Here is a 72,089-nt window from a genome sequence, read left to right as displayed (position 1 = left end):
ACCCCATATAGCACGTCCAAATGAAATTACGTTTCTACAAGGGAGACACATGAGCCACAATATATGTTAAAGTGAACCTAAGTGTTCATCTAGTTCTAACATATATACAGGGTGGTCCGAACTGTATTCCGGAAACTTCAGCAGCATATTCTGCAAATAAAAATAAGTAAAAAAGTTCGTATAAATGTATGTCCTAAGATGCTGAGTTTCGGAGATACAGGGTTTAGAAGTTTCATTTTTATTTCCATGTTTTATAAATAATTTAATTTAAATATATATTATATTTCAGAAATCTGCCTAAGGCTTAGCCCGATCCTGTCGTGTTAAGCCACATCCAAAATTCCAAACACACATGCTCTGATTAAGGCTTGATTAAGGTTTACAGAGCTTCAGCATTTGTCATAAAATAGCGAGTAATTTGTTACAAAACCATATAAATTATATATCACTGTAATCACAAAACTTCAAACTATTTCCGTATTGTAACAAAATTTTAAATTATTTCTTTTTGTAAATAAATTCAGTTTAGAAAATTCAGTCCAAACATAGCCAAAAGGAAAACCAAGGAATATTTTGTTGATGTTTGACCATCAAAATCTTAAAAATAAAGAAGTTGTCTAAAAATGTGCTACAATACGGATATAGTATAATCCTTTATCTTTAATTTCTTTCTTCATTTGTCATTGACTAGTGAAATGGACTCTTAAGTAAAATTGTTTTATGTTTTTATAATCTATCTGTACATGATCCACTTTTTCTTACAACATAACCAAATTCAGATTAACTAGAATATAAATGTAAACAACATATTATTATGTAGAATAGAAAACAAATTTCTTGCAGTAGAGGTATATAATAAAATTATATAAGGATTCTTGCCACTTAACTGCTAATATAGAAATTTAATTCTACGCTGTGTTTGTCATAATGCGGATCAACCTGCTCTCACTACCGGTTTCGGAGCCCTACTCCATCATCAGGTGAACTTGGGAGATCCACAAAATGACAACCACAGCGCAGAGATAGTTCCGACTTCGTCGGAGTCGGTTGTTGCCCGAACGGAGGTGTTTCGCGCACAATGGTAATACCGAGGCGTAACTATCGATAAGGATGGTAAAAGGCTTTTTTTCAAGCAAGCCAGTTCATGTGGACAGAAAATGTTTCTGCAGTAGAGGTATATAATGTAAATATTTCCTGTTACTTAACGTTAACAGGTAGTTCTACGCAGCGTGATACCTGCTTCACTGCTTGGAGCCTCCATCATCAGAGCTTGGGAGATCCACAAAATGACAACCACCAGCGCAGAGATAATTAATTCCGACTTGTCGGAAAGTATCGGTTAGATGTTAAGTCCCGAACGGGAGATAGCGGCCTGCGTACAATGGTAGTACTTTCGTACCACCGAGGCGCAACTATCGATAGTAAAAGGATGGTAAAAGGCGTACAAGTCGGAATTAACTATCTCTGCGCTGTGGTTGTCACTTTGTGGATCTCCCAAGTTCACCTGATGATAGAGTAGGGCTCCGAAACCGGTAGTGAGAGCAGGTTGATCCGCATTATGACAAACACAGCGTAGAATTAAATTTCTATATTAGCAGTTAAGTGGCAAGAATCCTTATATAATTTTATTATATACCTCTACTGCAAGAAATTTGTTTTCTATTTTATAATTTGGCTTGCCTGAAAAAAAGCCTTTTACCATCCTTTTACTATCGATAGTTCCGCCTCGGTGGTACGAAAGTATTACCATTGCACGCAGGCCGCTATCTCCCGTTCGGGATTTAATATCTAACCGATACTTTCCGACAAGTCGGAATTAACTATCTCTGCGCTGTGGTTGTCATTTTGTGGATCTCCCAAGCTCACCTGATGATGGAGTAGGGCTCCGAAACCAGTAGTGAGAGCAGGTTGATCCTCATTATGACAAACACAGCGTAGAATTAAATTTCTATATTAGCAGTTAAGTGGCAAGAATCCTTATATAATTTTATTATTATTATGTAGTCCCTATACTAACATACTACATAACTATTGTAAATATTACAGCAGTTGAACGGGTATACTAAAATATAAAAAATAAAGGCAATAAAAGTTCAAAGTCATTTTTTTTATTAGATTAATAATAAGTGAAAGAGATAAAATAATTGTTTGTGATCGTTTAGACAAATTTGTGCCACTGAGAAATTTGACTCCATAACTTCTAAAGACACTTATTTTTGACATAAAATATACATTTATAAATTTAACTATGTCAGTAATGATATGAGATGTAATTCTCAATTTCGCAATATCATGGATATGCTATAGAACTTAAAAAGAATATTTACTATACGAAAGTGTTATTTGTATTTTTATAGTACCTATCTATTTTAATGGTTCGGTATATGGTACAGGGTGTTAATGGATACTAAATATAATTTCAACATGCATTTGTTACAACATTTTTATAATCTATCTGTCTCTGATACACTTTTTTTCGACTACCATGTCCAAATTCAAAACTTCAATTACACAATTTTATGGACATACTTTTTCATAATCTATCTGAACCTCGTACGCTTTTTGGACTTATATTCGACCATATTCGTAACTTCAATTAAAGAATTTTATACACATATGCAACTAACTGAAAGTAAAAAAAATCTTATTGTATTATTTTACTTATCATTCCTTGATGAGTGATATATTCACCTGTCTATACTAATGACTATAATATGTAATGATATATACATCACATCGTAGAAGAATAAGGAAGTGTCAATTACAAAATGAGCAACAAAACGCAACAATTGATATTACAATGCAATTCCCTAAGAAGTCAAAATACTCATTTATATACTGTAATAATAGTTATAATTCATGGTACAAAGAATTCAAGGTATGATCGATAGCGGCTCCAATTTCGTTCATTTCGCGCATACCACCTGTGACGTCACTAGGAAAATGAGGAATAAATAAAAAATAAAGAAAGTTGACAGGAGATCTGCATTTTTTGGGGTTATGGTTAAGAACGTTAAGAATTGTTTATTTTTAAGACTTTTTAGTTCGTTTAATTTAATAATTACTAAAACCAGCAGTTCCAACAAAATATATTTAAAAATAATAATTATCTATTAACATGGATTTGGACTTTGGACCATAATAGGGTAAGAATACTAAATTTATTTCTATATTCGGTACCTATAAAATTGTTTATTAGGTTTTTAGTTTGCGATGTTTATGGTAAATAATTTTCATGTTCATTGCCTCTGATTTCACATGAGGACAGAGATGAGGATATATATCTGTACCCCAGGATAAAAGTGTACTAAGTCCAAATTATCGATTTTTGGGAAAAGCCAATTAAAGAGTTATTTTTGCAATTTTGTTATTTTTCCGATTTGTTTATTTTATTAGAGCATTCAAAATTTTTATAGGAGAAATATTACTTATTATTAATAGGTACCCAATACAGTTTTAAAGAAAGTGAGTTTTTACTTGGGTTTTTTGGAGTTAGATTTTTTTTTGGACTTAATATTATTTTGTTACAATGTTATGTGAAGTAATAGGACTTGATACTGACATTGTTTTAATACAAGCTAGAGAAACAATGTGTTAAGTAACAGTACTGCTTTAAAAAAATGTCATTTTTTGAAGTTCGGTGGTAGATTTCACCGATCAAAACTAAGCTTCTCTAATGGCCTAAATTTCCGATAGATTTTTGAAATTTATTAACACTAGGGATTTTTAATAATTAAAAAATTAAAGTCGAGTCATCCAATTTCGTTTAAATAAAAGTAATGTAACTCTTTTCAACAAGATTTTAATAGTAAATTTAAGGTTCAAACTAAAAACATAAAACGTATTTTTCTTTAAGTGTACCCACAGGTGCTCAACCATACTTCATTAATTCTCATCTTCGTGTTGACCATCTTCTACATTTGCGTGCTTTAAGTTTTGTAAAATTCGTGAAACTGTTTTGGTATCCACTTTAACAATGTTTGAAGATGGTTAAATTTTTTTGAAGATAAAGGATTAGCTTCAAATCTTAAATTTGGAACTTCTGCGGGGAATGTTGCTCTTCTTCCGGTCCGAATTAAATCGATCGATTGGAAATTCATAGCACCAAAGTTGGTTTTAAAGTACAAAATTCCATGGTCTTCTGCACGCACTTGTAAAACTACAACCTTTGATATAGCGAAGTCACTACCTGTGCTATCTTTTTTTCGGGATATAAATGGCGCCGTAGAACTGCAAAACAATTGCTTAAAATCTTTAAAATCCTCTATTTCCATGTTTATGATTTCAAAGGGATTATTTATGCTGCACACTCGTGCTATTTGCTGTCAATCCAATGGCGTCATTATTTGAAAACCAACAGTCTTTTTTTTCTCGCGCTCAATTAGGGAATGACATGCGTCTACCTCTAGATGAGTATGGCCTCTCAATAAGAATTTATGCTCAATCCTTTTCAAAGATGGAAATTTTTTGAGAAGATAAAATAAGCCATTACCATAATTAAATTTCTGGTTCTGGGATGGGCAGTTATCGGACCAGATAATTAGATTTTCGTGAGTTGGCTTTATATTTGACATTGCCCATTTTAACATTCCAGAAGCCATCTCATTAGCACCACGCCCAGATTTAGATTCGTCCCACATTACACATGTAGTGACTTTGTTGGTGACATTGTAGACGGTATAATTGTAGGTCCATAATTTCAAACTATAAAAGCTTTGAGAGTTTGTTAACACTGGTGTAGGAAGACACTTCTGCATATCAACACAAACCATTATGCTTTTTGAATTTATCTTCCAAATATTTTTGTTTATCTTCTTTCTTCAACTTATACCTCTTTGAAGCTTCTTCTAAATGTAAATCATATTCCTTCTGCAAAGTTTCCTTTTCTACTATACTAGGTTCCTCACGCAATTTTATTAAAAAATGATCACATTGATCGCAAGTGTCATTATCTGGGTATTTGAAGGAGAGGTTAAATTCCGTATTAAAAATTTCAGCATATAACCATTCTTTGGCGATATGAGGCTGCTCTACATTAATTTCCTCACACTCTGCTTGATACATTCTGTACATTTTTGCGATGCTTAAATGACTTCCCAAAAATTTTCTAGCAGATCTTTCTCGAGAATAGTGCGATTCCTCAACTGGAAACTTCTCTATGTGCTCACGAACATGTTGCTTAACGAATTCAGGCGTTTTGGCGTGTTGGTCATGTTTACCTCTCCCATCTGCAGCAATGATACCGCCGGGCTCTTTTTTGTTTAAAGCAGTGGTTATAAAAGTTTGAGAAATATTTAAAGTATTATGAAAAAACGTCCGGCATACACGAACGGTCAAATCATTCATTTCAAAATAATAATTTCTGGTATGACTTCTAGCATCATTTCTAGCTCCGGTCCTACGCCTCTTTCTTAATATTGGGACAACTTTTACATGGGATGCGACGAACTGTCTCTTTTGGTTTATGTCTTTAGTACCATCCCAAAACCTGGCATGAATGTTTAATCTCTCCTCGTGGCAAACTTTTTCACTGCATTTAAGGCGGCAAGAAATATTACAAGGCGGACCTATGGTTTTTTTAGAGATCACCTTCTTTTTTGATTTATGTTCTAAACCAGAAACTACTTTCATGTGTTGTTCATTGATTTTCCATTTTTTTTCTTGTCGTTTCCGCTTTCTACTCTTCTTATTATTATTTTCATTCCTTTGACTTGCAGTGCTGTCACTCGAGTGATGTGAAAAATCGTTGTCACTTTCATAATTTGGATCTAATAAACTATCATCATCTGACTCTTGCAATTCTGTTTCGTCTTCCATAATATTAGTAAGGCCTATCATTTGTTCCCTCTTATCGCTTGTATAAATAGTTAATTTAGACCTGCAGGATGGGCCATCTAAAAGTGCAAGAGTATTAGGCCGCATAAAACAACGCAACTAGAATACAATACCTTCGGCCTCACTGTGATATTTTTCATTTCCGTTACCACTGGGCAAGTTTTCATTTATACAGGATAGACCTTCTAAAAGTGTAAGAGTATTAGGCCGCATAAGGCGTCGCAATTAGAATACAATACCTTCAGCCTCACTGAGATATTTTTCATTTCCGTCACCACTGGGCAAGTTTTCATTTATACAGGATGGGCCTTCTAAAAGTGTAAACGTATTAGACCGCATAAAACGACGCAATTAGAATACTATACTTTCAGACTCACTATATTTTCCATTTCCTTCACCACTGGGCATATTTTCATTTATGTTGACTGTGTCAAGATACTCAAAATCGGCTACTGTATAACTAATTTCTTCTACCGGAATTTCGCTATTTCGGGTCTCTAAAAGTCAAGTTGGTGTTAAAAATAGTAAAATTAAAATGGCACTATACCTTTAATAATCCCATTTTCAGGTGCTACAAGCTATTTCTACTGCAATTATTATTTTTTGCTCAATTATTAATTTTATTTTGAGGTTAGGATAACTTACCATCAGAATTTTCAGGTAGTTTAATACTACTTCCTTCGTTTTTCAGCAGACCCAGAATCCTTTTGCTTCTTGAACTCATGCTTACAAGACACTCTTTCTATTAAAATCACTAAACAGGAATAAATTATTGTTTATGCTTATTAACCACTGATGCACTTCATGTCCAACAAATAACTGCCGATATTTGGACTTAATACTGTCTATGCCATCATAACATTAGACAAATATGGACTTAATATTATATTTTTTCACAGGTGCCGGTAAGAAAAGGGTTCTATTCAATTTAATATTGTTTTCTTCCGGGACATATTGTGACTTAATACGGTTATAAAAATGTTATTTTGTTTAATATTGTAGATAGAACTTGATACGGTTTTGCATATTAAAGTGAACTAAATATTTCACATAATGCAGCAAAAATCCTATTTTCGAGAAAAGTGGACTTAATACACTTTTATTCTGGGGTACAGATATGGAAAAGTAACCACAAGAGGAATTGTTACATCATTTAAAAAATGTTGGGAATTTTATTGTTTCCCATCGAAAAGTAGAAAATGCCAATGCAGATGAATGTATTGTAATTGTGATAGAAGTAATTCTAAGGATGAAGTTTATTGTAATTAGTGACCTGTGCTTCTTTTTATATGTAGATGTTTCAGGTTTTGAGAATAAATCGGTTGAACGAAACCCAAAATTTAGAGGAAGTATTTGCATACCCAGAATATGCCCATCAAGGATTATATAGCTCAAATTTCCTTTAATGGTAGGCAATTATTCAATGCAAATTAACTTTTAAGTGACTGAAATATTAAATAGTTTACAATATGGTATATCATTAAAAAATATATTACTTTTAGGTACAATTAGGGCCCGATATATTTCAAAAAGTAGAATATTATTTTATATTAAATGAGGTATTGTACCAACAATCAATTTATATTAATACCGGAGATTAAAAATAACAGAATAAATAGTTCTTTTTTTTATACTACAAAAAATAAACTAGAGAATACAACAGTATTTAAAAAATAAATAAAAAGTTATGTCCCGGCCGAGATTCGAACTCCGGTCTCTCGCTTCCTAGCCCGACTCCTTACGCACTGCTCCACAGTAACTTGCTTAGCGATAATTCAATGACGGTATATAAACAAAAAAACAGGTTTATAACAATATCTTGACGATTTGAACTGGCGCGCGGAGCGTGCTGACCAATAGCGCCTGTTATCACCTGTGACGTAGCGACCAACCTGCGCAATATCATACCTTGTATTCTTTGTACCATGGTTATAATTGGGGTAATAAACTGTTTTTTTGCGCAATGAAATTGTTTTTTGAACAATTTTATACACATATTGCATCTAATTGAAAGTAAAAAAATCTTATTATGTATATTATACTTATCAAACTCAAAAGGTACAAGGATATTATCCATGAAAACTTAAAGGGGATAGGTATGCAAAATAAATAGGAAGAAGCAGCGCACAATAGAACGCAATGAAGAATAATTGTAAACTCAGTTAACAACAACCAAAATGTAAAGAGGCAAAAAAGCAATGAGTTTGTTAAATGTCCGGAATAAGGAAGAGAAATAACATCAAGTATCGGGCTTTTGAGTCACAGAAAAACTCATGAAACGCTTTGCGTAACCATCTTCTGATGCGTGTCAAATACTCGTCATGGAGTAATGGCAGTAGTAGTAGTAGTAATGACTATAATAAATATGTAATGATACGTATATCACATCGTAGAAAAATAAAGAGACGTCAATAACAATTGAGCAACAAACAGAACAATTGTTATTAGAATTTAGAATGTCATTCCATTAGTAGTCAAAATACTCATTTATACGCTTTAATAAAAGTTAATTATTGAGTTAATAAATTGCCTTATATTTTATAATCACTCCTGAAACGTCCTCAAGTGTATTCTATTTCGCAAACTGAGGATTTCGGTGTCTGGAGGCATAAATTATTTTAAATAGAGAGGCCGGCGCCGGCGGCGGCATAGACAAATGCATCACTTAACATTCGTATGCGACGTGACTGCGGATGGAAGAGCGATGCTAACAGGGTGGTAACATTTTATAATTTTTTTTTCATAATAACTATGTTTTTATTATAGATATCTTTATGAAACTTGTCTCAGACACACGTCGTCAAAACTAATTTCAAAAAAATAAAGCGTATGATTTCACAAACAATATTTATTATACGTAAGTGTTATTTGAATTTTTATAGTACCTAGGTCCTTATTTTAATCTTGCAATATATGCGTATGGCGTTGATGGATACTAAACATAATTTCAACATACTGTGATATAAAATTTTCATAATATATTTGTATCTTGTACATTTTTTTCGACTACTTGTTCATATTCATAACTTAAATTATGGGTATTATGGGTACAGGGTGTTGATGGAAACTAGCATAATTTCAATACATTTTCATAATCTATCTGTCTTTGATACACTTTTTTCGACTACTTGTCTAGATTCAAAACTTCAATTACACAATTGTAAGACATATTTTTTCATAATCTATCTGAATCTCGTACACTTTTTTCGACTACTTGTCCACAATTCATAACTTCAATTAAACGATTTTATACACATATTGCAACTAACTGAAAGTAAAATAAAATCTTATATTATTTTACTTATCATTCCTTGATGAGTAATATATTGCCTGTCTATAGTAATGAATATAATATGTAATGATATATACATCACATCGTAGAAGAATAAAGAAATGTTAATAACAAAATGAGCAACAAACAGAACAATTGTTGTTCCAATACCATACCTTTAGTAATCAAAATCCTCATTTATACACTTCACAAATATATAATAACTACCCTGTACCAGCGACTTCGTTCGCGTCGAATTAATCATTTGTAATGGTGATGGTAAAGCAAAGCAAGAATTTCCATTAATAAGAAGAGAAAAAACAATATGGCGATATTATTATATAACTTGGTAATATTTGAGGGGTAATTTCATCTCGTTGGAATTTGACATTCGAAAAATCCGTTTGCCAAAAATGCCCCAACTTTTTGGAACACCCTGTATGAGTTTTTAAAAAATTTCAAAATATGTAAAAAAACCAAATAAATTATGCTTGTCCAAGCGTTTTCCCGAAAAACTAACCGTTTTTTAAATAACAAATATTGTAATATTTGAGGAGCGTTTTCACCCTCTTGGAATTTGAGATTCGAGAAACCCCCCCTTATGGCCTTAGACCACAGATGGTGCACTGGCTGTACACTAGAGTGGTGAGGCTTTCAGTAACATATGCATCCTTGGTATGGTGGCCTAAGGTAATGCAACAAACAACAATGCTCAGCCTCAGCAAGGTGCAAAGACTTGCTTGTCTGAGCATAACAGGGGCGATGAAATCAACGCCCACTGCATCAATGGAGGCGCTTCTGGACCTTCCGCCTCTTCACATAGTGATCCAGGCGGAGGCAAAATGGGACTCTATCGACAACAAAGTGTCTTGTCTCTGGGAAATAGGACAGAAACAGGACACTCAAAGATGGGAAATCCTATCGGAGGACCTCTACTCCAAATAAGATCGGACCAAATGACCCCTCTTTATCACTATCACAAACCATTCGAGGTGAACAAAATGGATCGAGGAATGTGGACAGATATAACATTCCTTCAGGATGGACTAACCTGGTATACAGACGGGTCAAAGACCGCTGAAGGAACAGGAGCTGGAGTATTTCGGGAAAGACCAAGGGTAAGTTTATCGTTTTCCTTGGGTAAAGACTCAACCGTATTCCAGACAGAAATCTTCGCCATTCTACGATGTGCGAAAGAAAACAATAGAAGAGCTTATTCAGATAAGCTCATCAATATATGCTCAAACAGACAGGCGGCACTTGGGGCGCTTATGAGCCCAAAGGTATCGTCGAGACTCGTCTGGGAATGCCTAGGTGAACTGGAAGCTATGGCTCGACGGAACAGAATTAAATTATTCTAGGTGCCGGGCCACAGCGGCATCCAAGGCAACGAAAAAGCCGATGAGCTAGCTAGGCAAGGATCATCGGCATCTTATCTTGGTCCAGAGCCAGTACTGGGAATACCCAAATGTATGGCCCGTAGTGCACTAAAACTCTGGATCAGGAAAAAGCAGAATGTCCACTGGAGAAACCGACACGGGCACAGGCACAGCAAGGCTTTTATCCAAGGACCTAGCTCCAAAACCGCAAAAGAACTGCTAATGCTTAGCAGGAATAAATTGCGGATTACAACAGTCCTCTTGACAGGACATATGGCTGTCAAGTGTTACCTGAACAAGCTCAATCTGTATCAAGGAAGTCTTTGCTGCAGACTTTGCGCTAAAGATCCTGAAACAGCGGAGCACATAATATGTCACTGCGAGGCTCTGGATCGCAAGCGACACTTTTTATTTGAGAAAGCTAGGCTAGAACCGGAGGAACTATCATATCAAGGACCTGCATAAGTTAGTGCAGGGCACAGGGATAGGAGAATGGGTGCAGATATAAAAAGGGGACAAATACAATAGGCCTCACAGGTCGCAGTGTTTCCGGCAGAGGACGGCCGTTATTGTGGAAAAAAGAAAAAAAACCTTATCGAACCTCTACACCCCACAGTCAATCCGTTTGCCAAAAATCAGCTTTAAACGTCAAGTAGCAGAATCGTGATTACTCAGTGGTCATATTTTATGAAACACCCTGTATAAATTTATAAAAAATCTTAAAATATGTAAAACAACAAAATAAAATATACGTGTTTAAGAGTTTTTTCGAAAAACTCACCGGTTTTTAAATAAAAAATATTCTAATATTTGAGGGGTGGTTTTGCCCCCTTCGAGAATTCGAGTTTCGAAAAATCCCTTCTTATCGAACCTCTACACCTTAAAGTCAATCCGTTTTCCAAAAATCAGCTTTTTACGTCAAGCGCTTTAAGCAGGATCGTGATTAATCAATGACCAGATTTTTCGAAACACCCTCTATACATTTTTTAAAAATATTAAAATATGTAAAAAAAACTAAATAAAATATACGTGTTTAAGCGTTTTTTCGGAAACTTGACCGTTTTTTAAATAAAAAATATTGTAATATTTGAGGGGTGGTTTCACCCTCTTGGAACTGGAATTTGGAAAAAGCCCTTCTTATCGAACCTCTACACCCTAGAATCAACCTGTATACCAAAATTGAGCTTCTTACGTTGAGTGGTTTGAGCAGGATCGTGATTAATCAGTATGTCAGTCACTTACGGATTTTATATATTAGTATAGATTGGGTTATAAAATTACTTTATATTTCATAATCACTCCTGAAATGTCCTCGAATGCATTCTATTTTGCAAACTGAGAATTTCGGTGTCTCGAGGCATAAATTATTTTAAATAGAGAGGCCGGCGGCGGCCTAGACAAATGCATCACTTAACATTCGTATGCGACGTGACTGCGGATGGAAAATCGATGCTGACAGCGTGCAATTTGTCGTGGAGGGCCTGCAGGTGCATTGCCTCCGTCGTTCCGGGACGTCGGGGACCACTTATGACACAGATTGGGTTTGCGACGACGGAGTAGCGCCAAACGACGGACCCTCGAAAATGCGATTTTGCTTACGTGATAAGAAGAAATATTTTCCGCCTGTGAGAACGGCAAATTGCTTCTCCAGGTCAATGAGGTTAGGCTCCTTTTTATTTTTAGCTTAAAAGGGTTTTCCGAAAGATTTAAGAAAAACGGTCTCCCGTAAAGCGGAAGATAAAGTTTCTCTGTTCCGCTAAGCGTTGCGCTCGAAAGGTTTTTTTTCGAGGATTGTGTTTCACTGTTTATCTTCTATTCAATCGAATCGTTTGTAATAATTTAGAAAGCTCGGTTTTGCGTGGGCATATTTTTCGAAAGCTTTTTCGCTTATAATAAAATTGGGGTTTTATTGCGATTTAGAATAATTGATAGAGTTCAAGTAAACAAATAAAGTTACTTAAATTTTATTTGTATGACTTTGTAATTTATATGGTAAGTAGCCAATTAGTGACCGATCGCCAATTATTGACCGATTTTGTCTTTATACTTCTTAAATAAGAATTTTAAAACATTTATAAACAATTCAACGCCTCCATTTCATTTAGACATATTTAAGGTTAATTTTTTTCACATAATTTTTATATTTACTTTTTTAAATCAGCCTCCAATTTATTTAAAGCGTAGGGGCGCGGGAGATCAGCCCGTTTAGCCGTTATTAGGTGTCGAAGGTTTTAACAGCGTGCTTTGTTAGTTCGAGGCGAATACAATTAAGGTAAGCATATTATATCTATATTTTAGTTTGTAGACATTAATAAGGGTATATTTTTGATAAATGCATACTTTAAATTAAATATTTTATAACATTTATGTAAAATAATTATTGGTCAATATTTGGGTGCGTTTAACCACAGAAAATCTAATTATTGATTATAATTCCTTTTATTTTATCTATTTTAATAGTGTTAGACATTTTTTTATTGAAAAATAAACTAATAATACACTACACTACACATAGGCCAAATAATGACCATGATAATATTTTGACTATAATTAGTATTTTTAAAATAAATATGCGGTCACTATTAGGGTTAAGCATCGGTCATTATTTAGCTTTCCTTTGGTCAGTAATTGGATCTATAGGATTTTACCTATTGACCAGTCGGTCAATATAATAGATTCACAAACACAACTGTACGGAAATTGTTATTTACAGTATTTTAATAGAAAATATTAACCAAAACATTTTACCAATTGCAAATTCGTCACCATCATAGAGCATATATAATATTATTACAAAAGTGCTGGAAGAGAATGCAGATATGTCTAATATCGATGGAATTATTTTAGACGGACACAGTTTGGTTATCCCATTTGATATAAATCAAGAATATGAAATTTTAGATACCTACTGACTCAATTAAAGAACCCGATCGTGTTGCTGTTCCACCAAAAGAAGAAAACAATATTGTTATAGAAATTCTAGAACCAAATAATCCTAAAAATATATCACAATTAGAGTCAACACCATTCCCAAATGTCCAAAAACAAAACAACGTATCAGATCATCAAAGATATGACGATAAAATCAACAATATATCTGCATTAAGTTCAATAGAAAATATCACAACTGGAGAGCAACCTAATAATATTTCTACGACTACTCCCGACTCTATTCCCATTCCTCTTAAAAGGGCACTTTTTGGCCTGATTCAGAAGAAAACATAGAAAATAAAAAAAAGAAAAAGTACCAGCAGTAGCCAGGGCCTATGTTACTATAAGGCCCATAAGGCCCGGGCCTTGGGCCCGGTGGTCTGGGGGCCCGTTAAAGGTTGTAAAATATTCATAATTTATTGAATTTTTGAATTTTATTGGAAAAGAGGGCCAGAATTTTTGCTTGGACCTGAGACCCCGACCAGATGAAAAATAGGCCCTGGCAGTAGCATCATCGGAAGAGTGGCAACAATATCATAAAAGAAAAGAAGAGATTAGGAGTAAACAAGTAGAAGAAAAAATATTCGAAAACAGGAACGTTTAAATAAAAAAGAGTGTAAAATGAATAAGAGATAAACCAAACTGAAACACACTTAAACAATAATTTGAGAAAAAAAATTGTCGGCAATTTCTGTAAAAATAAAGTTTTAATTAAACTTTTGTTGTTTTATATCCAAAAGTATAGCAATAAGTAAATATAATGCACATAATCAATTTAACTGTGGCCGGTCAATAATTGGGTATGCGTATGGTCACTAATTAGATATCTTCAACTTTACACTGGTCAATAATTGGTTAAACTTGCTTTTTTCAGAATATCTGTTAATATTTAAGTTATAATGCAAAATTATAACAAAATTGCATGTTTTTATGAAAGACAATACTTCAAAGTACCCTAAAGAAATATATGTTGAATTTTAACCAGCTCCAGAAAAAAACAGTACTGAAATAAAGTTTGAGTATCTGCTTAAGCGGACAGTAAATGGCTAGTTTACCTTATATGTAATTTTTAACTTGTAATTATGCATGTTGCTCGATTTGCAATTGTTTTGCATGTCCTACTGCCATAATTTATGTGATATGTAATATGAAAATTATTTTGTCGTTTTTTTATTAAAACAGACCTACGTAAAACGGGGTAACTTTGGTACGATTTTTAGCGTTTTTCGTTGATATAGTTCTTGTTATATGAAATATTTAAACCTAAGCAGTATCATTTAACCTCTTTATTATAACACAAAAATTAGCGAAAATATAAAATCAAATTTCTAAGCAGTAGTTTAGTTATTGCACTATAAAGTTATCCTAAATTAACCCAGTTAATATAGCTATATATAAACTAAGAAAGTTTCAGAAAATATATTTTCGTAATATTAGAGCGGTAGATGTATGTCTCTATTGAAAAACTGAATAAAAAGACAAGATTTTTTTTATTAAAGAATTAAAAAATACAAATAGCATATAAATTAGTTTTCACAGATTCTAATGATTACATATCCATCATAAAAATAAAATAATATTTTTCTTATTATAGGTACAACGAAAGTTTACGACTTATTGTCTAAAATATTGCAGCAAAAAAATTATTATTCTTTAATAAAAAGGCCAATGTATGTGCACCCTAATTTTGAGAATCCAATAACTCCTTGTATTCTTTTTTAATCTCTTATAATTCCGTGATCTGGGTAAACGCCGATATTTACGAGACTTGTTTTCTAAAAAACATCCTGTTGCTGACATTAAGTGTACTTTTGCTTAGCACTAGCTTTAATAATTAAAATTCACACATACAATAGACTAAAATAACTGCTTTAAAAAGAACACTTCAATTACCATGTCAAACTTTAGTACAAGATGATGTTCAGGTGGGATGCATACTAAACAATTCGTAGGGCAACTTTGAGACAGTACCAAAATTGGCTCGCAAAGATAAAATTTTGTCTAGAAGCAAAAATATTTTTCACCCAGTGTCGTTGAAAAAAAAAGTTTTTTTTATGGGTAAAATATAAGGGGAATAACAGTGTTTTAAAATATACTAACTAGTTTTTCATAGAACTTTACAGTTCTGTTTGATTTGGTTTGGTTGTAGAATTCGTAAAATACACCTACTTGCATTTGACTTTTTGAAATGTTAATAAACATGCAGGTGCCCAGTGGTGTAGAGGTACAGGCTTTCGTCTACCAATCTCAAGGTAGTGGGTTCGAATCCCACACCAGGCATTTCTTCAGCCGACTATTTTTATTAAAATAAAAATAGTTTGGGTACCTAGGTCGACTTAGCCTTAAATGAGTACTTGGGATTCACAATCCTGAGGTAATAATAGGCGGTTGAAGCGTAGTGCTAGCCACATTACCTTCCTTGTATACCGAACGGCTCTAGTATGGCAAGCTGTACCTTGCTACTCCCAAGGCGTTAAACGCTATATACGGGAGCTTTTATTATTATTATAATAAACATGCAGTGTTCAATGCAGAATGGCCAGATTGGGTTATTTAGTCGTATTTTAGTTACTCTTCAATAGCATGCAGTAGAGATAACTTTATTTTTGAAAATGTACGAACCATACCATAACACGATGTAAAAATATGAGGTATGTACTAAAGTTATGCTGCTCACAAAATTACCCCAATTTGCGGCATCCTATCATACAGGGTGTTCCTTAATGACATGCTTATATTTAAGGGGGTGATTCCTGGCCTATTCCAAGAGAAAAACTTCATATAAATGTATGTCCAAAACATCTTAATTTCTGAGCTACAGGGTGGTAAAATTTCCTAAAAATAGGTTTTTTTCTTAATAATTTTGATTTTATTATTGTAGATATCTTTATGAAACTTGATACACGTTTTCTATGTATCAAAATACCTTTTTTAATGTAGAAACAATTTCATTTATTTCAACCAGTGCCGTCCATACGGGTTTTACGTTGAATATTTTTGAAGAAAAAAATTGTACACCGCTGATCTCTTAAAATTAAATTATTTTCAAAATCTCCATTCATTTCAAAACAATTTTTATTCTAGTTTTCGTCCGACATATAGTTTTTGACTAAAAAAATTAAAGTCAGTTTATTTCAGGGTCAAATCGCTGAAAATCTGATGCAGTGACGGTTGTGTGGAAATCGTTTCTGCATCGGCTGGAATGAAATTAAGAAATAAAACATTTTTTTTTTGTATATCAAAATATGCATTTTGATGCATGGAAGACGTGTGTTATGAATATAATGGTGCGTTTAGACTTGAGCAGGCACGCACTGATCCTTCGCGAATGCTCCAGTGTAAACGGCTGTGCGCGTACGCTCATTCTGAATCTGTCTGTGCGCGAGCAGCCGCGAACGTGATCCGTCTGGTGTCGGTATTTGGTCCGTGCTCAAAGGGATTTTATGTGTGCGCGAACGCTCAGTTTGTACCGGCCATTTGTTTTGTCTGCACACGTGCGTGCGTCTGTGATTTTTTTCCGTTTTCTTTATTAAAATTATGGAGTGGACCAATGAATCTTCGTTATTATTAATTGAAGAATATAAAAAGTTGCCGATATTATAGGATGTTAAACATTCTTCGTATTATTCAAAATCCAAAAAAATTACGCATGGCAAGATCTTGTAAATAAAATTAATATAAAAATGTCATATTTTCTTGGGTTGAGGTTCGTTAATAAATAATAAATTTATTTTTTTTTAAACATCTTCTTGACGTTTCGCCCTTAATTTCGGGGCATCTTCAAAAGCTTTTATTATCTAAAAAAAAAAATTTTATTATATAAATTACAATAAAAACTTTTGAGGATGCCCCGAAATTAAGGGCGAAACGTCAAGATGTTTAAAAAAACTAAATTTATTATTTATTAACGAACCTCAACCCAAGAAAATATGACATTTTTGTAGTTAAGAAATGGTTCAAGAAAACTTACGCAAATATAAAATTAATATTGAACATAGTCCTCCTCAGACACTAAGTTGTTTAATAAATTATATCGACTTCTAAAAATGTGGGTTTGCCACCAGCGATGATGTTTTCGATTTTTCTTCTTTTTAATAATTAAGCGGTGCATAACAATGAATGCATTCGCGACTATTTCTTGGTCGTCCATTATTATCACCAACACAATTCTGCTGTGCGCGCACAAATGGATCACTTTATTCGTCGAAAAATAAGTTTTTAATTTAAACGGAGCCGAGAGCGCGAACGAATGCCGTTCGCGCACACTCAGCTCGTGCGTACTCAAGTCTAAAGGCACCATAACATCAGAGATATTTTGAAAAAAATACTAGAAAACTTTACCACCCTGTATCTGAAAAGTTAAGATGTTTAGGACATGCAATCATATGAAGTGTTTTTCTTAGAATAGGTCCAAGAATCGACCCTTTAAATATGCCCAGTGAGCTTTTTATTCCTTTAAGCAAAATGTCTCCTAGGTGACGTCGTTGTTACGTTACCAGGCCCTTCTTTTGTCTGATAAAAATGTATAAAACGCAGATACGTAACTGTTCCCTAAAGGTGACAAAACTTTGCTCACTGTTAGCTTGTCATTAAAAAACACCTTGTATATTATATATAATAATAATAATAATAATAAATTGCCTTTATTTTACAGAAAAAAAAAATACATAAGACGGTAACGAAATTGCAAGTCTGGCGTAGTCTAGCTGCAATAGCTACTCAACTTAACCAGAACATGCAAACTCAATAATTAAATATAATGTTTTACAAATTGCCTTAAAAAAAAGTTTCAAATGTAAAATGCAAGTAAAGTATAAAAAAAAGAAAAATATGAAAAATTACGAATGCATTAAAAGATACTCTCTGTATTTATGCTTAAACGCATTCTCACCCAAATTCAACAATTCTGTTGGTAACGAGTTATACCCCTTAACGGCATTATATGAAAACCCGCGCCGAAAAATGGCTGTCCGATGATGAGGCATCGTCAACTCACCTCCATTCCTAATATTAACTTCGTGTATGTCACGTCTGAAAATTAAACGCTCTTTAATAGATAGGGGAGCAGCGGGGTTGTTAATTATTTTCACAACAAATGTACACAAGTGTAAAGTTCTACGCGAGTCCATTTTTAGCCAATTAAGTTCTTTAAAAAAGGGGGCCACATGATCAAACTTTCTTATATTAAAAATAAAACGAACACATCATTTTGCACCTTTTGAATGCGCAACCTACTCTCTAGATCCAGACAAAAACCAGAAATAAAATCGCCATAGTTAAAGTGAGATATTACAAGCGATTCGCAAAGATTTTTCTTTAGGTATACATTTAGAATATGTTTGTTGTTGTATAACAGCTTTAAAGCAAGGTATGCTCGTTGTAATAGTTTTTTCAAATGCTCCTTAAATCTAAGTTCCACATCCAAAAGTAATCGTAAATTTTTTGAACTGTTAACAAAAGTTAGCTTTCCATTGTCTATTGTTATATTAAGATTGTTTTCCAAGAAATTAATTTTGTTGCTGCTTCCAAAGAGTAAAATGTAACATTTAGAACTATTCAGTACCAAATTGTGACCTTTTGCAAGTTGGCTTAAGATCTCTAAATCTTTATTTATATTTACTTCAGTTTCCAGATAGTCATCCATCTCAAAGCAACTATACAGTTGAGTGTCATCCGCAAATGCTTGTACCTTACAATGCAGTAAAGACTTTAATATGTCAGATGTATAAACAAGGAACAGCAACGGACCCAAGACAGAGTTCTGTGGTACACCAGAGTGCAGCCTAATTTTGTTGGAATATTTATTATTTAAAAAAAACAGTCAAAAATCTGTTGGATAAATAAGACTCAATTAAGAAATGCGATTCAGTACAAAAGCCATAGAAATGTAATTTAGATAAGAGAAGTGCATCGTTTATTGTATCAAAAGCCTTTGAAAAATCTAACAGTATCAATATGCTAGCAAGACTTTTGTCTCAAGCTCTGATGATATCATCAACAACATTCGCTAAAGCCATTGTTGTTCCAAAATGTTTTCGAAAACCACACTGACTATGAGGAATAATTTCATTAGTAAAAAAATAATCATACATTTGACTGTATAAAATTTTCTCATATATTTTTGACAGTGCCGGTAGAATACTTATTATCCGTAGATCGTTGTATGTCGTCGGACTAGTAACTTTAGAAAGGGGTATTCCTATAGATATCTTCCATTTATCCGGAAAGTAATTGCGTTCCAAACAACAATTAATTATGTGCGTAATATACTTGTCTATATATGGACTGCAATATTTTAACATCAGCGGCGTAATCTTGTCTTCACCAGTTGCGTTAGTTTTTATGCTATTCAAAATTTCATTTATTTCAGATACCTTAGCAAGTCTAAACGAAAATTGTAAATTACCATTGAAAATATTTTTTCTGTAATACTCAGTTTTTGTATCACAATTTGACATATTTTGGAGATACGAAGAAAAGAAATTACACAATTCATTAGGGTCAGACAAGGACGGAGGAATATTGTTTTTATGTTTTTCCGAGCATATATTGAAATTTCTCATTCCAGACCATAGTCGCCTTGTATTTTTCTCTTTATATAAAGAGTCCAAATATTTTTTCTTCTCTCGTCTGATGGCAGAGAGAGTAAAATTTGGATTTCTTATATTTTTGCAAGGCAGTGTCTCGTTGTTTCATAAATATTTTTATATCAGAAGTTAACCAGGGCGCTCTGGGTTTTGTTATTCTAGATTCTTTTATCGGGGCATGTATATCGAAGAGACTTATTATAAGTTCATTAAAAACTTCAATTTTAAACTTATAGTATATCGGGTGCGTCTCAAAAATGGCTTGCTCCTATAACTTTTTTTACTTTTTCTGATACAAAACGAGATTTGGTATGGTTTGGTTTGATGACTACAACTTTAAATTTGAAATGGCACCCTCCGTTTTTTCTTTTAGTTTATTCGATAGAAAATGACACTATGAATAGAATGTCATATCATATGTCAACTTTTGACATTCTCGCTTAAAAAATCGTATTTTAAATTTCAATCTAGAGTGCCATGGCTGTGTTAAAAACACCAATTTTTAATCAAGCTTTAGAAAAATAGATTTGATCGACTTATGTTTTTCGTGTCTTGTCCTGGCCAGTTAAAAGACGCCCAATCGTATTTTTAATTATATCTCAATTTTTTCAAATAGAACGAGGGTGGCTCGTTAGAATATTTGGAAAAAGATTTTTTTTATGAATAATTTGGTACCACACTAGGTATTTCAAGTCAAATTGTCGTTACATTTACCACCATGGCATTCTAAACTAAAATTTTAATGTTATTTTTTTTATTTTTTTATTCTATTCTGAATGTTATTTTCTATCGAATAAAGTAAAAAATACCAAGGGTGTCATTTAAAAATCAAAAGATATAATTTACGGTGAAACAGGAAGTGACCGAAAATAATTGAATACGTCAATCAATCCTAATTTATGTCATATACTAACATACCAAATCTCGAAAAATAGACCATGAGAGGACGCCATCAGTCGTCTATCCGATGGTGCATAAATGGTTGTAATAAAAAAAAATGAAAAAAGCAAAATTTTCGAAATAAAATCCGGCCAAAATTGAGCCGGAAAAAAGAAAAAACATCGGAGAAAACTAACTACTTCACTGAATTCTGTGATAAAAAGTTAATATCCGGTTTTTATCTTTAGCTTTTATCTTTTTGACATGTCGTCAGACAACTGAGATTATGTTGATTATGACGTTTCAAACACATCCTATATCATAGAAACTAAGAAAACCATGTTAATTTTGTTTGTAGTATCTTTGGTTTCGTAAACAGTAGTGGTTTGCGCAGCGTTCTATCTTTACTAAGAAACGAGATACGAGATAACCCTCATTTGCAAACAAGTTGCAACAAAGACACCTTAGACAACTCTTAAGAGTCCGGTGGTTCCATCATGTCTCAAACGTATCGGTCCTTGAAAAAGCTAACTGCGAGAGTATGGAAGTCATGGTCACAAAATCCCGCTTAAGATGGGCTGGTCACGTATGCAGAATGCAAGAAAACCGCATGCCAAAATCTCTGCTTTACGGTGAGCTTGTAGACGGTAAGAGGAGGCCGGGTGGACAACTGAAAAGGTACAAGGACATTTTCGACGAAAATTTAGGGAATTAACATGCAGTTTGAGTGGGAAAAAGCAGCTCACAATAGAACTCAATGGAGAAGGGTGGTAAACTCAGTTAACAGCGGCAACCAAAAAGTAAAGAGGCAACAAAGCAATGAGATTTTTGAATGTCCGGAGTGCGGTAGGCAGATAACATCACGTATCGGGCTTTTCAGTCACAGAAAAGCTCATGAAAGAAAACGGCTTGCGTGACCATCTTCTTCTTTATGTGTGTCGAATACTCGTCAGCGAGTAACGGCTATATGTATGTATATGTATGTATTTGCAACCAAAATAAGACACTCCATACAGCGACGCAATCTATGCAGTAAGTATTAATTATTATATAAATGCTTAAGGCAAAAGTCCTTGGAAATGCTTCAATGTAGAGTAATTCGTTAAAGTAAAAAGTAATTGTGTAAAATTAAAATTATCATAAATAAAATATCTAATTTTTTACAGACAAAAGAAAAATGTCTAGCACAGAAGCGTCGTTCTTGAAACTACACTTAAAATACTATCCCTAAAACAAAAAGGTTTCCAAAAATCGACCTACGTAAAAGAAGGCACAGTTCTAAAAGTTTTATTTTATCCGCTTAAAGCTATTCTTTAAATTTTTAGACAGGATGAGGGCAGGAAAGACAAAAGGCCAAAACGAAACAAAAAATTCGCCATTCTCCAAGACTTTATGATGAAGTGGCAAATTCTGTTTTTATTTTAATTCATCCTTGCACTTGTAAAGGAATATAAATCTAAAGAATTTCTCTCCCCGTCTCTCTTTCTCCTAAACGGTGTAATTTAAATTCTGTTTTAAAGCAGATTTTTAATTTTATCAAATGGCGGTGTTTTTCAGACGAGATAAAGGGCCCGTTTTTTAAATAGAATTTCATTGACGCACAAGATAAATTGTTTTCTTTTTTCCCTTTTGAGTTGGGCCTTAAACATTCCTTTGATCCCATCTCTTTTAATAAGTTTCCGACATAAAAACCCTACATAAAGGATAAAAATATATCTTAATTAAGTCGAGAAGATCCTATTAAGAAATTGAATATTAAATACTCTTAATGGGCCATTTATATTTCATCATTAAAAACAATGGAATAAAATAAAAAATGATAAAATATTTTATTTCTTGTTTGATCTTGTAATTTAAACCGATTATACGCAATATGCTGTTTTAAAATACAATACTTTATTCAATATTTTTTTATTTCTTAAATGAACTACATACTGAATTACCTTATTTCAGTTAATACATAGTGCATAATATACCGGGTGCGTCTCAAAAGTGGCTCACCCCTATAACTTTTTTATTTTTTCAGATAAAAAAACTAAATTTGGTATGTTAGTATATGACATAAATTAGGATTGATTGACGTATTCAATTGTTTTTGGTCACTTCCTGTTTCACCGGAAATGACTACAACTTTTGATTTTTAACTGGCACCCTCGGTATTTTTTATTTTATTCGATAGAAAATGGCATTCTGAATAGAATAACATATCATATGTCAACTTTTGACATTCTCGCTTAAGAACAAATCGTATTTTAAAATTCAATCTAGAGTGCCATGGTTATGTTAAAAATACTAATACTTAATCAAGGAGCCTTGGAAAAATAGATTAGATCGTCTAATGTTTTCAGTGTCTTGTCCTGGCCAGTTAGAAAATGCTTAAATCGTATTTTTAATCATATCTCAATTTTTTTAAATGGAACGGGGGTGGCTCATTAGCATATTTGGAAAAAGCATTTTTTTATGAATAATTTGATACCACACACTTCGTATTTCGAGTCAAATTTTCGTTACGAACCGAAAGTTATAATTTCAAATAAACCATATGCGAAAATGTAAAAAGTTGATATATGACATGTCATTTTATTCAGCGTGTCATTTTCTATCGAATAATGTAAAAGTATACCGGGAGTGTCATTTAAAAATCAAAAGTTGTAGTCATTTCCGGTGAAACAGGAAGTGACCGAAAACAGTTGAATACGTCAATCAATCCTAATTTATGTCATATACGTTTTGTTAAACTGAAAAACTAAAAAAGTTATAGGGGTGAGCCACTATTGAGAGGCACCCGGTATAATATTATTTAATTAGAGAGTGGGCCTTAACACTTCAAAAGTAGGAGCTCCAATCAATCGGCGAAGTTAAGCAATGTTAGAATATACAGGGTCGCTGATATGCATGAAAACGGTCGATTATTGGGCAAAGTATACGTGGTCCCACAAAAAGTTAAATACAAAAGGTATAGGATTTTAAATGCATAACATCTTGTTGTAATACATTTAAGTATACAGTAAGGAGAGCCAAAAAAACTAACCTATAATATATATGGGTTAAAATGAACCAAATAACCCAGAAAAAAATATTCCCAGAAGGCAGGATTTTTGACTCAATTTTAAAAGGTGTCGGTAAACATTCAAAGTTTTCCATTTAAATAACACGTAAAAAAATATTTTTCTATTAAAAGTACCATAACTTTGAAACGGTTTACGATAAAAAAAAATTACGTCGCGGATTCTTGTAAAGCATAAAATTTCCAAAAAAATCTATCTGAGAGTAATCTAATTTTTTTTTGCTAAATGTGAAAATCTTTAATCAATAAACACTAAAACTGCATATTTTGATTTTTTCACTTTTCAAAGCTTTCAGTTTTCAAATCACTTTTCAAAGCTTTCTGATAGATTTTTTTCGAATTTTTATGCTCCACAAGAATCCGCGATTTAAATTTTTTTATCTTAAACTGTTTCCAAGTTATGATACTTTTAATGAAAAAAGATGTTTTTACGTGTTATTTAAATGAAAAAATTTGATTGTTCACCGACACCTTTTAAAATTGAGCTAAAAATCCTGCCTTCCGGGGATATTTTTGGTTATTAGGTTCATTTTAACTCATAAATTCCATAGGTTATTTTTTTGGCTCACCCTAGTATAGATTTGTAAAAGAGATTTTATGGGATCAGAAAGATAGTAATCACCATAACCGGTACATTTTAGATAAGTTATGAGATGAACTGACAACAAATTTCCGTCAAGGTTATAAAACTTGCCACGCTCTCCGGGTTTTGAAAATTTCATGTACAGTACACCTTCTGGTTTGTTGGTTTCGAATCAACCAAATGTTTGCGACATTCCTGCCCAGAATGTTAGCCACTATTAACATTTTAAATTGTCAATAAGCAAATGAAATAATAAATTTGCACAAGTACCTCGCTATTCCTCTATGTTCTAGGCTAACTAGAATAGCGGCGAGCAAGCAGCGCGATATCGCGAAGGTCATGCCTCGAGGTGCTAAAACATAGTAGAGCGACGAGGAATAGCGAGGTACTTGCAGATTTGTCATTTTCATTTGCTTATTGATTATTTAAAATTTTAACAGTGGTTAAAATTCTGGACAGTAGTGTCGCATACATTTGTTTATCACAAGTTTATTCGAAGCCAACAAACCAAAAGGTGTAGAGTACATGAAATTTAAACATTACAACATGAAATTTTCAAAACCCGGAGAGAGTGTGGCAAGTTTCATAACCTCTACGAAAATTTGTTGCCACTTCTGTTGCCATCTCATAACTTATCTAAAATGTACCGGTTATGGTAATTACTATCTTTTTGGTCCCATAAAGTCTCTCTTACAAACACTAAATCTATTAATTTTTTGGGAATCCATCGTTTTCTACAGCGCGACAGAGCGACGAAAACAAAATTATTTGAATCGATCTCGCCGCTCGATCTAACCGCTCGAGCAGATCGCTTTACTATGTTCACACGTACTTGACTTCGCAGGTTTGTTTTGGACGCAATGTCGCGCTGCTGGCTCGCCGCTAGCCTCGTTGCTCCACTATATTCTTAGCCTTAGCCTAAGAACATAGTGGAGTGACGAGGATAGCGGCGATCAACCAGCGCGATACCGCGTCGAGCAAGCCTCGAGGTGCTGAAACATAGTAGAGCAGCGAGGAATAGCGAGGTACTTGCAAATTTACATGCAAATTTATTATTTTCATTTGCTTATTGATAATTTAAAATGTTAACAGTGGCTAAAATTCTGGGCAGTAGTATCGCAAACATTTGGTTGATTCGAAACCAACAAACCAAAAGGTGTAGTGTACATGAAATTTGTACACTAACATGAAATTTTCAAAACCCTAAGAGAGTCTGGCAAGTTCCATAACCTTTACGAAAATTTGTTGCCACTTCATCTCATAACTTATCTAAAATGTACCGGTTATGGTGATGACAACTTCATTTGACAGTTATCTTTTACCTTGACTGGTGCTCATAAGTAAATACAGGGCCATAAGAAAGTAGAAATATTTAAAAAGAAATCAGCGATAACTCGTAAACGGGCTAATCAAAAATATCTAAAGTTATTCTTTTGAATGTGGGTTTTAGTGCTCTTCAATAAACCTAAATAGAATTATTCTCTAAAATAATTAGGGAAGCCAATAATTGACCCCATTAAAATTTACATGGGATTTCCTATGTCCCGTCCGACGATGCAACACCCGGTATATGCCTCTTAACATGAAAAGAATTTTGAAAAGAGAATCATTTTATGCAGTTAACAGGAAAGGAAGTATTTTGAGCATTTGATTTCATCTAGCTAATTTCCGTCACATAATTATACGTTTACATATAGTTTTAATTCTGTAATAATTAAAATATGTTTTGAATGTGTTTCTTTTTCATACCGTTGAATATTGTACTCTACATACTTTAGTGTTAATTAGTAATTTCGTTAATAAGTTAAATTAACGAAAGGTATATCACAGCCATTTAGATTTCATTAAAAAACAAAAATCTACTGACGCAAAAAGATCTGCTGAGACAAAATCATAATTATAAAACTTTCTAAGAAAATATTTACCTAAGGGGTAGGCAACTTTGGAAATATTTTGACGATATATGAATTCTCCATTGAATGTCGGAATAATATAGTGGGTGTTCCATTCAAAATAAAAGAGTAACTTGCTTTTAAATGTGACTCATATGATAAATGTTCAATATTATTTTGGTCTTACCCTCTGTAACTGGATAAAATTTGGATCAAATTTCAATTTGTTTTAATAACATGCAATGGTTATTTTAACTAAATATCAGGCTATACAGGGTAAATTACAGTTTAGGTCTCTGTTATTGAAATATAAAGTTTATTGTTCATTTTCACAAAATGTAAAATATTTTTACTTTAATGAAACTTTATTTTTTACCTGGAATCCGAAAATCGATTAAATAATATATAGTGTGTTCTATTACAAAAAACCAACTTTGATACATAACTTTTTTGGGGACAACCCTATAAAACTGTATATATTCTTATAAAATGCTTTCAATTAACCTATATATCCTCCCAAAATTTCATTTCGATATAAAATGTTCTTCTTGATATATAATACAGCGCAACCCTGTGTGTATTTCTGTAAATCTTACTTGCATTTTGTTTTGAAATTTATAAAAAATATTTGAAAACGGTGTGAGAATTTCAGCAAATGTTATTCAAATTTTTACCCCCAATTTTATCCCTTTAGGAGAATTTCTAAAAATCGCGTCTTAGTACTCACTTATGTCACTTAAGGGACCTTTGTGGAAAATTGCATACTCCTAAAACAATTTAAAAAAAATGAATTTTTGCCCCTTGAAGGGATGAGTTTCCAAAAATTGTTTCTTGGTGCTGAATTGGGTTACCCAAGGAGGAAGCTCTATTCAAAATTTTATACTTAGAATAGAATAGCATTCAAAAATATGTACACAAACTTTAACCCTTAATTGCGCACCAAAAACTCTCTTTAAACATAATCCTATAACATAATACTTTAAGGATAAAAATTATTTGGATCAAGAAAAAATAAATAAATTATTAAAATCAATTATAATATAAAAAGTAATATAATACCTAAGGACAATATGTTTTTCTTACAAAATATGGCCACAGTAAAAACTATTCTTCACATTCTTTTTAACTTATATACAATAATCAAAACTTCAAACTATTGAGTAGTAAGTATGCATGAGCTATAAATCCACTTACACATACATGGGTAACAAATTAGCCTTATGAAACATATCCTTGTCACTGCTCATTTTCCTTGTAAAACTGCATTTATTTTAATGCCGCAGTTCCCTATTTGGCTGAATTGATCCTAATTTAATATACCTAGCAGTTTGTGCTGCTTGAGAACTGCGAGCAGCCTCAGCAGCGGTGGGTACGTGCGTGCCATCACCTTTGAGGGCCGCTACTGGTTTCCATAAATTAATACCATGCACTAGGACAAAAATAAATTGAATTCCTGCTGATCGTACTATAGAGTTTACTCACTTTTAAACATTCGAACACAACCATCATCCCCGGTAGACGTTAAAAGTGTGCCAGTTACATTCCAACAAACTCGCCAAACAGTACCTCCGTGATCGTCGAACTGGCCAACTGTTTGAATGTCTAACTTTGTTAATCCACTCTGTGCTACCTGATCATCCCTAAAATTGAGAATAATCTCAACTTGGATTCATAAAATGACAACAAAATTAATCACTCTTTGCATCATCGAAGTATTTTTGTCATCATTGAAGTAAAATGTAGCACATGCATAAATTAGCAGTTGTCAAATTTCATGTAAAGCATTAATAAAAATAATCATACTGTACAGATTTAATGTTACAGTAGGCGTCAAGTTGACTTGGAAATGATCAGTGACGTTCATAATATAATTTTGCATATAGCACCACAGGCAAACTTCATTTCCAAAACCCTTTTTTTCGATCATATGATATGTACAGGATCCGGCAAGAGTGCGTCTGGCATCTGTAGCTTCTAGAATAAAAAACTTGGGAATTTTATTCAGTGCAAACCTAAACTATATTCTAGGATATATTTCAGGACAAATATTTTAAGTTCTACAGAGTGGCTCAAAAAAGTGTGGGTGGGATTGCATTGGGATGATTTTTTTTTAAATAGAACAAACACCCTGCATATTATTTCACTTTTGGCTTCCTTTCAGGCCACTGTACATAATCCTAAGATATGAGTAAATATATTTCGATAGTTTCAGAGATATAAATAAATAAATAAAAAATATAAGTTTTTCAACCTTTGTTAAAAAAAATATTAAAAATACTAGAACTATCTTGAAATCAAAACTATATTAGGTATTTAGTTTAGATGGTCTGTACTTACTTTGCTATAAATATGGTAATCGTAAATCATACATAATGTACAAAATTATACGCCAAACTTTCTAAAATATAAAATAATTTTTCTTCGTTTTTTTAAATGGAATTGTATGTACATATGTAATTTTTTCGATAGATGTAGAATTAGGAAATGAACATTTTTTGTATTTAGAGTATATCAAAAATTTTAATGGTTACGCAGATATTTGCGGTTTTATATTTCATATGGCGTTTTCCACAGTAAATTTTTATCAAAGCCACCCAATAACTTTTCTCTCGTATTTTACTGTTGAGAGAGCCATACGAAATAATACTGCTTGTATCTGTGAAACCATTAAGAATTTTGAAATACTTTAAATACAAAAAATGTTCATTTTTTAATTCTAATTCATCTAATAAAAAATAATATACAAGGCGTTCCTTTAAAAAAAAAAAAAAATTATTTTATATTTTAGAAAGTTTGGTGTAGAATTTTGAACATCCTATATGATTTAACATTGCAACATTTATAGCAAAGTAAGTTTAGACCATCTAAAGTAAATACCTAATGTAGTTTTGATTTCAGGACAGTTCTTGTATTTATAATATTATTTTTTAAGAAAGGCTGAAAATATATATTTTTTATTTCTGTATTAACATCTCTGAAACTATCGAAAACTATTTACTCATATCTTAGGATTATGTAAAGTGATCTGAAAAGAACCTAAAAATGCAATAATATACAGGGTGTTCCATTTAAAAAATCATACTGATCTACTCACACTTTTTTGAGCTACCCTATAGAAGTTAAAATAATTTTCTGAAATACATACTAGTACATACTTTAGGTTTGTATTGTATTGTATTGTATTGACTAAGAGTGGGTCCCATGGGGGGGGACCCTCCACTGAGGCCACGAGGGCCTATTGTGGCTCAGTTTCTACACGCTCTAATTTACAAGAGCGTCAAAGTTCACCCTCATGACCCAGCCTCCTAATATAGGCCGTTATGTCTGAGGGCGATATGTCTCCTAGGTCTGATAGGTCTAGCATGAGTTTGCCAAACATCTCAAACCTGGTCCTGCTCCCAGCGAGGCAGGTACACATAACGTGCTTCATTGTTTCGTCATCTTCCATACAGAGTCGGCATTCGGCGTCTTCCACCAGTCCCGTCCTCTGTAGGTGAGATCTCAGCCGGCAGTGGCCCGTGTACACTGCAGTGAGCACACGCGTTCCATTCCTACCGGCCTTTAGGAGTTCTCCTGTTCTATGTTTGGATGGCCCTGCTAGGATTTTCTTGGCATGTTCCATTCCGGGACTGTCATTCCAGTCCCGAAACGTCGCACTCCTAACCCATTCACAGAGCCTGTCTCTTGCGAGATTTTTAGGAACGCTAAGTGTCGGTTCTAGACCCACGAATGGCGAGCCTGCACCAATTTTGGCGAGGGAATCAGCACGTTCATTTCCCTCTAGGCCGACATGTCCCGGTATCCATATTAGCGACACTTTGTTCCTATCTCCCAGTATATTGAGTAGTTTCTTACATTGAAGAATCGTCATAGACGTGCTTTTCGTTGCCTCAAGTGCTTTCAGCGCGGCTTGACTATCCGAAAATATGCATATTGTTTTCCCGGTGTATTGCTGTTCTACCAGCAGTTGCACACAGGTTTCAATAGCATATAGCTCAGCTTGGAAGATCGTGTTGTGTTTTCCAAGACTGTAGTAGATCTCAGTCTTTGGACTGCTGTAGTAAATTCCTTAAAATACTTTAGGTTTACACTTAAACAACATTTCCAAGCTTTTTATTATAAGAGCTACAGATGCCCGACGTACTACTGCCGGGCCGTGAGTAAATAACTAGAAAGAAGTAACAGACAACTAAAATAAGTCAAAAAGACTCACTCTACTGGCGACAATGTAAGTATCTTGACATCCTTGTTCGATGCTACAGCCAAAATGTGTAAACTTCTACCCAGATTTGGTGCAAACTCTATGTCATGGACTGGTTCTGTTATGTTGCTGATAGTTTCCAACTTAATCCACTTTCTACTATTTTCACTGTATTCATAAACAAAGACTTTTCCCCCAATATTCATATTTGTGTCATCGCTTCCTACTGCTATCATTGCTGGATGTAATCTAGTAAAAAACAATATCAGTAAGAACAAAAAAGTCAACAAAGAAAAATCAATTAAATACAAATATTATAGTTATATAATTAATATGTATTCAACGCATTGGATAAAGAATAAAAAGGAAGAAGTCCTTCTATATTTCACCTAGCAGAAGAAACGGGGACGGAAGTCGCCATATTAGAAAACCTCTGATGACAGTCGTCGGTTCATTTTATTGGTAATTTCACGATCGGACTTTGGCAATTTGATTTGTTTCGCTTTGACGCCTGGTGTTTTGATTTGTGTTTTATTCAATCAAACAGTCAAAATTAGGGAAAATGGTTAGTTGTTTGGCCCGTGGCATCTCAAAAATTATGACAAATACCAAAGATGTTATTACGTTTCATCAGTAAGTACAAAATCTGAAAAAAATCGGCATCCGGAAACGCTTCGGCGCCATATGCAACAACCAGTAGGTCTCCTGTCAATGAGCGAAACGCTCCTTCCTTTTTATTCTTTATTCATTGATTCATCCAATGTACAAGTTTGCTATCAAAAGGCATTTCTTTATTTTGTCAAAAATTATTTTTTCAAATGGATATTTACATTAATATGTAGTATTTGATATACCCTACTGACAAGCGAAACCTTGGGTCGGCGTTTACATATATAGGAGTGAATCGCTACGGCAATCTAGTATGTTGGAGAGAGCAAAAATACGAAGTATTTATTACATAATCACTTAATTTGACGCCAGATTCCATGCGCTTGGAAAAATACTTGCCTTCTGTCTTTATTCAGTACATCTTATTTTACAAAGCGTGTTGACCGTACTCTTCGTGCACATGAAAATCGGCACCCAAGACCAGAAATACCGACCCTTAGTATAGTTGAATATTATGTAGTATAATAGTTTAATGATACCAGTGGTAGGTTATACGGTATGATCGAAAAAAAACGGCGTCCAGTTGGCTGGGAATTGACGATCGATGACATTATATATTCTGGAGTTCTTTCAAAAGCTGAAATAAAAAATGCAGGTCCGTATTTAAAAAAATTAAGTTGACCTCTGTATCTCACAAATTATGAGCTAAGTTGAAAATCTAAAACTACCACCAGATATCCCTAATAAAGTGGCTATGAGAATGTGTATTTAATGTGTAATTTTTTTTGATTTTCAAAAAAGTAACGACAAAAAAAATTAAATTGGGTTTCAAAAAATCCGTTTTTTTCCAAAAAAAACTCAGCAATCTTTGAAATTTTGAAAACTTTTTTGATCGCATCTTGGTGAACATTTCAAAGCGCAACTTTGCCCCAATTTAACCATGTTCGTATCTATTACGGTTACCGAGATACCAATGCTCGTACCTCCAATTTGTAGCACTCTGTATATATTATATATTACCGTATTTATATGAGATATAAATTTACACATAAAATTACAGCAATCTTCAGTTCATAGTTCATAGCCATCGCTGATGCCTTTTTTTTCGATCATACGGTATTTTACACCTTGTCATCTCTTTTATTTAAAAAATTATCAAGAAACTTTAAATACCTTTGTAGGTATCTTGATCACATTAGAATAAAAAATGAGGATCCCAAAACTATTAAAAAAATACAAATTGTCTTTTTTTAATGAAATGCCCTCTATATTATGTGTGTAGGATTTCTTTTTTCTGCCTTGAAATAGATATATTTATATGATCTATTTTAAACCCTTCGATATAGATAATAGATATAGAGTGTCTTTTGTTTGCGGACGATTTCAAGATTTACAAAAGTGTTGCCTCCGAGAGTGACTGTATTGATCTTCAGAGTGATTTGACAAATGTTATGACTTGGTTTACAAACAATAAAATGTTTCTTAACATCGAAAAATGTTCATTTGTGAGCTTTACACGTAAATCAACCAGGATAAATTTTGAATATCGTATACATAGTGAAACTCTGACTTAAAGTAGGGCTATCAAAGATCTGGGTATAACGTTTGAATCTAACTTAAGGTTTAATCTACACTATCGAAACATTGTCAATAAAGCATATCAAAGGTTATGTATCATGAGGTTTTCTCATTAGAAACTCTAAGCATTTCAAACAAATTAGTACTTTGTCCAAACTGTACAATTGCTAAGTTAGGCCTCACTTAGAGTATGCATCAATTATATGGACTCCTACAGCAGAATGCAATTGCGATCTGATTGAGAAAATCCAAAAAAAAATTTCTAAGATATCTATATTTTAAACAAAATGGTGTTTATCCAGTTTTCCCTCTGTTGGTATCATATAAAAACATGTTAAGCTCGTTCAACTTCCAGGATCTACACGCCCGAAGAATCGTACAATGTTTAATAATATTATATAATATATTAAATAATTATAAACTCAATAATTCAGATCTAATAAATAATATCAAATTTCATGTCCCAAAAATCAGCCTACGTCGCACAACAAATTCAAATAAAACATTTAATATATATACGGTCAGTTCTTATATGTGCCACATCCTGGACGAATGTAATGCAGTGTTAAGTCAGTTTAATATAGATATTTTCCATACAAATGTAAAAGAAATAAATAAGATCGTAAATCATACCTCCTTCACCACAGTGTGATATACCTGCACATTTTTGTTTTTTTTTACTTTGTATATTTTAGTTTCAATTCAACCAATTTTTTTTTTCTTATTGCTTTCATTGTATGTACAGTAGTTTTAGTTTTGTTAAGTTAATTTATTTAGATTTAAGTCCCTTACCTGTAACAACTATTCTTTTGGTGTTTGTAAGGAGTAGTTTAAAATAAAATAAATAAAATTCAATAATAGATAATAGATATAGATAAATAAATATATCTATTTCTAAACCCTTCGATATCACCAACAAATAACTATGGGTGTCTCATGCAAGATTTTTCCCCCTCACAAAAAAAAACCTTCGATATACATTTTTAATTAGAAAAAAATAACGTAAGCTGAGTGCATATAATAGGCACACAGATGGTCAGAAGGTATCTATTATAGTTTTAGAACATAATGTAAAAACCTTGATGTACTAAAACTATAATTTTTATTAACCAAACAATTCAAAATAGCGCATATAAAGTATATATGTTACTGTAAATGTCCGAAATGCGGTAAAACCCAGGATTTACCAAAAGCAAGTGGTAGTAAAAACCAACCAACCCCATTAAATAACCACCTAACCAATGCATTAACACCCCCCAAATAACCAGGCTAACCAATGCATTAACACCCTACAAATAACCAGGCTAACCAATGCATTAACACCCTCCAAATAACCAGGCTAACTTAATTAGTTAATGTTCTTGGTAAATCCTAGGTTTAGCGCGCTTATCCTAGGTTTTACCGCATTTCGGACATTTACAGTAACATATATATTTGAAATAAGAAGAAATACTACAATTAGCGGTGGACTCCGACAACCCGTGTACTTGGCAAACATTTTTTATTGGCATACAGGGTCCGCCGATAGTGCTTCTTAGCTCCTATAATAAATGACTTAGAAATTTTGTACAGATACCCGACGCACTATTGCCGAACCCTGTATCCCAATAACAAATGTTTGTCAAGTACACGAGTCCTCAGAGTCCACCTTAATATAATACAAAAACACTTTACACATGATATAAAAGGCGTTTCATTTAAAAATGCATTTGCGTTGACCAGTTTAAAGTTTTTTAATACTTTTCAAATTAATAAGTTAGGATACAATTATTATAATACTCCTGTTCTTTTAAAATTACAATCTTAATATTACCTTGACAAACTGGGATTCCATGTCAAACAACTTAAAGGCAATTTACACTGAACTTCATGTTGCAATGTCCACTGACTTAAATTCATTACATCAGGTGCTTCATAGATCCTTATAATTCCTAAAATTAAATGATAGACTTTGAGAATTTTTTTAAGATTTCCAGTGCAAATTTAGATTTTTCATAACTTTTATACCCGGTACGTCTCAAAAGTGGCTCACCCTTATAACCTTTTTATTTTTTCAGACAAAAAAACGAGATTAGGTATGTTAGTACCCAGGCTGAGCGTGCATTAGAAGTTTCTATAGGACTACAACATCTAGCTCGGAGATTTTTTGCACATCATAGTTTCACAACGAGAACTATCGATTAAAAATATTTTCAATATGGCGGCACTTCCGGAAATACCGGAAGTTGACAGCAACTTTCTTAGTTTAAATGGATGCCTCCATTTTTTATTATGTATTTAAGTTCTCTGTAAAATTTTATGAATTTTGATATTAAACACTCTATATCTAACATTAACCGTTTTTGAGGAAAAAATTATTTAAAATTTTTGAACAAAAAAATCTGCCTGTCAAAAATATGTGTCTAGCCTAAACGTCAAGTTTAGTCATTACCACAGCCACTGTGCCATAAAGAGGAAACATGGGGCTATATTTTTCAAATATTAAATTGTTCGAATGTCATATAATAATGGCCGCAGCTGTCATAGAATTGAGCGATTAAAAAATTATCATAAATCATTTTTTTCAAATAGAAACCCATTTTTTTATTTCACTAGTGAAAAGGCTTTACAATTCATTACTAACTATATATGTTCCTATACCTAAAATAAATCGTTTTTGAGTTATTTAAGATTTAGTTTTAAAGTGTATATTTTTCTTGATTTTAACCAGTAGCCTACGACTTTAAACGTCAGGTGATGTAAAACACTAGATCTAGCCATGTCATATTTTGACGCTTTGTTCAAAAAGCAGCATCATTTTCGAGCCAACTTTGCGCTGTTTTTTTTTTCGGTCATACGGAATATTAATATAATATCAGCTATTAAATATCACTAAAGAGCGAAAATACGAGATATATTTTTATAAATACACTTTTTAAACTCTTAGTAGGCAGTATTTGTACTATAGGAAATTCAAATAATTCGTTTTCTGACAGATGGAAATAAATTGTCTGACCATTTGATACTTAATGTCAAAGGAAGCTAGATAAAATCAAGAAAAATATACGTTTTCTAACTCAATCTTAAATAACTTAAAAACGATTTATTTTAGGTATAGGAATATGTATAGTTAAAAAGTAACAAATTGAAAAACCGTTTCATTAGTGGAATAAAAAAACTGGGTTTCCATTTGAAAAAAATGATTTATGATAATTTTTTAATCACTCAATTCCATGACAGCTACCGCCATTATTATATGACATTTGAACAAGTTAATTTTTGAAATATATAGCCACATGTCTTCTCTTTACGTCACAGTGGCTGTGGTAATCACTAAATTTGACTTTTAGGCTATACAAATTTTCTTGACAGGTAGTTTTTTTCGTCCAAAAATTTTAAATATTTTTTTTTCTCAGAAACGGTTAATGTTAGATATAGAGTGTTTAACATCAATATTCATAGAATTTTACAGAGAATTTAAGTACATAATAGGGGGCACCCATTTAAAATAAGAAAGTAGCTGTCAACTTCTGGTATTTCCGGAAGTGCCGCCATATTGAAAATATTTTTAATCGATAGATCTCGTTGTAAAACAATGATGTGCAAAAAATCTCCGATCTAGATATTGTGGTTCTCTAGAAACTTCTAAGGCACGCTCAGCCTGGGACACCCTGCATGACATAAATTCTAAAAAATCTGAAAAATTAAAAAAGTTACGCAACCAGTATAGTAATACAAATTATCTAGTTTTCAATTTAATAACAAGCAATTTGAAAACAAAATATATCTTTATTGCCTTTGAAAAGTTATTGATAAAAATATTACCTTCTGCTGAACATGTTGCAAGAAGTAGTCCTTGTGCTTTAGGTCCAAACTTCACATCAGTAACTGACGTCCTTGAATCGACTAGATGTGTCCTTCCAACCCAGTGTCTTGTACCTCTTTGACGAGGTCCTGGCATATCACCAACTAAAAAGGTATTTATAAAACAAAAATTTTAAATAGCAAAGTTAGTTCAGTTTTACCAATTTCCTCCCATACAGCTGCAGTACGATCAAATGAACAAGTTGCCAATACATGACCAAACTCTGGATGTGCCCACGTAACTTTCCAGACTGAAGCTGAGTGTGCCTTCCAGCTAGATGTTAGTGTCCAATCACCATCGCTGTTTTTATCCCAAACCTTAAATGGATTTATACCACATAAGTGCTAATAAATACAATTCTTTATTTTTATTTACACCAATCTTTCACAAAATTATTCTTAGCCATAGTTCCTCGATATACATATAATTACTTACAAGGTATTACTTTTAAATATTTTATATTATTTGGAACGTTCGAAATTGTTTAAAAAATTATTTGTGGAGTTTGAAAAAAATAGCATGTTCTATTCGGAGTAAAAATTATTATATAATTATAATATATAATAAAAAAAATATAACATAAAAAAATTAGTTTTAAATGTAAATAGTATCAAATTATTTAGTAATCAGTCATGAGAAAACTAACATGAACACAAACAAATAGCATTTTTTATTCAGAGTAAAAATTATTATATAATTATAATATATAATAAAAAAAATATAACATAAAAAAAATAGTTTTAAATGAAAATAGTATCAAATTATTTAGTAATCAGTCATGAGAAAACTAACATGAACACAAACATGAATATAAATGACCACAAGCAAAGAAAAAAAGGAAAAACATAGTGTATAATATTGTATATACATACACAAGTGGGTTAAATCATAACTTAATTATCTGAATATGAAGTACTAATATGTGTGAATGAATTATCTAGTGCTAATGGAAAAAAAAGGTTTTATATAACCATATTATAGTATTCTAAACCAGTTAACCCTGTTACTTTGTCAAAGATTAGGAACTTTTGACCTCGTATCACTTGAATATGATAATAAATAATGATTAAAACTATAGGCATTTCCCTTATTAATTAATCATTCCATAACTAAGTCAATATTCTATATGTTCCCAAAAATTGTTACACTGAGGTGAAAAAAAAAAACAAAATGATAAATATAATAGCTCATATATATCAGGTATGAAACAATTATTCCTCATTACACATTAATATGGAAAAAAAAAATCTTGATAGAAATTAATGGAATTCTGAAATGTACATACCTAATATAAAATTTAGAAAAAGTTCTAACATTTTTTTAAATTAAGTTTATTTAATTAGATACCTTCACAAAGCGATCATTGGAACATGTTGCCATTCGAGAACCACACTGATCAAAGGCTACTTTTTGAATTAGATTTCTATGATTAACTTCAATTTCTTGAATTTCAAATTCAGACATTGTAATAAATGTAAATACTTGCTTCAATACCTAATAAGTTTTAGGCGACTGTTTTTTTATAGCACCACTTTTTTAGTAGATTTAACAATAAACATGGTGGACATTTTTTATTTACATACAGGGTCCGGCGATAGTGCGTCGTAGCTCCTATAATAAAAAACTTTTGTATAGATGGTAAAAAAAATATATACAGAAATTTTGTATAGATGCCCAATGCACTATTGCCGGACCCCATATACCAATAAAAAATGTTTACCAAGTACACGAGTACATTCTCGATCACAAACCGGAGGTAAATCACATTTGGATATAAAATAGAAGGAATTAAAATAGTTAAAAAAATGTGTACCCATTTTTTATAACTGATAATGCTGCTTCAATAAAAAAAGCGGTATACCAAAAAAGCTACGGAAAAAAAGGGTTCAACTGCGAGTTTCTCATACATGGAGGATTTTTTAATAAATAATTGCAATTTAAATGGTAGTTATGCACTTTTAGAACATACAAACATTGCTTAAACATTACTAACCTTTACATATTGATCACTAGAGCATGTTGCCATTCGATCACCATAAAAATCAAATGCTACATCGTGAATTAGATCCTTATGCTCCGCTTTTATTTCCTGAGCTTCAAACATTTTTAGAAAAAAAAACTTAAAATAATAATTTCAAACAATTTTTTTCTAACTTTGGCTTCTTAAGGGAACATAACCATACTTTCCTCTGTCATTTATCCACAGAAGCACTCATACTCATATAACCATAGCTAAAGGATTAAATTATACATAAACTTTGGCACGACATGCCAACCCTGGTATACTTATTTTAAACTACAAGTAAACTACGTATTTTACAATGACTAATAATAAAGAATACTTTAGTCATTGGTATTTTACATATTTGAAAATTAACATTTTTCTATACATCCTTGATCTTTTAGATTCCAAATTTTTGTTCTATGGTAAATAAAAAACAAAATTGCTTGAAAATTGTGAAAACCTAACCTGTAATTTATTTGATTTAATTATTAATCACAATTAATCATTTGTTGTCTATGTTTATATTCACTAATCATTACGAGTCCGTGTTACGAGTTTAATATTAAATTTACTCTACTAGTGTACTTGGTAAAACTTTATAAACGAAGTAAGTCTTACAGAATAACATTCTAAATTAATTTTGTCAATGATTAATCTACCTAATTTTGCATATGCAGTTTTTATGATGTCATTTATTTTGTTTGTTGCAGATTTATTTATCATTGAATTTTTGTTAGTATAATCTGATTAAAATAATCTTATCTATTATCATTTCTATACTTGAGTTATGTTTTATACCTACTTAGACATTAGTTAAACCCTTGTTTATATATTGTTAAACACAATTATAGGTGATCCTAGCTTTTTCTCTATACATAACAATGGCTGCAGCAAGGCTGAGTCCTTTAGACCCAAGTTCATTTTCTCGACCAGGTGTGTGAAATAGAACTCTAATGTGTGATTTTTTTAATACCTTTTAATTAAAAAACTATTGGTATAACACTACTTATATCCTTTTTAGAGTATGTAAAAGTGGTCAACATATCTCTGAATTTAAATGTAAACTTTGATAAAAAGATATTATCTGGTACCACTGAACTTACTGTTGAAAAAATTGATAAAACAGTTAATGAAGTTGTAAGTAAATTAACTTCTATTTGTAATAAAATTTGCTGTAAATACTGTGATTTTTTTTCTAGATTCTTGATACAATGAAATTAAATATCTGTAGAATTTATGATGCTGAAAGTAAAGAAAATGTTGAATTTAGCTTAGGTGATCATGTACCTGATTATGGTACAAAGTTGACAATTAAACTTCCAAATGACGAAAAACTAAGGTATATTAAATAAAGTGACCATCTTGATATATATAATATGATAAGATTTAAGACCAATTACTATTATTAATGTACCGCTAGTCGAAATTGATCTGTTTTAACAGAGAAAACCTATTTCCCGACAAGATAGAGAACCGATATAGATATCGGCTTGATTTCTGAGACACGTTTTATGGCATAAACATAGGGTTTCCATAAAGACTTTTGGAAATTCCGGACAAGTTACCTCAGAAATCTGGACAAATGAACTCTGATATCTGGACAAAATCCGGGCGTCGCAAAAAAGAAACTATAAACTTATTTATGGACTTTTATAGGACGCAAATAATAGCCCGGAAATCAACAAAATATAAACCAAAGTATAGAAAAGGTTACTCTCGAACATGCGCTGATTAAATAGAGCTGTAGTTTCGTAGGGACTAAAATATTCAACAAAGTAACTGAGACATTAATTCAACTGTAACTGTAAAATATTTTACTAAGTTAAATTGTTTTTGCTGTCAGGTTTCCCAGACGCTTTTCCAAATACGGGCCGGACCGTCCCTTACACTAAAACTCCAGACATGTCCAGGTAAATCCAGACGTATGGAAACTCTATATAAACAGGCATAAACCACCTGTTGATATCCTCACTGTCAACTGAGATACCGGGTATTTTTGAATTTTTTTACCATTTTCAAAACTGCCCATAACTTGTTTATTTCGCGGAATATTTAAATTTTGTGAAAACGTTCTTAAGGCACTTTTTCTTAAAGCACAATCCAGCGGTGTAATGAGTTTTTTTTTCTTTTTTTTTATATACTTGGCCTTTTTGTCAGAAATAATAAAAAATATAATTTCATAATGGAAATCATATTTGGTTATGAATTTAAAAAAAATGCTGGTTTTTAACCCTTTCCAAAGATATAAAGTCGGAGTAAGTAAACTGACGAGTAGCGACAGTCCGGTTTTCAATTTTCTTTGCGGCTGCGCGAAATAAGTAGTCTATCTCACAGGTCTATCTGTCATATGAAGAAGCGAAGTTGCCACTGTTGCCATTTATCAAATATCACTATATACTCTATTTCAAGTATGCCTCAGGCAACGAATCATTGTTTTAATTATTTATTAGCTGTAAGATATTTTATACATTCAAATTTAGAAATATGGATTAAACAAAAAAATATGTATAAAACTTTATAATTAATTTCACTTCAATTATGAGCAGCGTATACCATGTTTATAGGACCACTTTATAAGTTGAACAGCTACATAGGTAGTCTATCTGTTAAACACGTCAAATTGTGTATTTTTTTCCGGTGTTCAATGGGGAATTTATATATCTTCAAAATATTATTAAGGTTGCCTACCCCTCAGACAAAGGTTTTCCCAGATATTTTAATTTTTATGATTTTGCGTCAGTAAATCTTATTTGAAAAAATCTAGGTGGCTGCGTGATGTACCTTTTGTTAATTTACCAAAAATTAAAGACGTTGAGTAAAATACTCATGGGTAATTAAAAGATACACGTTTAAAACATATTTTAATTATTACAGAATTAAAACTAGATATAAACCTATAATTATGCGACAAAAATTAGCTAGATGAAATCAAATGCTCAAAATGCTTTCTTTCCTGTTAACTTCATAAAATGATTGTCTTTTCAAAAGGATCTTTTCATTTTAAAAGGCATATGTGGAGTTCTACCTCGAAAAGTAGCTACAATAATATATCTCATGTTGTCGACACTAGATGGTGGAGTTTTGTAAACAATGTCTTTAGCATATCCCCATAAAAAAACCTAAAAGCCTAACCTAACCAGACTAGATAGAATCAGGAGCATTTAAGCACAGAATATCTAGCTACGCTAGCTTGCGTAGCTAGATATTCTGTGATTTAAGTATTTTATTAATTGGCGAATGCACACTGCATTCACCAACTAATATAATCATATCAGTTCTCTCTGATGTAGGATAATGTTTGCATTTTCGGCAAATTTCTGAGAACTTTTTTTGTTTTAACTGACACAAAATGAGAACTAGTTGTTAAAGTTGGACTAATTAGACAGCTATGTTGAAGTAACGTCAGACATATCACCAGCCACCTAGATTTTATCAAATAATAAAGATTTACTCAGATCAAATCATGTAAATGAAAATATCTAGGAAAATCTTAGTTTGAGGGGTAGGCAACCTTAATAGTATTTTGAAGAGACATGCATTCTCCATTATATTTTTTCATAATTTCTGACAAATAGAGCAAGTATAGAAATAAAACTAACTACGCCACTGGATTGTGCTTAAAAAAGTGCCTAAGGAGATTTGTACAGAATTTTATTATTCCACGAAATAAGAAAGTTCCTATGGACAGTTTTGAAAATATTCAAAAATTCAAAAAGACCCCATATCTCAGTTGGCAGTGAAAATCACCAAAGCGCAGGCGGTTTGTGCCATTAAACGTGTCTCAGAAATCGAGCCCATGACATATTTATATCGGCTTTGATCTATCTAGTCAGGAAATAGGTTTTCGCTGTTAAAACGTACCAATTTCGACCACAATGCAATGTACTCTTTTTACTTATTAGTTAGAATTTTGAAATACAGGGTCCGGCATTAGTGCGTCGGGCATCTGTAGCTCCTAGAATAAAAACTTGGGAATTTTGTTTAAGTGCAAACCTAAAGTATGTACTAGGATGTATTTCAGGAAAATATTTTAACTTCTATAAGGTGGCTCAAAAAAGTGTGAGTGGATCGGGATTACACCCTGTATATTATTGCATTTTTGGCTTCCTTTCAGGTCACTTTACGTAATTCTAAAGACAAGAGTAAATATGTTTCGATAATTTCAGAGATATTAATAAATAAATAAAATTTATATATTTTTCAGACTTTCTTAAAAAATTATTAATAATACAAGAACTGTCCTGAAATCAAAACTATATTAGATATTTACTTTAGATGGTCTGTACTTACTTTCCTATAAATATGGAAATCGTATATCATACAGGATGTTCAAAATTCTACACCAAACATTGTAAAATAGAATAATTTTTCTTCGTTTTTTTTTTAAATGGAACACCCTGTATATTATTTCTTCAATAGATGGATAACTAAAAAATGAACATTTTTTGTATTTAGAGTATTTCAAAATTTTTAACGGTTTCGCAGATATTCCCGGTTTTGTATTTCATATGGCATTTTCCATAGTAAATTTCTATCAAAGCCACCCAATGATTTTTCTCTCGTATTTTACCATTGAAAGCGCCATATCAAATAATACTGCGTGTATCCGGAAAACTATTAAAATTTTTGATATACTTTAAATACAAAAAATGTTCATTTTTTTAATTCTCCATCTAATAACAAAATAATATACAGGGTGTTCCATTTAAAGAAACGAAGAAAAATTATTTTATATTTTTGAAAGTTTGGTGTAGAATATTGAACATCCTGTATGATTTACGATTACATAACATATTTATAGCAAAGTAAGAACAAACCATCTAAAGTAAATACCTAATATGGTTTTCATATCAGGACCGTTCTTGTATTTTTATTATTTTTTAAGAAGGTTTGAAAAATATATATTTTTGATTAATTTTTAAATATCTCTGAAACTATCGAAATAAACTTACTCATATCTTAGTAAAGATATGTAAAGGAAGTCAAAAATGCAATAATATACAGGGTGTTCCATTTGAAAAAAATCATCCAGATCCACTCACACTTTTTGAGCCACCCTATAGAAGTTAAAATATTTTACGGAAATACATCCTGGTACATACTTTAGGTTTGCACTTAAACAAAATTCTCAAGTTTTCTATTCTAGGAGCTACAGATGCCCGACGCACTATTGCCGGACTGAGAATTATTGTTCTTATTTTTGTGTTACAGCATTAATTTTAATCAAATACTGGTAAAAATAATCTTTTTTCTATTAATTAATGACATACAGTATAATCCGCATAAAATGTACTCGAGGGCACCAAGAAATATGGTATTAGATTAGATACTTTGAAGTGGCTATCGGCCTGATCCACTGTGGCCTTTTAACGATGGCTTGATTCATCAATCCCATTAGCTTTAGATGCCTATTCAGATTACAGTGCCCTGTTAGTAGACCCACTACAGCGTGGACTGCCTTTGCTTATCAGATCTGCCGAGAATTTTGGCGCTATTATGTTCTACTATGACTTTTTTCGCCTGTCTCTATGTGCCGCCCAAGCACATCATTCAGTTCATGTTCAGTTTTCGCACCATTGGCAATGAACTAGTGCAGTTTTTTTCTTGTATTGACTAAGAGTGGGTCCCAGGTGGGGCCCTCCACTGCGGCCGCGAGGGCCTATTGTGGCTCAGTTTCTACAAGCTCTTTAATAGAAAAAGAGTATTAAAGTTCACCCTCAAGACCCACCCTTTTAACATAGGCTGTTATGTCCGAGGGTGATATGTCTCCTAGGTCTGCTAGCTTTAGAATGGGTTTGCCAAACATCTCAAGCCTGGTCCTGCCCAGGGTTGGAATGATTTAAATCAAATGATTTAAATCAAGTGATTTTTTTAATTTTAATCATGTGGTTTAAATCAAAAATTAATTTTATTGAAACTTTATAATAAATCAAAAAATAACTGTAAAAGTTATCAATTGAACCGATTTTTGAAATAATTTCGTGTGAATCCATAAGACCGCTAAAGGCAGGGATTTATTTTAAAATTTATGTACCTACTATACAAATACATATCATTCGCAGACTGATGCAGAACTAGGTTCTTCTGATATAGAGACTATATCTTCATTCCCGAAAATCTATAATCGTATGTTTTTTTGAAACGTTGGTATGTTTCCAAATTCTTACCGACATTTTGATTTGCAGTAAGTACCTACTTTACACTTTGACATTAGATAATACTAATTTCATTCGCGACTTAAGACTATTTCCGAACAATATAGCCGGAGGGTTGGCGACATATTTAGAGAACATATTTTAGGCAAGTTAGAATAACAAAAAAAAATAAAGTTTAATAACTTGTGAACCCAGAATCCTAAGTCTGGCTAGGGGGTTGGGGGTATTTCGCTACTGCGCAACCCATAACATTTGCAAAAAAATAAATCCAAAAAACATTCTTTAGGCAACTTGAAATTTGTTTATTCTTAAATTTTAGCATCTATTTAACCTAGAAATAAGTGTGCCAGACTTTTTTCGGGTTTAAAGTGTAACCAGACCATTCCAAATATGTTTAATTATATTATACCTGGAAAACATACTTTAGGCATTCTAAAATGTTTACAGCGTGTGTATTAGATGATATTAAAAAATATGTGTTAATAGCCAGACGAATTCAATGGGATTTAATACTTGCCAGACGCGAATAAAGATTTTAAATGAGCGCGACAAAAAAGTCTTATGAGTATCTATAAGCGCGAGAAAGATAGTTTATTGAGACCCGTCGGCAGCCGATGCGGCTGTCGTAACAGAATTTTGGAGTACTTCAAATTTTCATAAAAACAATTTTTTTTCGGTTTCATTTCAATTATTTGCAGGCTTTTAATTCAGAGATTATTTTGTGGGAATTAAGTTACCATGTACAAATATGTATTTATAAATTAAATATTGACGTGCATAGTGTAAATAGTTTAGAATAATTACTGCAAATAAATATTTTAGTAACTACTAATTTCGCTACTAACTACTAAATCACAATGGATAAAAAACATTTAAGTTGTGTAGTTTGTAAAAAAGTTACTAGTGACAAAGTTATTGTTTTTGATGAAGGCAGACTACAAAAATGCAAAGAATTTTTAAAAGTGCGCCAACAACATGGTTTAAAATTTAAAGAAGTGGTTTTACCAGAAAACGTAGTCCCGACAAAAGGGTACCATGTACAGTGCTAAAAAAATAAATATTCTGGAATTTTAGTACCATTGTTAATCTTTCTAAATAGATTCAAAAGTAAGTAAAAGTGCTTTACTTTTATGCTTAGGCGTTAAAATGACTTTTTTATATTGTCAATCAGGTCGCAAAAATTAATAATAATATAATATGTCACAAAAGTATAATAATAATTATACTTTTGTTGCGTTTGAAAAAAATATATTTTATATTATGCTAATTTTTAAATAATTATTCGTCTTTTTATTCTTTCAGATATATAGACAAAATACTTAAATTAAAAAGTCTTCTTATTGAAAGGAAAATTTTAGAATGCCTAAAGTATGTTTTCCAGGTATAATAATTAAACATATTTGGAATGGTCTGGTTACGCTTTAAACCCGAAAAAAAAGTCTGGCACGCTTATTTCTAGGTTAAATAGATGCTAAAATTTAAGAATAAACAAATTTCAAGTTGCCTAAAGAATGTTTTTTGCATTTATTTTTTTGCAAATGTTATGGGTTGCGCAGTAGCGAAATACCCCCAGCCAGACTTAGGATTCTGGGTTCACCAGTTAATAAACTATACATTTTTAGTTATTCTAGCTTGCCTAAAATAGGTTCTCTAAATATGTCGTCAGCTCTTAGGCTAATAGTTTATTGTTTTATTAAGAGTAGAAATTATACTTTTTTGACGATGCTGTACGTTTTGAGGACCATCGTAAAGCTATTCCTACGTTACAAGGAGGCACAAAAAGTACATTTTTACTTCGAATAAAACACCATTTTTTTAAAACATTACAAATAATTTTTTAATCAATTTCAAACATTGCAACTAATACAAACAGTAATCGAGAAACGATTTCTACACTCGTTGAATTTGACACCTAATATTAGTTTAATAATATATTTTTGCACTTTTGTGCTTAGGCGTAACAGTGCTTTACTTTTATGCCTAGCCGTTAAAATGACAAAAATTAATACTTTTGAGACGTTTGAAAAAATATCCTTTTGATCTGAAGGGAGCGACTTTTTTTGCGGAATATATTGGTGACCGATGTGGAGAAATGACACGCGCCGTAGTATTGTTAATGTTATCGGTATCGCTCAGAGTTATAAAGATTTAGCCATTTAGGATAGGCCTTTAAATGGAAATAAGTCCTAGTCATTTGGAAATCCGATTTTAATATTGTTTTGAATTAAAATCAAAAAAATCTGATTTAAATAAAAAAAAATCTGATTTTTTTGATTTTTAAAAAAAAATCATGATTTTTTCCAACACTGGTCCTGCCCCCAGCGGAGCAGGTACACATAACGTGCTTCATTGTTTCGTCATCTTCAATACCAGAGTCGGCATTCGGCGTCTTCCACAAGTCCCATCTTCTGTAGGTGTGATCTCAGCCGGCAGTGACGCGTGTATACTGCATTGAGCGTACACGCTTCATTCTTACCAGCCTTTAGGAGTTCTCATTTCTACGTTTGGATGGCCCTGCTAGTATTTTCTTGGCATGTTTTTCCTTATATGCACTTCTATTATAAGCAAGTGCGTTATAGTTGTGGATTTATACTGTATTGTAGTTTTTCGCCTAATGATGAACGACAGTAAACTTAAGACAGTAATTTTAAAATTAATTATCTTATTGTAAACTCCACTCTTATAAAGTTAACTTATTCTTGCAGATATAAAATTGCTATTGATTATCAAACCAGCCCTGATGCGACAGGATTGCAATGGTTGTCTCCTAAGGCAACTGCAGGCCAAAAATATCCATATTTGTTCAGTCAATTTCAGGTAACGTCTGCTTCAGTAAAACGTAATTTTTTACTATTTAAAGAGTTATTAGTGAATATGATAATTTACTTTTATTTTATTTGTTTTTAAAAGAGATAGATAAATTTATAAACATTATACTAATGTATTCCGGGTGCGGTGCGTCTCAAAAGTAGCTCACCCCTATAACTTTTTTATATTTTCATATTAAAAAACGAGATTTCGTATGTTAGTATAAAGACATAAATTAGGATTAATTAACGGATTCAATTATTTTCGGCCACTTCTTGTTTCACCGGAAATTACTAAGACTTTTGATTTTTAAATGGCACCCTCTCTATTTTTTTATTTTATTCGATAGAAAATGACACTCTGAATAGAATGACATATCATACGCGAACTTTTGACACTTAAAACAAAATTGTGTTTTAAATTTCAATCTAGAATGCCGTGGCTGTGTTAAAAACACTAATTTAAATCAATTTTTGATCAAGGAACCTTGGAAAAATAGATTTGATCGTCTAATATTTTTAGTGTCTTGTTCTGACCGATTAAAAGATGCCCAAATCGTAGTTTTAATCATATCTCAATTTTTTCAAATGGAACAAGGGTGACTCATTAGCATATTTTTTGGAAAAGGCATTTTTTACGAATAATTTGGTGCCACACACTTGATATTTCGAGTGAAATTGTCGTTATGAATCGCATGTTCACCATATTCGAAAATGTCAAAAGTTGACATCTGATACGTTATTTTATTCAGAGTGTAATTTTCTATGGAATAAAGTAACAAAATACCGAGTGTTCCATTTAAAAAGTTGTAGTCATTTCCGGTGAAACAGGAAGTGACCGAAAACAATTGAATACGTCAATCAATATAACAAATAACATAACAAATCGTCAGTGAAACGTGATAACCTGCTAACTCCATTTTTTATGTGAATAAGTTTTTTTTACACCATTAGAAAGAGAAAAAAATACTCTATAAGTAGGGAAAGCAAATACATTTTTTAACATTAAAGGAAATTTGCTATTTTAACTCAAGAATATCTGCTAACTCCCAGTGATCTGAAATAGCCACCGAAATGCTGCTATCTCCGTAATTTCCTTTATCACGCTAGATCACGCTAAAGCAAACACACGGATTCTTACTCTTATGTTTCTTTAGTACAGTACGTCGATCCAGGGTCGCACTGGGCTAAAGGGGCCCGGGTGGCAATGGAAGGAGGGGCCCGTGTGGATTTTTTTGCGTATTTTTTCGCCTTACGTTTTGGCCAATTTTTCCCTATTATATACAAGGTAAGTCTTAAATAATTGCAAATATTTTTAGGGGTAATATATTTCGACCCAAGAAACACGATTATAAGTTTTTTTTGCGCGAAATTGTTTTTTCAAAATTTGGAATTTTTTTTAATTTTTAGTTTAAAAACATACTTTTTTTGTAATATGGCAACATATAAGATTTAGAACATAAGAAAATCAAATGATTCTCAAAATATCGGTAAAAAGAAAATATTATGTTTCTTTTATGGAGATTTACCAGCCCCGAAAATATTTGCACTTATTTAAGACTCACCCTGTATAGAAATCAGGGAACTACCCTAATGCAAGATAAACCAATCCAATGCAAATGCCATAATGCAATGCAAAAGCAAATATTGTTAACAATAAATAATGAACTATAAAGGGGTCCGCAAAGGCTGGGGCCTCCCTAATAGTTATATACAGGGTGTTTCAAAACAAATGCGAAAAACTTCAGGGGGTGATTCCTTGTTCAAAATAAAGGGTAGTTTGCTTCATAAACGTTGGGTCAAAAGTCAACCATTAGGGAGATATTGCGGTACAAAGATGGCGGAAAAATAATGTTTTTATTTTTTATCTTGAAAACGAGAAGAGATAGACTAATAAAATTTTATGGAAGTATTACTGTTATGAAAACACACTTTCTGGTAATTTTTTCACTTTTTTAAAATGAGTGGAAGGGGTTGAAATAAACTACCCTTATCATTCTTGTTAACGAAATTTAAAGAAAAATCTTATCAAACACATGCAAAAAAATTAATTTGGATAGTTTAGTTTGTTTAGAAACTTTTTTATCTCTTGTATTTTTTTGATAAAACTCACCGATTTGAAATTAAAAAATAAAATGTAAAGCATTACATGTCAGGACAAATAACATTTTCTTATAAAGAATCTAGTGGGCTGCTGTAATTTTTTAGGAAAAAAATCTAGTCGGCCGCTGTTACTTTTAAGATGTTCCTAATATTATTTTATTTGACATTACTCTACTGCAATACGTTATTTTCTAGATGATTATTATTATCGTTATTATCACTAGATTCTTAATCTAAAAATGTTTTTTGTCCTGACATGTAATGCTTTACATTTTATTTTTTAATTTCCAATCGGTGAGTTTTATCAAAAAAACACAAGAGGTAAAAAAGTTTCTAAACAAACTAGACTATCCAAATTAAAGCATTTGCATGTGTTTGATAAGATTTTTCTTTAAATATCGTTAACAAGAATGATATGGGTAGTTTATTTCAACCCTTTCCACTCATTTTAAAAAAGTAAAAAAATTACCTGAAAGTTTGTTTTCATAACAGTAATGCTTCCATAAAATTTCATTAGTCTATCTCTTTTCGTTTTCAAGATAAAAAATAAAAACATTATTTTTCCGCCATCTTTGTACCGCGATATCTCCCTAATGGTTGACTTTTGACCCAACGTTTATAAAGCAAACTACCCTTTATTTTGAATAAGGAATCACCCTCTAAAGTTTTTCGCATTTGTTTTGATACACCCTGTATATAATATGGCCAGTCCGACCCTGCGTCGATCCGTTTTGTAAATACGGGGTATCTGTAAAGGGTAAGGGGAAAAACGAAATTCTGTATATACGAGCAATTCATCGGCGTGCTATAAATAGTTTAAATATCCATTACTTACTTGTACAAGAATTTCCATAATACCTAATCAGCTTTATTTTTTTCAATGTTTTTCCACGCAAATGATACATAATTTTTATAAAAATTGAAAAAATAAATAGAAAAGTAATCAAAATTTAATAAAATTACGCACTGTTTTCCATGCTCGGTCTACTACCGTTGTATAAAAATTAGGATAGGCATGGAAGGATTCTATACCATATCTTCTAAGAATTATAAATTTAATTTTTAAATTATTTTCATATTCATTAAGTCCAAAATGCTGCTATTTCAGTTCTTTAACAATGCATTAAAAATTTATTTGTTTTTGGACTTGTATGTTTTGCTTCTAGATCGACGATATTATAAATAACATATATGGTTATGAATATCATATTTTTAAATTTAATTGATTATTTCTAAATCTGTTTGGGTAATATTCAATTCCATTTTCAAAATTTCAAACAATAAAGGTTGCTATCTCCAGAAGTATATTTTTATTTCTTATTTCTGCAAGACGAATATCTCCATATTGTGTCTGAAAAAAATGACGTAACACGAAATATTGAGTTTTATCATATTAACGCATGAAAATACTTCCTACATGTATACATATTTTTTGTACCGTTTTTTTGCTCTCCTGTAAAATTAGGAATAATGGAGTTAGCAGTTTACCACATTTCACCGACGAATTCTCGATTTTTTATCTGAAAAAATAAAAAAGTTATAGGGGTGAGCCACTTTTGAGGCGCACCCTGTATATTTTTTTTTACTTTTAGCCTACACATGCACGTTCTGTACTTCCTTGTCAGGATAGTCCAGGAGTAAAAGCCCCATATACAGCAACTGTAAGTGTATACTATAGAATAAGTCTAAAATAATTATTATATGAGATTTAAATCTTAAAATTAGATTTATGCGTAATATTTTCATCTATATATTAACTAATTTTTAGATATCCGCGCCCCATGAGTTTACTGTTCTCATGTCAGCCATTCGCGATGGCACTAAAGAATTATCTGTAGGAAAATTGTCTCATTTTATTCAGAAAATACCGATGCCGTCTTATCTGATTGCTTTGGCGGTGGGAGTTTTAGAATCAAGACAACTTGGACCTAGATCTCATGTTTGGTATGTTAAATATTTTATAACATTTTGGGAAAAATTATTAGTAAGACCTCGCTTGACGCAACTGGATTATTAATAATAATCCAGTTGTTTACATATGAACAGATTATAACTTAAAAGTAACTTAACTATTTTCTTACCTGTCATTATTATTAATTCATTTAATACCTAGTAATTCAAATTTTATCAGTTAGCTTAAGTATGCGATTTAAGATTCCCTATTTTATATGTTAGATTAATTTTTCTGGGTACCTACTTCATAAATATTTGGAAAATTTGATATAACTCATTAACTACATAGTAATGTAATTTTATGATACCGGATGTTTCAAATTCGACTCTCGTTGGGATATTGAAAACGATAAAGATATACAGGGTTGCACAAATTGTCTGTCAACGTACCCAATGAAAATCTGATGTTATTGATTTTATAATTTTCGGAAATATGGCAGAAAAACTGAAATTTTGCGTTCACACATTCTCAAATATTTTTTTTAACTTCCCTTTTAGTTTGATTTAGCAAAAAAATAATTTACGACGTTTCGTTTTTCTGAAATAAAAGAAATTTCCGTTATATATATTTTTTTAAATGCGGACCTGGATTTTTTATTTCCTTTTTTAAAATTATTACTTATTACTCCCCACATTTGCCAAGAAAGTGTATATTAAAAATATTCCCATAAAAGACTGATTGTGTCCGTGTAAAAAAATAAACAACATTTTTTAGTCTGATATATCTTTGTATTTGAGAGATCATAAGCTTTAAAAAAAAAGAGATAAAAGATCCAGGTCTGTATTTAAAAAAAAATAAAATTGACCATTGTTCTAAAATACAAAACGTTGTAAATAATTTCTTATGTCAAAACATTTATGATACATATCCACCATATTTCCGGAATTGGCAAAGGTAAGTTCAATTTCTAAACGGATATCATTGGTCTCATCAACAGGCAACTTAGCCGCAATTTGAGACGCCCTGTATCTCTTACCGTTCCTGAAATCCCAATAGTAAACGTCAAATTTGAAAGACCCGGTATATTTATTTTCTCTGAGAGTTTAGCGAGAAAATTTTCATCAAAGCCATCTAATGATATTTTGTCCAATATTTTACTGTCAAAAGAACCAAATATAATATGTTAAAAATATCTGTTTTTTTTTTGTATTCTTCATGGCTACTGATCGCTATTCAGGAGTTCCTACCCCTGCTGTCAGACTGTCCCCGCCTGTTGGTCGGGTTTGCTTATAGCGACCGACTAAACCTTTCCCTTGTTTTCTCTCAAGTGCGGTCGGAACTGCCCTAAGCATTACTTCAACCTCACAAAGTATCCTCTATTGACAATGTCTATACTTTTCCTTTTCTATCTTTTCCTTCATTATATTCGTAGTCTGCTGACACTTTTCCACTCGTTCTCGCCTCTTAGGAGGACTTCTACTACGTTGTCTTTCGTAATTTTATGCCCAATCTCGTTTTATGTTTGTACCCTGTAAGCTTCAAACTTTGGACATACAAACAAGGTGTATTCTGGGGTATCCACCTCTTCTGCACAAAACCAACAGCATGCATCCTGCTGTTTTTTATTCTTCGCAGGTATGAGCCAAAGACCCCACGACCAGTCATAGCCTATGATGTATAAAAATTCACATCAACCCATCTTCTTTCACTTCATTTTCTAATGTCTTTCATAAGCCCACCCTTGGTATTCATTCCATCTTGTTTGCCACTGTGAAGTAAGTCATCTGCTTAGCCTCCGCAGCATAATCTTTTCCCCTTTGATAAATGAGGTCCCGTTCTTTCACCAGCAGTTCTATTGGAGCCATTCCTGCAAAAGCTGTAGGCCGATATGATGCTTATTGCCATTCTACGGTTATGTCGTAGATAGGATTTAATCCCGTCCCGATAGGATTTAATTTTCAACTCCGATTTCCAAGCTAAATAATAAATAACCCCGATATAATCGTTGTTTGAAAAAATAAGAAGATACGCAACCTTATGGGCGATTTCGTGGCACAAAATATGTCCGAAATGCAGCTGGCGTTACGGTCAGGATGTCCGAGACTTCGTTTAGCTCTGCGCCGCTAGTCGTTTACAGCGCAACCGATAAAGAATAGTGTACCATAGTTCTGCTTTCAGCCGACAGAGTGGGTGGTTGCCGGAGACAGTATTGCCAGAACTACGGATTAATCCGTAGATTTACGGATTTTCTATCATTATACAATTTAATATATTATACGATAAAACAAAGAACGGCGCGGCGTCAGAGTTTGATTGGAAATGCAGGTCGCTGTTATTTCTTAATATGTAAAATATTATGATAAATGTCAATAATCGTTATTTCCAAGCCAATTAAACGACTTTTTTCGATCATACAAAATATTTAGTACCTATAAAAGAATTTGTATTTTTGTTTTATTTAACACTGACGCGGATTTTTCATCCAAAGATATTTTCATCAAACGTATTACAGATATTACACATTTTAATATGGCAACACTGTCGCTTTCAGTTTCACACCGTCTTCGATATGCTTCGCTGGCCGAATTAGAGAAAATAAGTGTGCGTTGGCTGCATAACGAGTGGCGGCTTTACCGTACAGCACTTGAGACGTAAAGGGAAATCAAATCAGCCTTGTCACGAATTCGCCCATTAGGTTTGGTATCTTCTCAATTATTTCAATCAACGATAGATATAACATAATATATTATCTATAGACCTGACGCTCTGTTACAATACCATGCCTTCTAGCGATTATTTTTTATTTTATAGGGCTGAGAAAGAAATAATTGAAGAATGTGCCTATGAATTTGCAAATACCGAACATCAGCTTAAAACGGCAGAAGATTTGTGCGGACCTTATGTCTGGGGAATATACGATTTATTAGTTTTACCACCTAGTTTTCCTTATGGTGGAATGGAAAATCCATGCCTCACATTTGTTACACCAACATTGTTGGTAAGGAAAAGGAACAAAACAGTATGTCCAATTTATTTCTTAATTAATGGTTTCAATTTTAGGCTGGTGACAGAAGTCTCGCAAATGTAATTGCACATGAAATAGCGCATAGTTGGACTGGAAATCTGGTTACTAATAGAAATTTCGAACACTTTTGGCTGAATGAGGGATTCACTGTTTTTATAGAACGTAAGATAAAAGGAAGATTAGAGTCATCAAAGAGTCAAGATTTTGATGCCTTTATTCATATTAGTAACTTAAATGAAGCTGTAAGTAAACAACAAATGTTTGAATGAGTATTTTTTACTAGCTAGTTGTATTTCATCAAGCGCTAGTACCTCATTATTTTACTCTAACATAATAAATGTGTAGTTTTGGGCTTGGCAAATATGTAATAAAATTCTATATTATGATAATGTCAATGTTATTAGTCTCTAGTAGGTGTTGCAATATTAATATTAATTATTACTAATTTTTAGGTTAATTTAATAGGGAAAACAAATCCTCTGACGCAATTAGTTGTTAACTTAAATGGGGTACATCCAGATGAGGCATTTTCAGTTGTTCCTTATGAAAAAGGGCAGACATTCTTGAGATATTTGGAATCTGTGATCGGTGGCCCAGGTATATAAAATGATTTTTTTCTAATTTTGCTGGATAATTTTCATCATAGAGAAAAACTATTAAAATTTTCAAAGGTGCATCATGCTATTCGAAAATTCTTCTATACTTAGTTATACCGGGGCGCCTCAAAAGTGGCTCAGACCTTAGACTAAAACTTCTAGACGGAGCAAGTCATTCATAAATCTACTACAACCATGTTCCACTTAGCCTGCTTAGAATGGAATCACGGAGGTTAAAATATCAATGAAAAGCCTTGAGTGGGGATAAGAACTTGGGACAGCAAATTTGGCGCGGCGATACTGGCTGGACTAATCCAATGGCGTACTGGTTTTCGCAATTTCCGGAATATGAATTTAATTAAATTAATATAAAATTAAAATCGTTCTTTAAAAACCCGTGTTAGCTAGTATAAATCTCAAAATCTTATTTTTATTTTGATTTACATTTATACAAGACGCCTTAAATTTAATAGCATAGCATTTTAAAATGTCTTTATTTTATTAATTACCGATTTAACATAACATTTTTTTTCAAATTACTACCATATTAGTTATAATTTTCAAGCTATGTATAAAACTCCGATTTATATATCAATTTAATTGTTATGTATATTTACTAACAGGTGCATTTTTTATTTAATGCTTTATAAAATATTTTTTCATTATTTTATAATCCTAAAACTTTGAAACCAAATTAAAAATAAATTTAAATATCTTTTATGCATGATTTAAATCATGTTCAGTGAATCTCGATTAGCACATACCTTGTGTTTTTCAGAAGTGGTTCGCTCCTATAACTTTTTGATTTTTTCCAAATAAAAAAATGAAATTTTGTATGTTACTAAATGACATAAATCGGGATTGATTGTTTTCAATTACTTGTTTCACCGGAAATGATTTAAACTTTTGAATTTTAAATGGTGCTCTAGGAAATTTTTTTCACTTTATTTGATAAAAAATTACATCATGACCATAGCATTCTAGAGTGAAATTTAAAAAATACCAATAAAAAACAACTACAATATAAACAAGCAGGTTTAACTTTGACAATTAATGACAATCGACAGTAATTTTACAATAAGTTTTTACAAATTAGTTGAAGGGTTGTTTTTTACCCTAACTTTAAAACACCCTGTGCAATAATTTCGAGAGCAAATTTTCCTAAAACATTATTTTTTAGTGAGAACCCCCATCCTGAATATCATCAGTCATGTTAACACACGCCTTGGTTAATTTTTAAGAGCAAAATTAACTGGCCACAAACATTTTGCAATGTTTTCGATTATTATCGTTTCTTTTTAATGTTATTCTTCATTCATCTACCCGAAGCCCCATCTCGGGATATTAAAATATAACATCACATTTAAATTGTTGGTGGCAATTTCATTTCGCTCTTAAAAAATGAACCAAGGCATGTGTGCATGAGTTAAAAACAAAATGCTCAGGAGACATGGTTCTGATCGAAAAATACTGTTTTACGAAAAGTCACTCACTAAATTATTGCACAGGATGTTTTAAAGTTAGCGTAAAAAACAGCCGTACAATTAACCCTGTATAATAAACCAAATACTGAAGTTTATAAAAAACTGAATTTATTAATTAAAGTTGATATATAAAGTTTGCCAAAAAAATCATTAAAATAGGGCTAAAAGTAAAAGAAATATCACATTAAACTTGACGAAAAAATTATCCGTTGGGTTTTTACTACATCTGAGTGTATATTAAAAATATATTTAAAAAATACATAAACAGACACATACATAAAATATAAAATATAGGAATTATTAATATATTCGACTATAAGATGGGTATTTACTTTGTAGGAGCGAAATAAAAACGGGAATCCATGACACTTATCATTAATAATTGTTTTTGATCAGAAATTTTGAAGGCAACACTGACGCCTTTTTTTGCGATCATACGATTTTTACGGGAGCATTGCATTAGGCAACATAACAAAGAACAAAATGTAGGTATTTCCAATTTACAGAGGGCCTACCTAAAGTGCCTTTTTTTGTCTAGGTAAATATTTTTCTTTGTTGTGGTTTATGATTATGATGCAATCTTCCTATGAAATTTCTCATGTAAATAACCATCAAGTTTAAAATAATTTATATTTTATATAGTATATAATTACTAAGTTCCAATGTGGTTAAATAATAATTTCTTTAATTCATCAATCTTGATTTAAAATGAAATGTAACGCTACTGTTTCGAAAGAATCACGTATTTTATGGTAGGTCAGTACTTGCCTGTGAAATGACACATCAGGATTTTTCGAACTATTTTTCTTGCAAACTTGGCACATATCAACCATGATTATACAATATTTATAATTTTTATATCGAATGTCACTTTTTAAAATAATAAATTCACTACTTTTCAGTCAGAAAACACAAAAACACCTACAACGAAATAATCGCAAACACACGTGCCGCCAGTTTACTACGTCCAGATAAGAATTCCAATGTTGCCACGTTGACTGAACTATTTTCTGCTGATTAGATTAAATTATTTATTTTTCTATTTTTATTTAAGAGAACTGTTGTTTTACTTGCTTTAATCACTTAGTAAATGCTTATTATATACCATATAATAATTTTTACACGTAGCATCAATAAATTATATTTTATTAAATAACTTAAAGATAAGTATGTATAATGAATATTCCCTGTTATAACGATAAACTGCATGATATGGCACAATTGTCCCGCAAGACCATTAGACCGTATCTCATCGAAGGAGCCAAACAATGGATCGGCTCGCGCTCTCTATTGTCTTACTCTAAGGCTCAGACCAATAACTTTTTTATTTTTTCAAATAAAAAAACGAGATTTGGTATGTTAGTATATGACACAAATTAGGATTGATTAACGCATTCAATTATTTTCGGTCACTTCCTGTTTCACCGGAAATTACTGCAACTTTTTACATGGTACCCTCAGTATTTTTTAACTTTATTCAATAGAAAATGACACTCTGAATAGAATGACATATCATATATCAACTTTTGACATTTTCGCTTAAAAATGTCGTTTTTAAATTTCAATCTAGAGTGGCGTTAAAAACACTAATTTTTAATCAAAGAGCCTTGGAAAAAATAGATTTGATCGTCTAATGCTTTTAGTCTTATCCTGGCCAGTTAAAAGATGCCCAAATCGTATTTTTAATGATATCTCAATTTTTTTAAATGGAACGAGGGTGGTTCATTACCATTAGCATATTTAGAAAAGACATTTTTTACAAACAATTTGGTACCACACACTGGTACTTCTACTGAAATTGTCGCTATGTCATTCTATTCAGAGTAGTTGTAAAAAAATGCTTTTTCTATATATACTAATGAGCCACGCTCGTTTGATTTTAAAAAATTGAGATATGATTAAAAATACGATTTGGCTGTCTTTTAACTGGCCAAGATAAGACACTAAAAACATTAGAAGATCAAATTTATTTTTCCAAGGCTCCTTGATTAAAAATTAGTGTTTTTAACGCCACTCTAGATTGAAATTTAAAAACTACATTTTTAAGCGAAAATGTCAAAAGTTGATATAGGAAAAAAAACATTTGAATTTTTAAAGCACCCTTTTAAACGCAGTTTTTCTTAATTTTGTAAAATCAAATTTATTTTCAAATATTCCAAATAGCATGGAGATCAAGTCATAAAATTTGGGCCACACTTCAAAGCTTAAAAGGGCCTTACACGCAACGATATCTGAGAGATTTGAGCGGTACAGTCCTTCGATTCAGTCCAAATCTCAACGTGTAATGGCAGTTTCGATAAAATTAAAGAGTTGAGATCTGCTGCGATCTTTCCACATACTGAACATTTTTAACTGCACAGACCAGATTTGGCGGGGACTGTACTAGAATATAGACTGTACTAGATGTACTAGAATATAGAATGTCGAAACGGTCTATTATAAAATCTGAATGTGTAGTGTGAAAAGATCGCAATCTATCTGATCTTAAGATCCAAACTGTGTGATTTGGCATGCAGATCAAATCGTTGCGTGTAGGTCCCCTTTTACTGTCGCTTCTGTACAGCTCAGACGTTCTGTGACATTAGAGCTCATATTAGACCATAAATTCGTAACTCACGTTATAAAAAATGGCAAATAAAAATTATCGATGGTTATATCATAGTGACTATGTATACTATAATGTCGCCGTTTTTTTTTTTTATTAAATAGTGTGGAATATTTAATATTATAATTAATATTTAATACTACTTATTCTATTGTAGAGAAAATGGAGCCGTTTTTAAGATCATATTTTGACAAATATAAGTACCAGTCTATTGATACCAACGATTTTAAGGCTTATTTTGAAGAGTATTTTCATGATAATGAAAATCTTCAAGAGATTGACTGGTCTGCTTGGTTGTATAATCCTGGAATGCCACCTGTTATTCCAGACTATGATACATCTTTAGCTGTAGTGTGTGATAATATTGTAGAGAAGATTACAGCATGGAATGGAGATGAGCCTGCTCCAATTACTCTAAAAGACAAAGAAACACTATCCACCTTTCAGGTAATATACATCTTGCAAAAATTGTCTGAAACAACAGCTCAATCTATTGTTAAACTGAAAGTATTAAGTAACATTTTTGGATTTGACAATATCAAAAATGCAGAAATAAAATTCCTCTGGTTTAGAATTTGTCTGAAGGCTCACTGGGAAGAGAAAGTTGATTCTGTATTTCACTGGATTAATGTAGTTGGTAGAATGAAATTTGTTAGGCCATTATATAGAGATCTTTACAATTGGGAAAAGACTCGTGAGTTGGCTCTAGATAATTTTAGAGCTAATAAACAGAATATGATGCATGTATCTGCCTATACATTGGCAAAAGACCTACATATTGATGAATAAAAATATATTAATTCTATCTTCAGATATTTACCATATTTTTTGTGCTTTCAAAAATGTTTTCTTTTAATTTGAAATATGTTACCAATAATTTGATAGTTAAACATATTTTTTTCAATAAAAAAATCATCAACTTAGTCGTTTCCTGATCTATTATTTCTTTAAAGAGAGGTGACATTTTTTAAGACCATATTTAACAAAATAATGTATAAAACATAAATTTTTATGAGACTTAAAAATGTTAAAATAAATGTAGTTTATAATATATTTAAAAATTGTTCATACTATGGACTATCATTTTTTTTTATTAAATTCAGAAGTGATATATAAAAGCCTAAATAGGGAAAATATTAATTTATATGAAAATTGTTTTTATTTATACCAATTAGCTTTTTATATCTATAATGTGAAACTGTTGTAATAAACATTTTTCTAGTTTGTCTGTTTTTTATTACTTCTACATTATTTATACCAGTTACATAACTATTTTAACTATCTAATAATATAATCTTTTGGATAATCAATAAGTTTAGGAAATGTTTTAACTTCCTCCAAATTATATTTATCTAATCTCTTTGGTACTGGCCTTAATTGTCTAATTTGGTTTGAGACATTTTCTAACAAATGTTTGGGAACATTAGCATCTGGAAAAATGTGTAACCTTTGCATTGTATATCTTCTTTGCAAATTGCCATCCATACTATTATAAATCGCTTTTTTCAAAATCTGAAAAAATAAACTGAAGAGTTTACTGTGTTTACCTATTTTGATTTAACAATTACCATAGTGGCATCTTTTCTATGTAAATCCCAAGCCAGTGTCCACGAAGCGCCACCAGGATATCCTGTGTGATGAAAATAAGCTCGTTTCTTCCATTCATCTCCCGGTAATGCAATGTCTGCACTGTTTATAATGACAACATGATCACCACAGTCATCTGCAAAGTTAATTGGATAAATATAGCATGAATCCTTTGAGTAAAAAGACTTTGAGAAGAGAAAAGAAAGGAGTCTAATATTATTTATACATTCATTATCTATATTCATATATCATCATTTATGTTATATTCATATATTAGAGACCGAAAATAAATGAATACAAATCTCAACATCATGACCCCCCATTTTTAAGAGATTTGTTTAGCGTTTCAATTGAAACATTTAAAATTAATTTGAATTATTTTCAGATTTGTAGGACTCTTTCTGGGGTTATTTTATATATCGAATCGAGTGGGTCTCTTAACTCATAAGTGACTCACGCCTATATATGATATGTCATTCTATTCAGAGTGTCATTTTCATTAATAAAGTAAAAAAATACTGAGGATGCCATTTAAAAATAGAAAAAGTTCTAGTCATTTCCGGTGAAACAGGAAGTGACCGAAAACAATTTAATAAGTAAATCAATCCTAATTTATGTCATATATTAACAAACCAAATCTCGTTTTTTTATCTAAAAAAATAAAAAAGTTATAAGGGTGAGCCACTTTTGAGACGGCACCTGGTATATTACCTGGAATATTAGTCTACAATTGGTTCTGTTCAAAGGTAGTAAACCTAGTAGTTATTATGTCAAAACGGTCAGAACTTAAATTAATAGTAGCCTTATTGCGCTCTCAGACCACTTGTGTACTTGGCATACAAGGTCCAGCCATAGTGCGTCGGGAATCTGTAGCTCCTATAATCAACAAGTTAGAAATATTGTATAAAAGCAAACCTAAAATATGTAACTAGGGTTCCCAACTTGAGCATCGGCGATTCCGGGACAATTATTTTTAAGTTTTTAAATAATTGAAACAAAACATTAAATATTAGAAATTCAAATATATTATATGTAAATGTGATTTTTTTGGTCCCGGCCAAGGCAAAATTTTCGCCGGGACAAACTTTCTGATTCCTGGTTAATCCCGGTTAAACCGGGACGTTTGGGAACCCTATATGTAACGTATATTATGTAATATATAGTTTTCATTTCAGGACATTTCTTGTATTTTTAATTTTTTTAAGGCTGAAAAAATATATTTTTTTTTTTATTTATTAATATCTCTGAAACTATCAAAACATATTTAGTAATATCTTAGGATTATGTCAAGTGATTAGAAAGGAATCCAAAAATGCAATAATATATATCCCGATCCACTCACCCTTTTTTTTAGCCACCTATCATCCCTAAAGGGGTGGCCATCTCGGTCTTTCTTCCGAGGAGCAAGGGGAAAGACAAGACCTGCCTACTGAGCCTTATCCAGGGTCAGAACTTCAAAGTAAGGAGTTGGCGAGTTATCAACTCGAGCGAGAACGGTCATGGTCAGGTCCTCACAATAGGAATTGACCTCAAATCCCAGGAAGCAATAGAGAAAGAGGGACATATCCTCTATTATAGATATGGGACCACACCAGTATCAGGTCTAAGGAGAGACCAAGTTAAAGAGGTGGAGACAATGGAGACAGATCCTTCAGCCTAAACCTCATGGGTCCCTCAGCCGGAGGCAAGCTCCTCGACTGTAAAGGGCTTGGAGGGCCAAACTTCAACCGTGAAAGGGTGTGTACCCTTGGAGGAAGAACATACTCTGTTGTCAGAGGATGGGAAATACCCTGTCCCCTCTACAACAGGGGTATGATGTGTTATACACTGTGTGATGAGTTATAACTCAAGGCAGGGTGGCACAATAGAGATCTTTAAGGTTGCAGTGATTAACACCTCTATCACTCATTCTACATTCTAGTCGTCTATAGAAAGTAAAATATTTTCCTAAAATACATCTTAGTACACACATTAGGTTTGCACTTATCCAAAATTCCTAAATACTTTATTCTAGGAGCTTACAGTAACCTAACGCACTATTGCCAGACTTTGTATAAACCAAAAGTGTAAACAAGAGCCATATTAATCCCCCATTGTGAAGTTTATTGGGTAAACCTGCTGTTTAGGCCATGTTTAGGTCGACGAAAATAAAGCGAGTCGTCAGGCAACCGTTAACGATCATATGCGGCGTTGCCATTTAACACATTAACTTTTTAACGGAATTTAGTGATTCCTTGTTTTAAATTGTTAGAAATTTAATTTATTATTAGACATTTAATTTATATAGCAAACGACTACCCATTCGCGGGGCGGGTAAGGTTTATAGGGAATAATACAGAATATAATTATAATTAAGCTGAAACAATTATTATAACTTTTAGTTTCATAAGAATTATGGCTTCTACGATTATTGTAAACCCCGATGAAATTATTGCTGCTGAATTTACTCTTGGAAAACTTCAATTTGAGAAGATTAGTTTTTGATACAAAACTTGAATTGTTGAAGTGGGTGGCAAGGAGGCAGTTAATAAAAAACTCCTTTTTTGTATTGATTGTAATATAGATATGACATTAGTTAAAAAAACAAGGTGTTCTGATGGTTTTATCTGGAGATGTAAAAGTTGTACCAAAGAAAAGAGTGTTCGAGATAATTATTTTTTCTCAAAAAGCAATTTAAGCATTGAGCAGATTTTAATTTTAATATATTGTTGGGCGACTGATATGCCTCAAAAGAATATTGCTCAAGAAGCTGAACTTGGGGAAGGATCTACACATACTGTCATAGATTGGTGTAATTTTGGCTGTGATGTTTGTGAACAAGATGGCTTAAATCACCCAGTACAACTTGGTGGTTTGGACCCGAATACATTGGAGTCGATGGTGGTGGAAATCGATGAGACTTATTTTTTTCATCGTAAGTACCATCTCAGGAGAGCCAGAATTTCCAAACTTTTTAAAGTGCATTGTTGAACAATATCCTATGCAATAAAATATTTTCAGAGTAAAATCTTGATACAATCTTTATCAACATCAGAGTGAATATTTTTCAGATTTCCCTATTTCCAAACCTATATTCTTAAGTTTGGCAACACAGCGGTCAATATCTGGATCGCAATTTTTTGTCGGCCTAAACTGCAGGATTACCGTTTATTGATATGCTCTTTTCCTAATCTTTTTATTCAAAGCATGAATCTGATGTTCTAATTATAAAATATATTTACAGATATTAGACTTACTCATCGGATGATATATAGGTTTATGTACACCCATAAGAAACTTTTTCAATAATTCCGCAGATTTAAAAGGATTCTGCCATGTAGCATCATAAATATGCCATATTCTCGCAAAAGTTGCCCATTGCTAAAAATTCAAAAATATCAGAAAAAATAAATTTTACAATACCACTTTTCGTACCTGCACTCGCTTTAAAGTCGACATTGTAGTGCTTTACCAGGCCTTACAGAGATGCTTTAAAATTAATAAGAAATTACGGTAAATGACATTAATGGAATACTATTAGAGAAAATCTAGTTTAATAAAAAAGTAACATTTCCTACAAAGATTTCCTACACAACTTTCTTATTTATATTATGTGAATTTAGCAAGAATTTAGCATAATTAGTTAGGTTATATTAAACCATATGTGAACTAGAGATGGGCAAAAGTAACCGGTTTTTTGAATAACCGGTATTTTCCTCTAAAATAACCGGTTATTTAAAGGTAGTTTTTTTTTCACCAGTTAACCTAATAACCTTGCATTACGTTCAATAACCTATAGCCGGTTATTTTTTAAAAAATCGTACTTGTTTAAAACAAGTAACAATTAAATATTAGCTGTTTGAATGGTAAATTTCGAAGAAGCGAACGGCACGGATCTTCCAGATATTACGACGATAACGGGAGATCCCGCTCCCGCTCCCAAAACGAAAATATATGACATCAAACATCAAATGTCAAAATTAAATCAGGCATCAGGCGAACCCTGATGATAATAATCAAAACAACGGCCGAATGGCCCTGACAGGTCAGGCCGTAAAACAAAGTACTAATGGCATAGACACAAGAATAGATATCAACCAGAAGCCTAACTTAGAGTTTGCGCGGGAAACATCGCCTAACCTAAAAATAGCGGTAGAACCTGTCAACGCACTGGCGTTCGCAGTTCACTTATGTTTTGCGTTTTGCTGAGAGCAGTAGCTGTTCGTCTTTCGTAAATATTGAATATTGTAGTTTGTGTTGTTTTATAACTGAACGGAGCGAATAGTCTGGAATAGTTATTAAATATTTGTTGTGCTAGGTACATTATTTATAATAACTTCAAAGAATACTGGTTCAGTTTGTGCCTCAAGAATGTGCAAAAGCCGGAGTTATGTTTCGCCAGGACGCAAAATGTTTTACGATACGTTTGTGGATATTTAATAAAAAAATGTTTGAGTATACATTCATGTGATATATGTACCAAATATGCAAAGGCACACAGTGAGTTAGATGATACATCGTTGTTTTGCCATTTACGTGCCTATGAAAATAATAAAGAGTGAAAATAATAATTTAGATATTTTTGGCAATCTTCAGATGTCACATGACAATTTTGTATCTTATGTTTCTTCATTAGAACCTGTTTTTAGTAAATATTATGAAGAATATGGGACAAGACATTTTATTAAAGAAATTTATATAATATGCAAACAAATTAATTTCAAACATCCATGTACTAGTTTTCCCCTAAAATATGTAACTAAATTATATCTGCTTATGAAATTGTATTATACATTAAAAAAGATAAACCTTAATTTTAAAACAGCCAATAAAAACAAACTAATTATATGGAGGCATGAATAAATACCTAAGTATTCTGGCTAGCGATTCTGTAAACATATTTTCTGTCTAGTGACTCATCAATCGTATACAAATAGCATAGGCTAGACAGGAAATTTCTTGCTACAGAGCTTACAGAATCCCACCGCTGATGTTAGCTTGTTTATTTATTTCGTTTGAAACTTAAATGAACACCTACCTTATCTTTACAGGATGTTTTAAAACGGGCCAATTGAAGGTAAGTATCTCAAGTGTCCTTATAAAGAACCCAAAGTTTTAAATTTCAAGCAAATCTCTTCTTATATTAAAAAATCCGCCATATTGGATCCGCTAATTTGATTTTTTTTCTTCAAAAATATTATAAAAGTGTCACCGGAACTCAATACGTGTGCAACATTTCGGAAAAATTGGGATAATAGAAGTGATCAATAAAGCTGCTGCCAGATTTGCAACAAACAAAGGTATGGTAAAGTTAAATAAAATCGTTTAAAAATATAAACTATTTTTATACCGCGATATCTCTAATGGTTTACTAATGCAGTGTTTTTTATCGCTGGCAATAAGTTTTACATTAAAAATATTACTCCATAAAATATGTTGGGACATTTGTACTAAACCAATATTACAGCATCTTAAACAAATTAGCCTTTACTTTTAACTTTAACAAACTCACCTATTAAAGTTTTAAGCAGTAGTTTTATTAACTGCCGAATGATATTAATTAATTCTATACTTTTCAATTTACAACAAAAAATAAATACGACTCTGTATACATTCAACGGAAATTTATTAAATACGTCTCTGTGTTATACCGCTATTAAATGGCGGCCCAATTCGTGAAACGTCACGGATTTCAGCTCCAGTTAGGTTTCTGGTTGATATCTATTCTGTGGCATAGACTACTACTAGCCACCCAAGGTTATTATACTCTAAAGGTTACCTCACCTAAGCCCAACCAATCATAGCGCGTGACGTCAGCCCGAGACCCAATTCCTCTTTGTCTAGCCTAGAAGTTATATGGATTTTGTCTCTCTCGTACTAACAGTTTAAATTTGTATTTTGTCGTCTCTTTAAAATAATGCAAAATACAAAAAGATTGGTATTATTTTGTAATGATTTATATTTTTTTCTAAAATGTAAAAAATTAAATTATTTTCATATAATTTAAATGAAATGTGTAAATGTATTAAAACGTAAAAAGTTAATTAATTTTGAAGATTTTGTAAAAGGATCTTATCGTGAATAAATCTTGATTTTCTTTTTCATAAATATTTTGGTATATATTTATAAAAATAGATACAATAAATAAAATTTAATATTTGGAAATTATTATCAATACCCTTACATTTTTATTTAGTAATATATGAATTTGTATAGTTATTGAAATAAATAAATCAAAGTACCTAATCAAAGCAATAAATTATTTATTTGTAATATAAATGATGTATATGCAAATTTAGTACAAACAGTTTTAAACAATTCAGAAATACTAATTTTACGACATGGTTTGTATAATTAATTTCTAAATATGTATATAAATAAAAATAGTTTACATTGTAAAAAAAAATTCTTAGCATTTCTTGTTTATTTTCTTTAAACTTAAAGTTTAAATTTAGCACAAAAGTTGAATTTAAAATTTATAAATAAACTAACCGACTTAGTATTCTACTGTTTTATAGGACTTTTCTGCTTCAAGTGTAGTTGAGATTTTAAAAGTTGTTTTTGTTATTTCTTAATTTTTTGGTCCTCTGCCATCAATAATTCTTCCTTTAGAGAAAGGATAGTTTTCAATTCATTATATTTTAACAATAATTCATCATACATTGGATGACCAACACAAGTAATAACAGCTCCAGATGCTACGGTACTGTGTTCCTCGGCAACATTTACATTGCTTTCCTCGAAATTTTCCATTAGTAGTTCCTCCACCGCCACTTGTGTTCTTCTTTGTTCAACTCGTTTTTGCCTCAATGGATCAATTTTGTCAGGTGGACTGACTTTTTTACTTTTACATAAGATTCTACTCATACCTATATAACTAAAAATATTATATTACAAAAAAGCCGAAAAGCTTTGAATTATTTACCAATTGCTTTTAATGTTTTTCTTAGTTTCCAAGTCCTAATAATTCCTCTTACTTGAAGATCTCTTTCATAATCTCATCGGTAAAATGATCTGAACAAATCCTACAAGTTTCTACATTCCATTTTCCATCTCTACAACTCTACACCCTTTGAATCTGCACCCATATTTGAGTAATTTCGGTATTCTTCGGGAAAGCATGAAATTTAATAATTTTTCCAAATTTTTAGCCTTTTCTAGGCTATTTTGACAAGTAGTAACTGTACACTGAGTTCACAGCATTCTAAAAATATTAAATCTTATTGTTTTTTTTTCAAAAATAAATAGTTATTAAAAATTAGTATAAACATGCCGATAAACGTTTCTCTAGGCTGAACATTTATATAAGTAATTATACTCACTTAATTGCCAGTTCCTGAGATCTACGCAAATAATAAATTGTCCACAAAGTACTTAAATATGTGTAGTTCACAGACCACAATTAACTTAACCAGTAACACTTAAAGAAATATTAGCAAATAAAGAAATAATACAAAAACGATACAAAACCACTACCAAACCAACGGCCATTGCCATTAAACCGTACGAAAAAGAAAGAAATGGAAGGTATTAAAAAGAGATACGGCGGGTCTCAGAACTACGTCACGCACACCCGCCGTCCTCCGCGCACCTCTCGCCTAAAATCTGCCGACTGAGGTAACCTGTAGAATCTAATAACCTTGCTAGCCACCAGCTAGCCAAGTGATACGAACCTAACTTCAAATAAATTCTCTAAATTCTATATTTAAATTTTAACCGACTTGAACGGATTTTTAACGGTTCTTCAAAAGTTTTCCATGGTTTCGCCCAGTTTCACCCACGTTTCACCGTAAATATATTTTATTTGTAGTTTGAAGTCTCTCTTGAAGCTTAGACTAAAGAATACAAAATTGAAGTTCAAGTAATGAATGAAGATAATCTTTCATTATCTATTCATTCGGTCGGTAACATTTGGGCTCTGCGGTGGAACACTAAATTCACCTATTTTATTAATAAATACATACCTAGGCTTCAATATTAGTGTATATAAGTTATTATAATTTGTTTCTGTACCAAATAAACAATATTTTGTTTGAAAAATATATTTAATATGGTAATAATTATCAAATAAACACATAATAAACATGAACGGCCTTCAAATATTTCAACTGTCGCCGATTCTGACACAGAAATTATGGTGCAATGTTGCCGGTTTTGTTTTTAATTTATACTACCTTTTTCCTAACGATTTTATTAAACCCTTAGTAATATTATTTTTTTGTTATCATTTAATTTATTTATAACTATAATATGTTAATAACATATTTAATAAATATTATTGAAGAAGGAAAAGTTGGGTTGCCTATAATATTTAGAAAGAGAATAATCGATAATTCATTGTAAAAAATCTATTGGTATTGAGTTGTTTAACAACTAAAGAGTTGGGGTATTTGAAGATATTTTTAATTAGAGAGCTGGTACATTTGAATCTCTAGAAATATATACCGTATAATCGAAAAAAAATGGCGTCAGCGATGGCTATGAAATGAAGATCGCTGTCATTTTATATATAAATTTATATGGGAAATGTCATCGATCGTCATTTCGCAGCCAACTGGACGCCGGCGCCGTTTTTTTCGATCATAGGGTAGTATTATAATATAAATTGGAAAACAATATTTGTAATGTAAAAAAAAAAATATTCTCCATTTTTAATTATAATAAACAATAATAATGACATTAGCAGTTAATTAAATTTCTATATATACAGGATGGTCCAAACTATAGTCCGGAAACGTCGGCAGCATATTCTGCAGATAAAACTAAGTAAAAAAGTTCGTATAAATGTATAGTATGTCCTAAGAAGCTTACTTTCGGGAGTTCAGGGTGTAGAAGTTTCATTTTTATTTCGATTTTTTACCAAAATTATCAAATTCCTCATATCAAAAAACTTCCAGACACCAATTTTCATCTAAACTTTGACGTTACTTCACAAATTATTTGGAAAAAATTCGAAATAAAAATGAAACTTCTACACCCTGTATCTCCGAACTAAGCATTTTAGTAGATAATTTTTACGAAGTTTTTTACTTATTTTTATCTGCAAAATATGCTGCCAAAGTTTCCGGAATACAGATCGGATCACCCTATATATTATATTCTCTATAATAAGACAAAAATTATTTGTTACGCATATTTTATAGATTTCTTTTCGTCGTACCGCATAGCCCAACGAGTAATCGAGAAAATTAAAACTTAAACTATAATTCTGAAATTTGGTGTGGAGACTCCAGGAGAGTCTCAGATACTACCCTAGAAGTTTTAGACCTCTATCTCACCCGGAAGTGGTCGTACCGCAGAACCCAAATAGAGTAAACGTCAAATATAAAACTTAAGCTACAAGCCTCAAATTTGATACGGAGACTCCAGGAGGGTGTCTGATACTACCCTAGAAGTTTCAGATCTCTATCTCACCCGGAAGTGGTCGTACCGCAGAGCCCAAATAGAGTAAACGTCAAATATAAAACTTAAGTTAGAAGCCTCAAATTTGGTATGGAGACTCCAGGAGGGTCTCTGATACTACCCTACAAGTTTCAGACCTCTATCTCACCCGGAAGTGGTCGTACCGCAGATCCCAAATAGAGTAAACGACAAAATTAAAACTTAAGTTAGAAGCCTCAAATTTGGTATGGAGACTCCAGGAGGGTCTCTGATATTACCCTAGAAGTTTCAGACCTCTATCTCACCCAGAAGTGGTCGTACCGCAGATCCCAAATAGAGTAAACGACAAAATTAAAACTTAAGTTAGAAGCCTCAAATTTGGTATGGAGACTCCAGGATGGTCTCTGATACTACCCTAGAAGTTTCAGACCTCTATCTCACCCGGAAGTGGTCGTACCGCAGAGCCCAAATAGTAAGTAACGACGAAATTAAAACTTTAGCTAGAAGCCTGAAATTTGTAGGGTAGTATTTATGACTCTCCTGGAGAGTCATAAATACCACCCTACAAATTTCAGGCTTCAGCTAAGCTAATTACTCGTCGTTACTACTATTTGGGCTCTGCGGTACGACCACTCTCGGTGAGATCTGGTCTGAAACTTCTAAGGCATTATCGAGCCATCCTGGAGTCTCCGCTATCAAATTTGAGGCTTCTAGCTGTTGACTGTTATATTGCTCTGCAACTTCCGAAATGAAAATAGAGGTCTGCTTCTGGGCAGTATCAGAAGACCTGAGTATACCATACTGAGATACGGGCTTAAACTGGTAGGTACGTCGTTTATGTTGAGATCTGCTGGCTGACTTCTCCGGATGAATTCAGGTCTGAGGCATCTAACTTAAGTTTTAATTTTGTCGTTTACTCTATTTGGGATCTGGTGGCACGACACTCTCGATGAGATCCAGGTCTGAAACTTAGGGCAGTATCAGGATTCCTGAGTCTCCATACCAAATTTGAGGCTACTTAGCTTAAGTTTTAATTTTGTCGTTTACTCTATTTGGCCCTCTGCGGTACGACCACTCCAGGTGAGATAGAGGTCTGAAACTTGTAGGGTAGTATCAGAAGACCCTCCTGGAGTCTCCATACCAAATTTGAGGCTCTCAGCTTAAGTTTTATATTTGGATGTTTACTCTATTTGGGCTCTGCGTTACGACCACTTCCGGGTGAGATAGAGGTCTGAAACTTCTAGGGTAGTATCAGAGACCCTCCTGGAGCCTCCATACCAAATTTGAGGCTTCTAGCTTAAGTTTTATATTTGAGGTTTACTCTATTTGGGCTCTGCGGTACGATCACTTCCGGGTGAGATAGAGGTCTGAAACTTCTAGGGTAGTATCAGAGACCATCCTGGAGTCTCCATACCAAATTTGAGGCTTCTAACTTAAGTTTTAATTTCGTCGTTACTTACTATTTGGGCTCTGCGGTACGACCACTTCCGGGTAAGATAGAGATCTGAAACTTCTAGGGTAGTATCAGAGACCCTCCTGGAGCCTCCATACCAAATTTAAAGCGCCTAGCTTAAGTTTTATATTTGACGTTTACTCTATTTGGGCTCTGCGGTACGACCACTTCCGGGTGAGATAGAGGTCTGAAACTTGTAGGGTAGTATCAGAGACCCTCCTGGAATCTCCATACCAAATTTGAGGCTTCTAGCTTAAGTTTTATATTTGACGTTTACTCTATTTGGGCTCTGCGGTACGACCACTTCCGGGTGAGATAAAGGTCTGAAACTTCTAGGGTAGTATCAGAGACCCTCCTGG

General features: G+C 32.3%; 4 protein-coding genes and 1 long non-coding RNA gene across 9 annotated transcripts; 1 reads left to right on the top strand and 4 right to left on the bottom strand.

Moving 5' to 3' along the window:
• Nucleotides 1-4,758: 4,758 nt before the first annotated feature.
• Nucleotides 4,759-6,653, bottom strand: LOC115874371. The gene is made up of 4 exons (XM_030889519.1): nt 6,201-6,653; nt 6,075-6,146; nt 5,949-6,020; nt 4,759-5,894 (listed from the first exon to the last, which is right to left on the bottom strand). The coding sequence occupies exons 1-4, from the start codon at nt 6,241-6,243 to the stop codon at nt 4,759-4,761; spliced, it is 1,323 nt and encodes a 440-aa protein (XP_030745379.1). The 5' UTR covers nt 6,244-6,653.
• Nucleotides 6,654-27,440: 20,787 nt separating this feature from the next.
• On the bottom strand, nt 27,441-38,864 carry LOC115874665 (nucleoporin SEH1). 2 transcript variants are annotated; one of them, XM_030889894.1, is made up of 7 exons: nt 38,650-38,864; nt 36,817-36,973; nt 36,617-36,760; nt 34,626-34,743; nt 30,638-30,874; nt 27,907-28,064; nt 27,441-27,853 (listed from the first exon to the last, which is right to left on the bottom strand). In XM_030889894.1, exons 1-7 carry the CDS (start codon nt 38,758-38,760, stop codon nt 27,696-27,698), a joined length of 1,083 nt encoding a protein of 360 aa, XP_030745754.1. In that variant the 5' UTR covers nt 38,761-38,864; the 3' UTR covers nt 27,441-27,695. The 2 variants fall into 2 exon arrangements, with proteins under 2 accessions (XP_030745754.1, XP_030745748.1); XM_030889888.1 differs by lacking the exon at nt 38,650-38,864 and adding an exon at nt 38,004-38,267.
• LOC115874640 (leukotriene A-4 hydrolase) lies at nt 37,812-60,554 on the top strand. 4 transcript variants are annotated; one of them, XM_030889852.1, is made up of 11 exons: nt 37,812-37,856; nt 39,513-39,594; nt 39,683-39,798; nt 39,861-40,000; nt 47,522-47,633; nt 51,319-51,387; nt 51,495-51,670; nt 54,432-54,618; nt 54,681-54,887; nt 55,098-55,242; nt 59,488-60,554. In XM_030889852.1, the coding sequence occupies exons 1-11, from the start codon at nt 37,827-37,829 to the stop codon at nt 60,117-60,119; spliced, it is 1,896 nt and encodes a 631-aa protein (XP_030745712.1). In that variant the 5' UTR covers nt 37,812-37,826; the 3' UTR covers nt 60,120-60,554. The 4 variants fall into 4 exon arrangements, with proteins under 4 accessions (XP_030745712.1, XP_030745721.1, XP_030745728.1 ...); XM_030889861.1 differs by lacking the exon at nt 37,812-37,856 and adding an exon at nt 39,088-39,268; XM_030889868.1 differs by lacking the exon at nt 37,812-37,856 and adding an exon at nt 39,115-39,268 and having other exon boundaries at nt 39,372-39,594.
• On the bottom strand, nt 60,471-64,570 carry LOC115874682 (39S ribosomal protein L13, mitochondrial). Its single transcript, XM_030889907.1, has 4 exons — nt 64,332-64,570; nt 64,154-64,277; nt 60,899-61,053; nt 60,471-60,842 (listed from the first exon to the last, which is right to left on the bottom strand). Exons 1-4 carry the CDS (start codon nt 64,353-64,355, stop codon nt 60,609-60,611), a joined length of 537 nt encoding a protein of 178 aa, XP_030745767.1. The 5' UTR covers nt 64,356-64,570; the 3' UTR covers nt 60,471-60,608.
• Nucleotides 64,571-67,740: 3,170 nt separating this feature from the next.
• Nucleotides 67,741-69,364, bottom strand: LOC115874632. Its single transcript, XR_004048869.1, has 3 exons — nt 68,219-69,364; nt 67,822-68,100; nt 67,741-67,773 (listed from the first exon to the last, which is right to left on the bottom strand). It is a non-coding gene; the product is annotated as an uncharacterized LOC115874632 (long non-coding RNA).
• Between the last annotated feature and the right edge of the window lie 2,725 nt (nt 69,365-72,089).

This window comes from Sitophilus oryzae, unplaced genomic scaffold (genome assembly GCF_002938485.1).
Source record: "Sitophilus oryzae breed Bouriz unplaced genomic scaffold, Soryzae_2.0 scaffold_1018_pilon_pilon, whole genome shotgun sequence".
Lineage (NCBI taxonomy): Eukaryota > Metazoa > Arthropoda > Insecta > Coleoptera > Curculionidae > Sitophilus > Sitophilus oryzae.
The sequence above is the reverse complement of the archived record's forward strand: the minus strand, read 5'-3'. Positions and strand labels throughout refer to the sequence as shown.

What these genes read in the sequence shown, in the direction of transcription:
- LOC115874371 (XM_030889519.1), bottom strand. Translation starts at nt 6,243, where the DNA reads ATGCCCAGTGGTGAAGGAAATGGAAAATATAGTGAGTCTGAAA. An exon ending in AAAATATAGTGAGTCTGAAA is followed by an intron (nt 6,147 to 6,200) that starts GTATAGTATTCT and finishes TTACACTTTTAG; the next exon opens with AAGGCCCATCCTGTATAAAT. An exon ending in ATATCTCAGTGAGGCTGAAG is followed by an intron (nt 6,021 to 6,074) that starts GTATTGTATTCT and finishes TTACACTTTTAG; the next exon opens with AAGGTCTATCCTGTATAAAT.
- LOC115874640 (XM_030889852.1), top strand. Translation starts at nt 37,827, where the DNA reads ATGATAAATATAATAGCTCATATATATCAG. An exon ending in ATAAAACAGTTAATGAAGTT is followed by an intron (nt 39,799 to 39,860) that starts GTAAGTAAATTA and finishes TTTTTTTTCTAG; the next exon opens with ATTCTTGATACAATGAAATT. An exon ending in ATCTGTGATCGGTGGCCCAG is followed by an intron (nt 55,243 to 59,487) that starts GTATATAAAATG and finishes ATTCTATTGTAG; the next exon opens with AGAAAATGGAGCCGTTTTTA.
- LOC115874665 (XM_030889888.1), bottom strand. Translation starts at nt 38,120, where the DNA reads ATGTCTGAATTTGAAATTCAAGAAATTGAAGTTAATCATAGAAATCTA. An exon ending in AGCTGTATGGGAGGAAATTG is followed by an intron (nt 36,761 to 36,816) that starts GTAAAACTGAAC and finishes ATACCTTTTTAG; the next exon opens with TTGGTGATATGCCAGGACCT. An exon ending in CTTACATTGTCGCCAGTAGA is followed by an intron (nt 28,065 to 30,637) that starts GTGAGTCTTTTT and finishes TCTCAATTTTAG; the next exon opens with GGATGATCAGGTAGCACAGA.
- LOC115874682 (XM_030889907.1), bottom strand. Translation starts at nt 64,355, where the DNA reads ATGTCGACTTTAAAGCGAGTGCAG. An exon ending in ACCTATATATCATCCGATGA is followed by an intron (nt 61,054 to 64,153) that starts GTAAGTCTAATA and finishes TTAACTTTGCAG; the next exon opens with ATGACTGTGGTGATCATGTT. An exon ending in ATAGAAAAGATGCCACTATG is followed by an intron (nt 60,843 to 60,898) that starts GTAATTGTTAAA and finishes TTATTTTTTCAG; the next exon opens with ATTTTGAAAAAAGCGATTTA.